Here is a 56,252-nt window from a genome sequence, read left to right as displayed (position 1 = left end):
TTTTTTGAAGCGAGCAACGCCAGCAAACGCTCCACGTCGCTTCCCAAAATACAGTTCTACTAAAAAGTGACGTCACCCCCACCCATTCAAAGTGAATGGGCAGAAGCGTCGGAAGCTGTAACGCACGCCACCGTGTGGACGGGCCGTCACAGTGGCTCTGCGCCAGAAACATCAACAAATAAATAAATAACTAAAAAAATAAAAATAAAAACATTCTGGAATATCACCCCTCCACTCACATTAACATCCCTCAGCTAGCAGCTGCGCTATCTACAGATTCCGTGTTTGTTGACTATCTCCCGTCAGGGCTCTCCCAAGGCTTCAGGGTAGGGGTCCTCCCATCTCCCACAGTGACTTTCGTAGCAAGAAACTTACAGTCAGCCGCTAAAGAACCCAACATAGTTTCCCAGCTCATCGACAAAGAACTTCTCAAAGGATATATAATCGGTCCTTTTAGCTCCTCCCCCTTCTCAGTGTTCCGTTCAAATCCCATCGGAATAGCCACACGTAAATAAAAGGCTGATTTTCGATCTGTCCGCTCCCTGCTCCGGCCCATTCTGCAGCGTCAATAGCATCATCCCTCCAGATCAGTTCTCCCTTCACCATGCCTCAGTGGATAATGCAATAAAGATGATCAAGTTCACAGGGCACGGAGCTCGGCTCTCCAAAGCGGACATTACCGATGCCTTCAAATCATCCCCATTCATCCGTCTCAGTGGAACTTGTTCGGTATTAAGTGGGAGTCCAAACTCTATCTTCGCGTTCGCCTGACCTTCGGGTGCAGAAGCAGCCCCTGCATCTTCAATTCCTTCTCGGAAGCGCTCTATTGGATCCTGCTGAACATCGTCAGAATCCCCTCCGTCCTTCACCTACCGGACGACTTCCTCCCCATAAACCCGCACAGGACAGCTCAGGGATCTCACTGGCCAAGCTTAAACACTGCTTCAGAAGTGAGGTGTCCCTCTCTCCAAAGAGAAAACGTTAGGTCCCGTCACACGCTTATTTCTTAGGCATCATCCTCGACTCCATAGACATGAAGGCGTCTCTCCCCTCAGACAAATCGCAGCGCATCCAGGACATCACCAAGTCATACCGCGAGCAACAAGTTATCACAAAACAACAGTCGCTCTCCCTTCTCGTACACCTCAACTTCGCCATGCACATCATCCCCCAGGGGCGCTCGTTCATCTCCCGCCTCCTGGACGCAGCATCAGCGGTCGACAACCTCCATGACTGCGTTTTCTTAGACGAAGGCTGCCGCTCAGACCTTCGGTTCTGGTCCCTCCTGCTCGCCCACTGGAACGGAATTACTTTATTTTACGATGGCCTCGTGCGTTCCTCTGACTCAATGAGGTCTTCACGGATGCCGCCCATCCATGGGTTTTGGGGGGTTTCTTCCAGGGAGAGTGGTTCGCAGGGTCATGGCCCCGTCAATTTCTACCTCAAGCAAGTTCTCACTAAATCCAGCCTATCACCCATATCATACCCGGGGCATTCCTTCAGGATAGGTGCAGCCACCTCTGCTGCTAATCAAGGTCTCTCTACCTCATCCCTACAACAACTAGGACGGTGGTCCTCCTCCGCCTTCACAACCTTCATTCGTCCGGACATCAGCGCCGTACGGGCTTCCCAAAGATCTCTCAGACCCTAACTATGGTAGTTATACATATAACTGGTGGTGGCTCAAACACATTCACAAGTATACATGTCTCACTAAGGTTCCCGATATTCAAAACTGCATTCCTGTCCTAATTCCGCGGGCCCCGCCCACAGGGAATAATGTCTCGTCTCACGCTGCAACCACATGTAACGGGCTTCATCTCCGGCACACAGGGTATTTCATTCCCAGGCCTTGCTCAAACGTATCAGTGTAAAATGTTTTTCCTGCAGTCCGCGTGGACTCGGGCCACCGTACACTCCGGTGTCAGTTACAAAACAAAGGAAATAAAGAAGGAGTAAAGAAAAATATATATATATATATATAGCCTGCGAAGTCAGGCGTGGCGGAAGGCCACCGTACACTTCGGTGTCAGTTACAAAACAAAGGAAAGAGAAAGAAAAAGATATATATATATATATATATATATATATAGCCTGCGAAGTCAGGCGTGGCGGAAGGCCACCGTACACTTCGGTGTCGTAGCGGAAGGCTACCGTACACTTCGGTGTCGTGGACGTTGGGCCACCGTTACAAAACGAAACCGCTCGCTCCTCGGCGTAGTCAAGCCCTGCTGGCCAGGCATGCGACCCGCAGGTCGTTTTCAGGTAAGACCGGCACTGATTTCGGCAGTCAGAGTCTCAGCATGACCAGTAAGCTCCGGCAGTGATTCCGGCACAGTGTCGCTCATATACGTGTTAATCTATTATCTCTCCTTCCCAGATCACCAGTCACCCCACAAGGTAAGCAACTCAGTTCATCTCAGTATTCATACTTCACTGGTTTTGGGGATTTCATCGGAGCGGTGCTTTCCCTCCTGAATGATTATCCTGCAAACCGGGGCCTAATCGCCAAACACCATTACATTCTCCTGTTGTATTATCATGGCAATCATTTCATTCATATGACGTGTAAACAATAAATATGTAATTCTTACATCACGTCTCTCCGGTTTGAAATGAAAGCTTTAGCGCAAGTTCAATAAGGAAGACCTAACTCGAGTCACTCACACGTTACTCTATGGCTCCCTTCCCCCCTCATTAAATACGAGGGCGTCACCCCTCAGCAGCCAATCGCTGCACATGCTAAATGCCTTAAATGCCTGCTCTTCCTCCCTGTCAGTTGTCATTGCAGATGATCACACGCAACCCGCCTCCACCCCTCTCGCCTCCCGTCTCCTTCAGGACAAAGCTAAACCTTCCTCCTTCAGACCGGTCTCACCTACTCATCACCACCACCAGTGTCTAGACCCCGGGGATTTCATCGGAGCGGTGCTTTCCCTCCTGAATGATTATCCTGCAAACCGGGGCCTAATCGCCAAACACCATTACATTCTCCTGTTGTACTATCATGGCAATCATTTCATTCATATGACGTGTAAACAATAAATATGTAATTCTTACATCACGTCTCTCCGGTTTGAACTATAGTTTCTGTATGGGTTGGTTTAACTAGCATTCTCAAATAATGAGACACGTGGGAAAAGACACATGCTTGCCTCAAATAGTAACGTCTCTTCTCTTACACGTTATGTACTAAAGAGTAGGGCAACACTCGTTTATCTTTCAAAGGTGAGCTTAAAGGAAAGATGTTCACTACATGTTTTATAGATGAAATGAACTCTAACCCAGGGCTGTAGAAGTTGAGTGTTGTTTGAGTTCTGTATTTCCTGCATTCACCAACATGTGACCTCATCAAAGCTGTGAATTCAGGAGAGCAGATGAAAAGCTTTGGAGAGACTTTTGCATATTGTTGTTGAACAGGACTCGACTTTATGTGAAATGGAGTCGACTTATCCGGGGTCTCGACCTTGAAAAAGTAATAATAATAGATTTAATTTGTTAGCGCTTTTACAGGTGCTCAAAGACGCTTTACAGATATAGTGAAGGGAAAAGAAAAGAACAACAAATAAATATATAGTTAAAGTCAAATAATACAAAAACAATCACACATTAAAAGCCAGATTGAAGAGGTGAGTTTTTGTGAGTGTTTTGAAGGTGGTGAGGTCAGTGCAGTCTCTGATGTGTTGTGGGAGTGAGTTCCAGAGGGAGGGGGCAGCGACGGAGAAGGCTCTGTCCCCCCAGGTCCGGTGATTGGTGCGGGTGGTCTTGAAGTAGGTCTTGATTGTAGCAATGCTCTAAACACATTCACAGGTGAATCATCTTCAGCAATACATTGCGTTTTTGTGCAACTAATGTGTCTCTTTACAAAAAAACACAGATGAGGTTTGTGCATAAGAACTTTATTCAGTTTCATGTGTTTTTTATAACCAGTGCATTGTATTTTCAGTCGTCCCTTTTCAAACAGTCCTATGCTAGAAAACTATTTAGTGTCTAATGACGGTCCAGTAGCGTCAAAATCTAAGCTGGGTGAGTTTGCATCAAACATCATATTACATATCATCCAACTGAAGTATAAACATTAGCTTGGCATGGGTACACACTTATTTCATTGATGTCAATAGATTCGATATCTTTGATCAATTGTGTTGTGACATTTCATGGAAACCAGCACGTAACATTGGCAGTCTGATCAGAATTTGTTTTATATATAATCATTGTCTGAAATGTGTCCTAAGGGACTTGTTGCACTCTTACACTGTGCACTTGTTGGTTATCATCACACAGTAGGGGTGTAACGGTTCACAAACATTTCGGTTCGGTACGTACCTCGGTTTTTTGGTCACGGTTCGGTTCGGTACGTTTTCGGTAAAGCAGAATTTTTTTTTCACAAAACAAAACATATATATATATATTTTTATTATTATTATTAAACTGTGAATAATGTATTCACTCAAATAAATACAAAATATAATAAAATAAACATTAAGGTGCAGCATTTCGATGAACTGAAATAATCTGTATTTGAACTTTACTGTACTAGTACTCACAAAGCATAAACTATTAGTTTTGTGTTTTTAATTATTATTACACTGTGAATATTCACTCAAATAAATACAAAATATAATAAAATAAACATTAAGGTGCAGCTTTTCGATGAACTGAAATAATCTGTATTTGAACTGTAGCCTGTACTAGCACCTAAGCAGCCAGCTTTGACATTAGGACTTGCTTGTCATTGTATTTTCATGTTTTTTTTAAGAAAGATGAACTTGTCCACATTGCTTGCCGAAAGGGCAGATCTGCTGGCACTAACAATGTCTCCTGCTGTGGAGAACACCCTCTCTAGGGACAGAGGTAGCAGATACAGCCAGGTAGCGCTTTGCTAACATGGCAACATTAAGGATAGTTGGCGTTTGTAATAGCTTTGGCTCGGTCTGAACTCTCTGCGAGTGGTGGAGGCTTAAATGCTAGTGGGAGTTGGGTTTGCACTTCAGTCTTTTTTCTTTTGGTATCAGGTGATATTCACGTTCGGGTGATGCCTTTCCAAGAGTGTGCAAGTTTGATGTATTGCCAGCCGCGTAACCAATTTTAGTTGAACAATGCCGACAAACAGCTTTGGTTCGGTCCACCTGTCTTTGTCCGTCATCCTTGTACGTAACTGTGAAACCAAAATGTTCCCAAACCGGAGACTTCAATGATGCTGGAGGATTTTCGAGCTCAACTTTATCTGCGTTCGCCATTAATTTTTGACAGTTCCTCAAATTACTGACTACATTTGAACGCATCCCTCTGACCAGCTCTCATAGTATGCCTCTCATCCAATGAAATGACTTGCTCGCTCTATGACGCGTTGAAACCAATGTGAGCAAATTACTCTGAATGCTGCGACGCAGCACCTGAGATTACTTCCAAAAAGTTATTCACGTTCTCAATTTTTTATGTTTAACGTTATATTCGTTCGGTACACTTCGGTACACACCTGTACCGAACCGAAGGGCCCGTACCGAATAATTTCGGTACGGGTACGTGTACCGTTACACCCCTAGTATTCACAGATCCAGAGGAGTCTTCACTGTACAGTCCACTTGTAGGGGTACTATTTAATGGTATCTCAACTGGGTACAAGACCACAGTTGTAGAATCGGGGTCTAATTCGACAACTTTGATCACTGTTAAATCTTTAATCGCATGTGTAGATGTAAGATTAACAAATGTGTTCCAAAAATCAGTGTCTTTATACTGTAGCCTTATGTAACCTTCTAATCCACATGAATTCTTGACCTCCTCAATGAGCTCTTCCATTGAGTTGGGAATCCCATTTCGAAGCTCCAGTCTGACGCTGTTGTGGTCGTTCAAGATGATCAGCAATCGAACAGGTGGTTCAATATCAGCCATGGCGCTCTAAGAGAAAGAGAGAAATAGAGATGTGAAGAAGGAATTAATTAAATGCAGGTGTACACTCAATACATTCTTTCTTTTCAAATTGCATTGTGTTGTACTTTACAAAGTATTACATACAAAGTTAATATATATATATTAGGGCTGTCAAACGATTACATCACAGCTTAAAAATTAATTAATCATGATTAATCACCATTCGAACTATGTCCAAAATATGTCATTTATTTATGTATATTGTTGTGGGAATGGAAAGATAAATGAAAGAAGGCGGATATATCCATTTAACATACATGCATGTATGTTTATTATAACATTGTTCTGTGTGTCAAAATGAAAGACAGCCCACTAAAATTCGTTACTCAAAGCCTATACTTTATTTTAGGACAGTGGTCAACATTTTGGTGATGTAAAAATATATAACACGATGTTGTAAACTAAAGTTACATTTACAATATCTTTATCAATTGAACTTGAAAATTAAAATATAAGTCGCTCGTCAATATGAAATTAACACACTTACACTGTCCTTAAATTGACGTTTAACACCAGAATTTCTACTCTGGTAATAAATACAAATTCATAGTCTTATCTATTTATTTACAATAGAAAACACGCAGCCCGCCTGTTCATACTGTTTACAGGCCACCAAGCCTCAGTTAAGAAAAGGTAAAGTTAATATACTTAATGTTTGTCTGAGTATATTTACCTTTGAATCTGGCCATGACTCATGCTGGTAGACCGCTAACGCTAGCATGCTTTATTCAGACATTGACTTTAGCCTGTAGTCGAATTGGAGTCATGGGTGGGTAGTGTTTTTACAGTCCACTAGTTCGGTTAAGAACATTTAACGTTACAGTTAATGTTGTGTTGAGAAATATATGCTCTGCTGAGTGTTCTTCACTGGATAATGCGTGGTCTGAATAAAGCATGCTAAACGTTAGCGCATGCTAAACATTAGCACAAGATAAACGTTAGCGCATGCTAAACATTAGCGCAAGCTTTTACGGCCTACTCAGTCAGTCACGGCCAGACACACGTAGGCTAACGTTTCCCATAAATAACGTTACATTTTCTTAAATGAGCTACCGGACTGTAGTAACGTTAGCCACCCATAAATCCAAGCGGGCTAAAGGCTAATGTGTGAATAAAGCATGCTAGCGTTAGCTTATAAGGGCTATCAACAGCCGGTAAGACCCACAGCCAGAGTCAACGGAAGATATACTCAGACAAGCGTTAACGTTTCGGTATGTGAAATTATATTAATATATATATATATATATATATATATATATATATATATATATATATATATATAAACATTAATATATATATATATAAACATTAGTTTATCCTTACCAGTATCACATGTGCTCGTTTTCCAAGTGTCAAAGACTGGATAGAGGCGGATGAAGACTGCTGGTTACGACGATTACCTCTGTCACTACCATGGTCACTACCGATCTGCCCACATGATCTGCCCGATCTGTACTGCGCATGTGCGAGATGGTCTGCTACATACGGCAACCCAAATGGGACCCTTGACACAGTGGTCTTTGGCAAAGCAGAAAAAGAACACCCGACAATATTAATCTGAACGAGAGAGATTAGTTAGTTAGTTATTGTTATTGTTATTACAACGTGACTTCATATTATAACGTGACTTCTCTATTATTTAACAACTCTTTTTATTGGGTTCTTTTATTTTGGGTTAAGTAGATTGTCAGAATAAGTGAGAAATGGATTTAACTTCTGTTAGACAGCTATCATACTGAATAAATATGTACTGTGAATGTATGCAAAAATATATGGCATTAATAATGTATAATCTAATTACATTAACTGTGAATGTTTCATTCTATTTAAAATGAAATAAAATTACATGAAAAAGTTGATTCAAGAACAAATCTGTTATTAGATCAGTACTTTTCAACGGTGTGGCCTGGCTTGGTTGAAAGCCCACTCACCACGACAAGGTGCAGGCCTGTGGAACTGCCTGAAACATAAACATGTTTTAAATATATGAGACCTACGGTATTCAGAATTACTTTACAACATGCATAGTGTAACATGGCTACAACCCCTCCTTGGGATGTTTACAATAAAGAGACAAGAAGCCCATTCCAATATTGAAGAAATTGCTACATACCTCAATCGCCGTCTCACTGTGCGCAGAGATACTTTTAATATCTGCGCCATCTTTGTAGCTGTAAAACCACAGCTCCTCAAAAAAGAGAGTTGCTCCCTCGAAATGCTGTATTGTGGGGGACCTCGGCCACCCAACAGAATGAGTGGGGCGTGGTAGCCAGAATGACCTGCAACAACAGCAAAAGATTAGATTACATTTATTGTCATTGTTGCATTTCTGTCGTTGTGCCGGAAACCCACACTTTAGTGTCATTGCCCAGCCAAAAGTTACGATGAAAAGGAAATGCAGTTTGGCATTAAACCAGTGGACATGCAACACACTCTAGTTGTAGTATACAGTATGAACAAAAACATAAAATGTGGATGGGGATATATCCAGTCTCTGATAGTGTGACGTTATTATGACAGTGCTCTGTTTGATTCTGAAACTAAGGACTAAGACATGAGGATAGGAGTCGAGGAGGGGAATTAGTGAAATGAGAAAGGGCCAGAGACTCCCCCCTCTGGCGCACTTTCAATGTCCTCATTCCCACGTTTGATGATACGTGGTATGTGTTCTACAATGACAGCTGGCCAGACTTCCCACGATAGGGGAGGGGGAATAGCATCTAGTGCAGCAGGAGATAAAGGTGGAATTTGGAGTCAAGTTTTAAGGTTTCAGTGGACAACTCCAGACTCAGCGTCTCACCAGAATGTGCTAATTAATAGCTGGCAACTACAGATTAAAAACTTTTTTATATTGGTATTACCGATATTTTAATACAAAAATAATTACTTTAACCCTCCTGTTGTGTTCGGGTCAAATCTGACCGATTTACTACTTTCATCAATCATAACTTTTTAGTTTTACATTCGATTGCATTAAGGCGTTATGATATCCTTCACAGTAGACATTTGAATACAATTGCTGATCACCACTTTCATTGAATTTTGGATGATTTACTCAAAAATGACAGCCATAATGAAAAGGAATTAGTAACCATCCGGATCAGATAAAACACACACACACCCCCACCCCTTATGTGCCCATCCCCCCATGTGAATCACACCTGGCACACGCAACAATTTGATACATTTCCTGCTCTTATGTGCCCATCCCCTTAGGTGTATATTCTTTGTATATTTACTGCAGTTTTTCATGTATACCACCAGTAGTCTGATACAATATCTACAGTTTGAAAGGGTGTTACATTAAATGTGGTGATGATTAATGGTTTTTGTGTTCATGTAATAGCAGTTAAAACAGGACCTGTCACGAACACCAAAGTAACATCACATCGACCTACCTTGTTGTGCGGTTGTGGTAGGCCAAGATCTCCGGACTTCATCTATATATTCCCGAAGGTCCTGAAATAAAAGATCTGTATGGACGTTAATTAGCCTGCCCCGTGACCACTCGATGCTCCTCTCCATTGTTTCTAACCTGCCAGTAAACGGTTTGGTGAAATAGGGGAGAAGACAGAATTTGTAAGTGTGAAAGATCTCACAGCCCCTCAGTAAGTTACATGCAAAAACAAACTGCATTCCTTTGTGTTCGATAGTAGCGATAGGCTGGGCCCTTACCTCACTATTGTGGATTGTAACACAGCATGACCATCATCTGTTTGGAGAAGTCTTGTGCAGTCATTTATTGTCCTTTTGCAATGCAAGATGAAGTTTCTCGTGGACATTTTTCGACGAGTCTACTGTTTCTACAACTAAGATTCTTCTTCTGCCTTCTGCCTTGTGCCCAGGGCGGCCCTCGGCATAGGCAATATAGGCGAATGCTAAGGGCACATAGGTGGCGCCGGGAAAAAAAAAAATTAGAAATTTTAAAAAATACTTTTTTTATTTCATAACAACAACATTTCCCGATTTTGGATCAACAAAGTACATCTTATTATCTTATACAAACAGAACTACGCCTATATTGCGTACAGCGCCCATAAACTATGGCACACCCCCCCCCAAATCAATTTGAACTGCCCCAGTCCCAGTAAAAACCAGAGGTTTATGTGAAATTGTTCTTTTTTTTAAATAAGGGTTTTAGTGTGCAATTATAGGTTTTAACTTTGTATTTGCATTCATTTAAAACAAATCAAACTCCCAAAAAAACGTACACAGCTTCTGTGTGCTTTTATTAACATTGGAATTTACTGTGTAAGCGGCCGCGGGGGGAGAGCTTTAGAGAGCTCTCTCCTGAAAGACTGAGAGGCTCTGATAACCTCAGCTCAGTGAGGTAAAGGCACACCTTTATATGATCATTATAGTTATAAAAAAAATAAGAGAATAGGTGAAAAACAGGTATAAAATACTGACAGTACAAATAGGTTGTTATTAATAAACAAGAATACAGTTTGAAAGGGGAGTGATTTGTAAAATATCCATAAAGAAAAAGAAAATCTGCTTACAGTTCTGTTTCATATGGATGTTGAGAGATGTATCCATAGATCTCCTAATGTTGCTCTCAAAGTGCACCAGATTGATGCTTTTAACTTCAATATTCTTCCCGGGGGTGCATGCCCCCGGACCCCCCTAGAGGAGGTGAGGCCCCCCCCCCCCACTTAAATCATGTTCAAATGGATAGGAAACTAAATACAGTTGCACACATCTTGTGTCAATATCTTTGTTTTGGTGGTCATGCCACAACCGTGCACACGCGAGTCATAGTGAGTGTCTGCATTTGGGGGGGGGGGGGGCACCAGCTAAAATCTTGCCTAGGGCGGCAAATTGGTCAGGGCCGGCCCTGCCCTGCCCCGCCCATTTCTTTAGCTTCCGGTTTAGTAGACAACGAAAAAAGTAAACAATTAATTATATTTAGCCTTTAGGAACAGTGCTTTGTAATAACTCTCAGTACCAGATTAATTACCTAACCTAAACACATTTACTACCCAATAGCATAGTTCCATCCCCTGAAGACAAGGAATGTGTCATAGTAGAAATGTGCAGCCCAATGAAAGAAGGAAGCATAAAGCTTGTACATTTCTATAACCCGTGTAAAAATCTTCACATTGAAACTTTACAGACAATAGCAGGGACGAGTCATAGAAGGGAAGTATGGTGTGGTGATTTTAATGCTCACAACAGCCTATGCGGAAGCAGTCAAACAGACAGTAATGGTGATGTTAGAGGAAAGATCATTGTTTTGCCTTAATGATGGACAAAAAACAAGAATAGACGTGAATAGGGGGACACAATCATGTTTGGACCTCACACTTGTGACGGATAGTTTAGTTAAATCGTGTGAATGGAATGTAAACGTGACTATACCATAGGAAGTGATCATTACCCAGTTTTCTCTATCATCAACACAAATAGGAAGTGAGTATATTTTCCAGGTGGTGCTTTGGTAAAGCAGACTGGGAGAAATGTAGAATTTGCTGTAAGGAGTCAGCACAATTGTTAGCATTAGAAGGAAGTATAGAGGAGTGCTCAAATCAAATCACAATGCACATTAAAGAAGCAGCAAATATAATTATACCAAAAAGAACAACAGAGGGTATAGGAAGAAAGTGGTGCCGTGGTGGAATGAGGAATGTAGCAGAGCTATTAAAGAACAAAACAAGGTATTCAGTAACTACAGACATAGCATTAACATCACACTTGTGTAAATGGATGGAGAAGATGACATAGACATGTCTTAGAACAAAGAGGGTTGCTGAGTAATTTCCAGACTGGTTTTCGCAAAGGAAGATCCACAATGCTTTGGTTAGAGTGATCAATGAGGTGGGAATACAGTGTGAAGACACTGAAAATGAAAGAGGTTATGGCAATAGTATATTTTGACATTGATAAGGCTTATGACTCTATGTGGAGGGATGGGTTACTCATCAAATTAAGTGACAGGTGACAGTAACAGTGACAGTAACAGGATCATGGCTCAGACAGGAAATTCAGAGTTCAAGTAGGGGCAGAGGTTTCGAAAGACTTCAATATAGAAAATGGTATTCCCCAAGGGAGTTCAATCAGCCTGATATTATTTAACATTATGATAAATGACATATTGACTAAGTTGGACGGATGCATCAAATCTGCGTTGTATGCAGATGACGGGGACATATGGATAAGGGGAAGAAATGTTCCAGAAGTGGTCATACAACTGGGGTTTCAAACTGTCAGCAAGCACATCTTGCTTCATGACATTTACAAATAAACGCAAGATGGAGACTGAGAAGCTTACATCATATGGAAAGCCGATGAATGAGGTCAATGCATTTAAATATCTGGGGCTATGGTTAGATAGTAAATGTACATGGAAAAACCATATTAAACATTTGGAAACAAAATCCCAAAAAGTTTTGAACCTATTAAGAGCAGTGGCTGGATGAGACTGGGGGCAGACAAACAGGCACTAATTGACATCTATAGAGCAATTATGAGGACAACTCTGGATTACGGGTGTATAATATATATGCAGCAGCAGCAAAAACGTCATTACTAAAAATGGATAGAATCCAATATAAAGCATTACGGTTGTGTATAGGTGCAATCAACAATTAATCAATCATTATCACAATTACCTCAAAATATAGCCTACACAGATAGATAGATTCAACTTATTGTCATTACACAGTACAGGTACCGTGTAACGAAACGGTTTCTCTGCATTTGACCCATCCTAGTGTTAGGAGCAGTGGGCTGCCATTATGTACGGCACCCGGGGAGCAGTGTAGGGAACGGTGCTTTGCTCAGGGACAACTCGGTAGCACTTGGTCTTTCCGGGACTTGAACTGGTGACCTTCCAGTTGCCAAGCCCCTATGGACTTCGCCACCACCGCCCGATGGTTCTAAGAACAAGGAAGAGTGTGTTGGAGTTGGTATATATATCCCAGACTTTAAAATATCAATTTCAAAAAGAGCGGCAGATCAATTATCAGTGTGCAACAGAAATGCTGGCTGTAATAATAGGATTACAGTGGGTTGAAGAGGTCAGACCAGATAGGGTGGTGATATGCACAGATTCATTATCCATTTTAAAAAGTATACAGTCAACAACAACTGTCAGAGAATAATTACTCATAGAACTTAATCTAGGAAATCATGATAGCTAGACTCAGACTGGATCACACAGCATTGAATGTTACTCTATGTCATAGGAACTGTGGAGTTAAAAAAAATGTGGAACATATCATATTACACTGCAACATGTACAAAACAGAGAGGGAAAAACTAAGAGACAGGGAGAGTGGAGCCTGATGGGGATACTGGGAACAGAAGGTGAGGGGGTAAGAGCTACCAGGAAGGCCATTCTTAAGTATTTGAGTGAAAAAGGATTGATTGGAAGAATTGAAAACAACGTAAATACAGTGGTATAATTCCACAAGTGCTGACAGGATGATATGTTGATACACGCTCTTGTACAGTAGGGGGCGGTATGCACCTTACAGTTGTTTACAATCCGCCAAAAAACCGAGAGAAGAAGAAGAAGAACGATTATACATCCATGGAACGACCAGACACATGGCAGCAACGTTCCCATCGGCTTCATTCATTTCTCCTGTTCAACAGGTTAGTAGTGTGGACACAGATTATGTCATATTTCGATCAAAGAAGTGTGTTTGAAACTGTTTTATGTGTAGTTTAATGTCATTCTGTGAGCTACGCCACTAGCGTGTGGCTAATGGCGTCCGCTAGCTTCTTTAGCGCAGGCTGTTGCTCCCTGAATAATGTAGGGCTCTACCATGTTACCATGTGTATGACTCCCTTGCACTAGTTTGGCTTACATTTCAAGTTTATTCTGTTTGTATAAATATGTGAAATGCTGGTCTGAGGTCATAATTGTTCATATTATTTAAATGCTAAAGCGCTAATGCTATGCTAATAGTGTGCCTGTACAACATAGCAATGTTAAAGTGAGTACAGTCGACCGGGTTGTGTGTGTTATCTGTAATCACTGTATTATAAAAAAAAAAAGTTTTAACAACATTATTTATTGACTTTTCATTCCGGTATAATCATTTTGCGCAAAGATGGCACTGTTTGTCAGAGCACTTCATCCTTCTGGGATTTCATGAAGAACAGCTCCAACGCCTGTGTGTATGGGAATGCCTCTGGTGCTGGTCCATTAACTGGCAGTGTTTCCCACAGATCTGAAATATACTTTGGGGGGTGGTGGTAGCGGGGGGGGGGGTTGAGGTGACGTGAAACAACATTAACCTTTCTGTTGGTCGCTTGTTAGCAGACCCTTCACGCGATGGCAGAGCGAACAGGTACAGGTACAGGCAGGGCCCATAATGATAGCCCTATAGTTTAAATCTACTACCCACACATGAACATATGGAAATGGGTTACTATTTTAAAAAATAAATGTATTTATTAATGTATTTAGGAACCTATCCATGTGATTTTTAGTGGGGGTCGACCTCAAATCCTCTAGGGGGGTCCAGGGGCATGCCCCCCCCGGTAAGATTTTATTTTTTATTTTGGAGTTAAATGCATCAATCTGGTGCATTTTGAGGGGAAAATAAAGAGACTAGATCTATGGAAACACCTATATTAAACAGAACTGTATACATTTCAATAATCATAAAATCAAGGCCATAACCAACAACATCCCATTTCCAATATGAACAAAACACTGAAACTTGTTTATTAATTTTTGGTTCATTTATAGTTGTGAGTGTGTCTGTGCTCCTGAATCAGCCTCTCCTGTCTCCCTCCTCTCCCCCCTCTCCATCCTCTCCCCCTGCTCCTCTTTGAGGCAGCAGCAAAGACTAGTTTTCTCTCAACAAGTTTTAAAAGTGTATCTTACCTTTTTTCACCTAGTTAACTTTTTATTTATTTATTCATGCATATTTTACTAATCACATTACATTTCATTTAGCTGACGCTTTTATCCAAAGCTACTTATAATGACCGATTACAGGGACATTCTCCCTGGAGTAACTAAGGGCTAAGTGCCTTACTCAAGGGCACACTAGTGGTGGTGTTACAGGCGGGATTTGAACTCACAGCCTTCCGATCTTCAGCCCACCTCACTCTCCATTAGACCAATCACTACCCTCTCAAATGGAAATATGTATTTACATAAATGGTAACCACACCGTTTGAGACCCACTGAGAACTTAGACTAAGTTAACTATCTAAACACTCAGAGAGTCCTTTACCTCACCTGAGCTGAGGTTATCCCGAGCTTGAATGACACAGAGACCAATCAAGGGCTTTGATTTATGATCTGTATGACAGTGGCCATGTCGGCAGGCCACATCATGTGGACAGCCAGTCACCCTGTGTGAGGCAGGCCACTTAACAGGCCAGAAGGAGGCGAGATCAGAGCAAGGGAGCGAGGGATCATTGTCTACAAGTTAATCGATCGCAGATGGCGTCGTGGTCACGGACGAATAAAAAAAAAAAAACATTAAAAAAAAAAAATTATATAAAAAAAAAACTAAATGGGTCGCGAAATATACTTGGGCGGCCGTTAATATACCTGGGCGGCCCGCCCAGGTATAGTCTATGTGTGGGAAACCCTGTAGACACATATACGGTTATTTTGATTTGCTAAATGTATGTTTACATTCTCAGTTAGCTTCAGGCCTCACTGAGGCGAAGTATTGAGGTAGAAAGCTGGTGAAGCCATTTCCTGCTGTCATTATATTCTGTTTGCACAGATAATAAACCTGGTTGACAAGAAGGAAGTCGTTTTCATTCGACACAACGCAGAGATACATGTGGCGTCAATCCAGACCGGTTACACAAAGAATGATAAATAGAGAGAAACAGATATAATTTGTAAGTGAATTTATTAATTTGTTGAATACATTCTGGCTAGAACGACCACACAAACGGCAGCAACTTTCCCTCTGCTTCATTCTTTTCTCCTGATCAACAGGCTTATTATCTGATTACCAGCTCTGCACAGCGGACTTGTAACACTAGCAGCAGTGGAGATGGAGCATCAGAACCTGGAGGCTTCTACTCTCCTGAAGAAGAAGAATACAGCAACAAGGATCCATTTGAAGATAGTGTACTTGCATTGTGTGGGTGTAAGGGTGTAACTTTGGTTTGAGAAGTGGGGGGGGACACAAAACGGGGCAATGAAACATTTTCTCAATTTAATTCCATTTCCTGCCTTTCTACAAATATATTAGGGACTATAGTGTTAACAAATCCAAGAAAAATGTGTAGTGTATATAATGAGTGTGCACACTTATCTAGTATCCTATCCATGTGAACCTGTTTTATTTGTGATGACCTCACATCCTCTAGGGGGGGTACTAGTATATATTTCAATCATCAAAAATCCTGCTTGCTCACAAGCAATAACACATATTTGATCAACTCCTCTCTCCTATCTTTATCTTACCTAGTCTGCATTCTTTCTTTTTATTTATGCATATTTTACTAATCACTCCCCTTTCAAACTGTGTTTTTTATTTTGTACTGACCTATTGCACACAGTGGAATGATTTATTAACTCATTTTATATACAACTAATATTACATAGATGGAAATGATGACCAAACCTCCCTGAGCTGACGTTATCTCTCTCAGTCCCACAGGAGAGAGCTCTCCCTCTCCTTATAGGCCGCAAGGTGAACCTCGAAAAGTCCTTTAGAAAAGAAATCCCGCTCCACAGAAGTGGAACTACATAATCTTTAGTTCATAAAAAAGAACGAGTCATGCTTATCCACCAAAGAAAAGTTTGTCGCTAAAATTCCTGTCAATTCTTCTAGGCACGTAATTATTGGCTGAACTAGTCCCTTCAAAGCGTAATAATATCTTGGTCAAAAGTAGTGCCACGGTTTGTCACGTGATCGTGCTACACCAATTGGGTAGCTGCATATTGTCAACAGAAGTGAAAGATGGCCGCCTACATGGTTACGCTAAACCAGACCAAATGGATTCTAAACAGTGCTGTATGCTTGTTTTATGTCATGTTTTGTCATATGTCTTAATACATCACTAAGTCCGAGGTATTTGCGTTATATACGCGGTATTTGTGAGAGGTTTTACTATCTGGGAACAGAGTTGACCATCGAATCAACATTGGCTAGCAGCGTTTATCAGCCAACTCCAGCTACGACAACATTCCTGGACTACCATGTTCGCATCGCTAGGTTCATTGGCTGAGCTCGTGGATTATTCCATTAGACTGAGGACTTTTTGTCTGTCTGTCTGTTGTTATTGTTACCCTGTACACGTTAAATGCACTCTTACAATAAACATGACTTGATTTCATACATAGCTGCGTCCAAGAAGGTTAACTTGTTACGTTAAGTAATTTAGATCAATAAAATGCAGTACTTATACCAATGACCATTGATTCATTTATTTACTCATTCATCATATAATAATTTGATGAATTGCATTATTATTATTATTATAGATTATTATTATAGATATATATAGATTATTATTATATATATAGATTATTATTATAGATATATATAGATTATTATTATAGATATATATAGATTATTATTATAGATATATATTATATTATTATTATTATTGTAATATGATAATATTGTATTTGTAACCTCAAAATCAATGCCACCGTTGTAAGCTTGTCCTGTACGTATTCCATCTTGTATTGGTAAAATAATCAACCTTTTCGTGCTTCACAGACGTAATATGCATGTAACAATGTTTGTGTGTTGATAATTTTGACTTTTTGAGACTTTCTGGTGCGTTTTCCTCGTCCCTGCTACTCCATGAAACCATGGCGGTCGCCATTTTTTCCAAATCTGTTTGTTGATACCGGTATATGCAGCTACCCAATTGGTGTAGTGCGATCACGTGACGGACCGTGGCACTACTTTTGACCAAGATATTACGCTTTGAAGGGACTAGTTCAGCCAATAATTACGTGCCTAGAAGAATTGACAGGAATTTTAGCGACGAACTTTTTTTTGGTGGATAAGCATGACTCGTTCTTTTTTATGAACTAAAGATTGTGTAGTTCCACTTCTGTGGAGCGGGATGAAACGATAACAGGGTTCACCTTATGGCCTATTATTGTTGAAACGGCTTCTAATCTCCGTTAGCTCCGAGCTAACACCAAATACTAACAACGTCTCTCTTTCTATCTCTCACAGGCTCCTCCTCCTCCTCCTCCTCCTCCTCCTCCAGAGAGAGAGATAATTTTATTTTGAGTTGTGCATTGTTATTTGTGCTTGAGAAACATTCCACTTGAACTTTATTTTAACAAACTTAGTAGTAATTATTGTCCTATATTTTTTTTTCAGATTTCCCAGCTGCCTGGGCCTAGCAACAAGAACCTCCATCTGTCCCTGCCCCCAGGTCAAGATCTACCGTGGCTCAAGGGCCTTCACCGCAAAGGACCAGAGGACCATCATCACTACAGTGGCCTCCATCTCCATCTGCCACAAGATTAAGATACACCTCGGGACAAAGGCCTCCACCACAGCCATCACGATCAACCCAGCCAGCAAAGAAGTCTCGCCTAGCACCGCCTCGGTGAGACTCCAGAAAGCATGGAGCAAGAGACAATTTCCCGTTTTGGCAGAACAACAGAAAAGAAACAACCGGCAATCAATTAAAAAAAAGATGGCGAAGGCGTTTGGATACCGAAAGACAAGAAATAGTGCATCGGAGGCCAAGCATTGAAGGCCTCTTGGAGCGGTGGCCTGCACTTTTTCACATGGAAGAGGTCATTATTTTGATGAAACCCTTGATTGTAAGCCTGTAGTGGAGAAGAATTGAGGGCCCAACTTACTAACAACTATAGACAGCCGAGGCAAATATGTTGACGTTTATTTTTTAATATATATCACAATATAAGCTTTACATCTATTACTCTTAGTGTCTTTATTTGGTGGTGGTTTTCAATAAATATGTGGATGAATTAATTTAAATGTTACATTCATACAAGCTGACTTGGAGTACTTTTAATCAAACCGTTGGCTCTTTATAAAAAACATGTGTATTATAAATTCTCAGTATTTTTTGTTTTCTATGCTGCTTATATTTTCTAGGTAAATGCTGAGTTAATGCGCATAACAACATTTCCATTGGAGACAAAGTTCTTGGCGCAGTTGGACAAACACTCAGGTCATCAGGAGCAGGGGAGGAGTTGTGAAACAGAAGACCACCGGGATCTTGCAGGTTTTGGATGAGGTATCTATGAATGAGTTTGTTATCTGTGGGATCAGTGGCTGAATCCTCCTTTATTTGCATTTGATTTATTATATATATATATCTCTGTTCTTACTCAGACTGTGGACATCGCCATCAGAAGAGAATGCATCCTCAAATCTCTAATGATCTACCTGGGTGAACCTGTTGACCATCTCATCAAAGAATTCCAGGTAAGACCTCCCACTCACTCACAAGAAGTTTGTTCATAAAAGAAAACATATTTGTACTGCATGCAAATAACTGCTTGGTTAGAAAGATAGTCATTTGTGATGACCTCCTGAGCTTTCCTCTTGGGCCGACTGAACTGACGCCTCAGGCCTGTTGAACTACACTCTGTGGTCCTCATCCATTCCCCTTTTTTTTTGCATGATATGCAGGACGCTGAGGCTGGAGAACTGGAGCAGGCAACAATGGAAGCCTTTGACACTGGGAAAGAGGATCAGCTTCATCGACCCAAAGACGTCAAGGTTCTCATCGAAGGAACAGAGGTCCTCAGCGGCTTGCCCTCGGTTGCGACAGCTTTTGCCATGCTCTTCGGGCTCATATACGCACTGAAATGGGGCGAAGCCTGCGAGCTAGTTCAGGCAGTCAACTCGAGCACTTATGCTGCATTCATACATTACGCCCCCTTGCCACTCTACAACCAACCAAACAGTCTCCTTAATATGCCGCTCTACCTGCCAGATCTCTCTCCATGCATTGCTTGCTGCTGCTATTGCTGCAGCTACCTCTACGTCGCTGCTGCTCGCTGCCCCACCACCACCCCAGCTTCCACCTGTAGGCTCGGGGGTTAGTTATTTGATCATCACTCATCGTGCTATGTATATCTATGGAGTGATGAGGCCCGAGCCTAGTCGCCAAACTCAACTATATGCTGCTTCTAATAAACATGTTAAAGGAACACGTGAGTTGTCCGACTGAACTTAAGATATCAGAAATAACTGCAATCCAATTTTGAAGTTGTGCAAAAAGTCCTGATGGAGGGGAAAAAGATGAGCCCAAAAGTGAATAGACTGAGAACCCAGCTGGTCGACACTTTGTTGCACTCACTCACAGTTACCATTGTTACATGGTACGGTTTCTAAAACCAAGGTTTTATAATAACTATGCATTGTAAAACATTTGCGAAAAAGTGTTGTGTTCAGAAGTTGCACTTACAGTATGACCGATTTTCACTGTAGAAGTTATGCATGTCTAATCATTCTCAGAGATTACATGTCTCACAGGCGCACTGTTGTCAGTGTTGCTTTAAAAAAGTGTGCAGTGGATAATAAGGACATTATCTAAGAGTTTGATGTTTGGAAGCGGCCCACATATTACTGCATTTTAACTGGTACTTATTAACATGTCTAAGATCAGGTAATGGCTGCCTCAGAGGCCAAAGCTGGTTGTGTGAACAACTTGTTCTTCATTCAAATAAATGTGCTCTAGTGTTAAAATATACAGATTGCTCTGAAGAAATTGAGTCAATGTAAAATATTTCGTGTGATTGATTACTCTAATATTTTTTTGTTGGTACAACGTTTTACTTTTATTAGTGTACCTTTCAGTTGCATTGCACTCCTTAAACGTGTTTGAGACACTTTAGATAACAATGTGGCTGTCATTTGATTAACTCTGAAAATACAGAGGTTTTTATTGAATAAATCACCCAAACATCACATGAATTGAGTTACAGGTGTCCCCTCAGCTGTGCAGACTTATTTAATAATACGGTAGGAAATTGTGGAGTAAAGTTAATATCTATCTTCAGTAACAAACACATCTCAATGTGCCTGATTTGATGCTAAGTCACTGATGATGCGTTTGTTTCACTGTCAAATGGAACAAGGCTTTCTCATAAATCATTTCAGTGCATCAAAAAAACAAAGTCAGATCAGGTGTTATCCATATTAGCCAATGACAATAGGCATTTGTGTGTGTACAAACTCAGGTGCAAAGTAGCTTTATACTCATACCTATCTTGAGGTATTCTCCTAATGCATCCTTTTAATTATTGTCCGGCAATCTCAAAACAACATCTAGCAGTTTTTAAATGGGAGTTGAAATTGGCGGAACATTCAGTAAAAGAGCTTTTCAGTGTTTTTTGGCCAGCGTTCCGTCTTCTCACACCATAGACGTTGTGCTCTCTGGGTTGATGCGGACCGGCCTGGTGCTCTTCCTCAGGTCCTGCAGCTGTTTGGCGGGTTTCCCCACGCCTTCTTCAAACCTCCGCTCCACCACGGGCAGCACGGTGTCGTGGAGGAAGGAGGCGTTCTGCATGATGAAGGCCTTCTTCTCGGGGTCCTGCTCGCAGCGCAGGCTGTAGTCCACGTGCTGCACGGCCACCAGGATGATCTCCCGCAGGCTCTCCAGCAGCACCATGTGCAGCTCGGGGAAGTACAGCTTCAGACCCTCCTCCAGGAAGCTCATCATCTGCTTGGTGAAGGCCACGATGGTGTAGCTCAGGTTCACCCAGCAGTCATCCCCCGTGTACTGGTCGAAGCTGGCGATGCCACAGCTGCGCATCTCGTCCTGCAGAGGAAAGATTTATATCGTGACAGTGATTAACATTAATTATGAAAGCTAGTTATGCTGCTACAACCCAGAAAGGTCCAACAAAGTACATCTTATGTTGTTTATCTGGTGACCACTGAGCATCTAGTTGGAAAAAGATCTTCTGCACTGAGGTACCGATCACTACAGATATTACATGTTACTTGTTAGACGCTTTTATCCAAAGCGACTTACATACTCAATACTGTGGGCAATCCCCACAGGAACAATTTGGGGTGAAGCCCAACACCAACACACAACCCACTGCGCCACAGCCTCCCTTTACAAATTATTTTCACCATGCTTTAAAGTTTCCAATAGTCCAAAGTTGTGTATATGTACAGTGGGGCAAAAAAGTATTTAGTCAGCCACCAATTGTGCAAGTTCTCCCACTTAAAAAGATGAGAGGCCTGTAATTTTAGTACACTTCAACCATGAGAGACAGAATGGGGGGAAAGAATCCAGGAAATCACATTGTAGGATTTTTAATGAATTAATTGGTAAATTCCTCGGTAAAATAAGTATTTGGTCACCTACAAACAAACAAGATTTCTGGCTCTCACAGACCTGTAACTTCTTCTTTAAGAGCCTCCTCTGTCCTCCACTTGTTAACTGTATTAATGGCACTTGTTTGAACTCGTTATCAGTATAAAAGACACCTGTCCACAACCTCAAACAGTCACACTCCAAACTCCACTATGGCCAAGACCAAAGAGCTGTCAAAGGACACCAGAAACAAAATTGTAGACCTGCACCAGGCTGGGAAGACTGAATCTGCAATAGGTAAGCAGCTTGGTGTGAAGAAATCAACTGTGGGAGCAATTATTAGAAAATGGAAGACATACAAGACCACTGATAATCTCCCTCGATCTGGGGCTCCACGCAAGATCTCACCCCGTGGGGTCAAAATGATCACAAGAACGGTGAGCAAAAATCCCAGAACCACACGGGGGGACCTGTCAATGACCTGCAGAGAGCTGGGACCAAAGTAACAAAGGCTACCATCAGTAACACACTACGCCGCCAGGGACTCAAATCCTGCAGTGCCAGACGTGTCCCCCTGCTTAAGCCAGTACATGTCCAGGCCCGTCTGAAGTTTGCTAGAGAGCATTTAGATGATCCAGAAGAGGATTGGGAGAATGTCATATGGTCAGATGAAACCAAAATAGAACTTTTTGGTAAAAACTCAACTAGACGTGTTTGGAGGAGAAAGAATGCTGAGTTGCATCCAAAGAACACCTACTGTGAAACATGGGGGTGGAAACATCATGCTTTGGGGCTGTTTTTCTGCAAAGGGACCAGGACGACTGATCCGTGTAAAGGAAAGAATGAATGGGGCCATGTATCGTGAGATTTTGAGGGACAACCTCCTTCCATCAGCAAGGGCATTGAAGATGAAACGTGGCTGGGTCTTTCAGCATGACAATGATCCCAAACACACCGCCCGGGCAACGAAGGAGTGGCTTCGTAAGAAGCATTTCAAGGTCCTGGAGTGGCCTAGCCAGTCTCCAGATCTCAACCTCATAGAAAATCTTTGGAGGGAGTTGAAAGTCTGTGTTGTCCAGCGACAGCCCCAAAACATCACTGCTCTAGAGGAGATCTGCATGGAGGAATGGGCCAAAATACCAGCAACAGTGTGTGAAAACCTCGTGAAGACTTACAGAAAACGTTTGACCTCTGTCATTGCCAACAAAGGGTAAATAACAAAGTATTGAGATGAACTTTTGTTATTGACCAAATACTTGTGATTTTCTGGATTCTTTCCCCCCATTCTGTCTCTCATAGTTGAGGTGTACCTAGGATGACAATTACAGGCCTCTCATCTTTTTAAGTGGGAGAACTTGCACAATTGGTGGCTGACTAAATACTTTTTTGCCCCACTGTATACATATATTTATATATATATATATATATACCCTTTTTTGTGTTTCTTTTCTTTAATGGCATTTTGTAATGTTTGCATGGTTACATTTAAGTGTATGGTTGTATTGGTTAACATATATTGTATGTATGGGTATATTTGTGTAGATAGATACATTTAAATTCTTTGGGTATACAAACTCAATAGCAGCTCAGAACAGGACAGCTGAGAACCAATTAACACTACAAGAAAAACGAGTTTAATCCAAACCCACCTTGAGTTTAGTCAGAGCCTCGGGGGTCATGAGGTTCATCTTCCTCCACATCTCCTCAGAGTTTCGGTGCTTGGTGGCCTCGATGATGATGTCGTTGTAGCTCTGCAGCGCCGCCTTGATGTCTTTGACCAGCAGCGACTGCAGCGTGAAGGTCAGGTCCAGGCCGATCTCCGTCAGCTGCTGGCAGTGCTCCTTCGCCTTTTTAACACACTCTGCTGCTGTGGACAGGCTCTCCTTACTGTCGAACACCTGAGGAACACAAGAAGTCACTTGGATATTACTTTGCAGTTTCACAGGAATAAATACACCTTCACTGGGTTCAAATGACAAATATCCCCCTGTGGTAACCATATCATGTATTACTTATGAGACTTTCTGACTCAGCATACCATAATAACCTGAGAGGCTGTCCAACAACATCATCTGGGACCCAAAGCATGTTTGAACAGAGAATATGAACTGCTACCATCTAATGGAGATTGAATAAAGTCAGACTGAAGCATCCTTTGTGCTCCAGTCGATCCTCACAGTAAACACAGAGCTGAAGGCTCTTTGAGCATGTTTTCTCTCACTGATCGTGCCGTTCTGTTAAATGTTTGTTTGTTTTTCATGTAGTGTCTTGACATGTGTCTGTTGATGTTACACATGGAGCTGCTGTGATGCAAGTCACATTTCAGACTTGATCTGACCATTAAAGTGTTATCGTATCGTATTATCCTCTACATACCTGCTTGCTGAAGGCGTCCACAAACATCCTCATGGTGGTTTTGGACCAGACCACGAAGGCGGAGTAGCAGCCCGTGTTCCCGGCAAAGTCCATCTCGAACTCCTTGGCCGTCTCCAGCAGGCTGGTGAAGAAGATGTTGCAGAGTTTGTGGATGTAGAGCAGCGTGGCTCCTTCTATACGCAGCTGCCGGATGGCCGTCTGCACCGCCGCAGCTCGGTTCTTCAGGAACAACTCGCAGGCCTTGGTGGACTGGCCTGAAAACACAGTAAATACGATTCAAATTCACAACCAATATCACAGGGGTTTTATATTGCTATTTGGCTGAATGTCGTGTTGGGCTGGCTTGCATACACAGACAACAACTATTCAAATGTAATGCAAATATGATCTAATTAAGTGAGACATTAGGCATTTTAACATGTTTCAATAACCATTCATATTGGGTGTAAGGCTGATTCGTGCACAATTTTGAATAAATATCTGACATTTTACTGTTTGTAGCAAACAAATATTGATTTTGTTACTCCATCACAATGCATTGAGTACTTAGCAGTGTAGAACATACTTTGAAACAACTTTAGAACATAATTTATGAGGATAAAATTTAATAAATACTATTTGGTCATTTAAAAAAAAGAAAAATTAGCAAATGTAAGAGTTTGGTAGGTGGGGAATCAAATAAGTCTTTAAAGGTGTTCTGCTGGGAGAATTTGAGCTAGCAGATTTAACTACCACATGCAAAATGATTGCAAACAATGTAGGAGTGGGAAGTAAATGAGTAACAATCCCTTATCCACTCCTGCCAAGGTGCCCTTTAACCTGGAGACGCTGTAGTTTCCCTGCAGAAAAGCAATGTTTACTTTTGAGTTGATGTGTCAGGGGCTATTAATGAAAGATAACCACAAACAAAGCAGGACCTAGTCTGATCAGCTGGCACACGGCCCTCCTGGTGGCTTTAGGCCCCCCCCGAAGGGACCGATCTGGAGACAGCTCGAACACCAGGACCTCGGTCAGCTGGCGCAGCCGCTCCTCCACCTTCAGCCGCAGCTCTTTGACCCGCTGGTTGACCGGCTGCTCCTTCAGATACTCGTTGAGTTTGTCCACCAGGTCCACGGCGCCCTCGAAGTCTCTCTGGGCGATGCAGACGTCCAGATCCTCGGGCAGCTCCTGGATCCACTCGAGGCTGAGGTCCACGCTTTCCTCTGCCTCCCCTGCTGGCTGCTGTTCTTCCTCCTGATCGAAAGGATTGGTGGACACCTCGGCCCTCACAGGAGACACGGGGACCTCCTCCTCCTTCTTGTGCCTGTCCTTGGTGACTTTGTTCTTCTTGGTTTCGTCCAGGATCTCCAGCCACTCCTTCTTGATCTTGCTGTTCTCCGCCTGGAAGATGCGACTGTCGGGGAACATGAGGATCTTGAACATGTCCTTCATGGGAGGGTTGTCCTTCACATTGACCACAGCAAAGCTCTCCAGGTCGTACAGGGCGTTGTATTTATACTTCACGGTTCCCCTGCGGTTGGGCAGCCAGGTGGCGATTAGCAGACAGTCGTTCATGAGGAAAGCGTGCACCTTCTGGATGGGGGACATGTTGTCAACATCAAACTCAACAAGGTCACCATTGTAGACAAGGTGCCTCCCTGGGGTGTCCATGATGTTTTTACCCCCTTCTACTTTCTCCAGCAGGGAGGTGAGTGTCCTCTGCTTCAGCTCCTCTGTCTCTTTGGGGAAAGCAGCCTGCATCTCTTTAGAGGTCTCATCCTTATCTGTGGATATCAAGGCCTGAGTGATGCTCTCCATGATGCTCTTCTGCTCGGTCAGGATGTGGCTCAGCTGGTACATCTCGCTCTCCAGGTAGGATATCTCTTTAGCAGTTTCAATGAACTGTCTGTAGTTCTTGTAGACATTTTTCTTCAGGTTTTGAGCCGTTTCGTCGGCCAGGTTTTGGATCTTTTGACGGTGTTCCTGCAGGTCTCTGTCTCCATCGGACTGCTGGGACAGCTGCTTCACGTAATTTTGCGGGTCGAAATTCTGCGATTCGAGCAGTTTGCGAAGTCTGTTCCCCGTTTCCGACATTTCTGTGGTGTGTGTGTTCCCCTGTTTAGATAAAATAGTGATACATGTAGACAGAAGAAGAGTTCATCGATTCATGTCCGCTTGCAACCCAAACAGGAAGTTGCCACCCTAAACGTCACGGGATTCAGAAAATGAAATGGCCAACAAATGTCATCAAAACAAATATATTTATTACAAATGTGATCGTTTTTAACATTATAAATTGTTCTAAATTACATACAGTTTCAATGTAAATGATAAATAACACTTTTATTGAGGCAAAATATCCTTTATTTTAACAGTAAACTACAACAAAAATAACACCGGGTGCATTTTAGGTTGGCCAACCACAAGCCGCCTACAAGAATTAAAGAAGACAACAATTCCCACAATTCCTTGCTGTATTTGAAACCGTTCGAAACAAACCAAGGTGTTGCCAAATCTATATCCGGAAATGAGTGTCACAATAAGAGCAAACAATCATGATTTAAACACAGGTCGAGGAATAACTAAAGAAACGCTCATGTGTAAGGCTCCTAATAAATGTAATTTTATCATTTTGATATTCATTAAAAAATACACGCATTTTCTTTATTGTATTTATTTGAGTTTTACATTTTACAACAAATAGTTACATTATAGTTGTTTTGGAAGTTTTATTTTGAAATTCTTAACGGATGTTATTTGGTTGCATTGTGATAGACTTCATGCAAAAAACCGTTAGCGCTAGCTTCGGACTTACAGTTAGCAGGAAAACCTTCGTCCAACATGAAGATTTGCGTGTTTTTAATGAAAGTATGACACACATATAATTGTTTGTACAGGTCTTATATATGTCAGACTGTTTTCTGGCTCCGGTGATTTTGTCACTTGCTGTTTGAGAGCCTTTTATAAGCTACGTTAACTAGTTAGCCCGAACAACCAAAGCTAAGTGGCTAGCTACCTCAGTTTGCATAATCTTTTATGTATTGTTTTTGAAATGGATGAAGATTTTATGCTAGCTCTTCGGCTCCAGGAGCAGTTTGATAATGAATACGAGACACCATCATATGCATCCAGTGCCTCTGATGATGAAGGCTTCGGACAGAGCAGTAAGAAGCGGAAAGTGGAGGTATCTGGAGGCGATGTTGTTCCCTACTGGAAGCCGAAAGTGCAGCCCGACAGGCCGCTGTCCATCGTGGACTCCTCTTGGGAGACGCTGGACCCCAGCCCCGATGTCAGAGCCATGTTTCTGGAGTTCAATGACACTTTCTTCTGGGGGAAACTTAGCGGTGTGGAGGTGAAGTGGAGCCCAAGGATGACACTGTGAGTCACATTATACTGTGTTATGATCGATTGTGTTGTCATTGTTGCCAGAAACCAAAACCATGCTGACGTGTGCAGTAAGGGCGCAGAAATGCCATCAATGAAAACATAATATGCTAAGATAATTTGTTGGGTGTTGGTGTGACCATTGGAGAGATGATAAGGTTATTATGTCACTGTTTAAAGCAGTGGTCTAATGACACTAGATGCATGTATTTAAGGTCACATTTAAGGTACTTATATATTACCATATACTCATACTCCACTACACCTCTGAGGCAAATATAGTACTTTTTATTCCACACACAGCAGTTTTAGTTGGTTTTCAGTTCACTTTTGTATACCCTTTCTGTCTACAGCATTAAAATGTCACATGATTAATATAAATTCAGCAATAATATTGATCTAAAAACATCATAAATCATAGCAAAACTCTTAAAGGGACCATTCTACTGCTTTTGATGTATAATACTTACATACTTTTCTTCATTTGGGTTTGAAATGCAGGACTTTTACTCATAGTGGATTATTTTCCCAGTGTGGTATTGTTACGTTTACCAAAATAAAGGACCTGAATACATCTTCCGCCTCTGTTATGAACTAGCCAGTAAACCAGTGCTGCTGGTGCTAATAGGGTTCATGAAAGGGCCGTCTGTCTCTAATGTTTCCTTCTGTGTTTATGCTTTTGTTCAGGTGTGCTGGTGTGTGTTCTTATGAGGGCGGAGGGGGTCTGTGTTCAATCCGACTGAGTGCGCCTCTGCTGAAGCTCAGACCGAGAAAAGACCTGGTGCAGGTGAGGTGGATAGTTACACTGATCTTGCTTTTTCAGAAGTGTTTGGCTTATGACATATTGTATAACAACAAGAAAACAACACTGAAAATAGTAGACACAATTTAGTATGTGTTCACACTGGTTAATTTAATACTGTTCTTCTTTTTGTTTCCACAGACTCTCCTTCATGAAATGATCCACGCGCTGCTGTTTGTGACCCAGAACAACCGAGACAGAGACGGTCACGGCCCTGAGTTCTGCAAACACATGAACCGGATCAACGATGCCACCGGGACACAGATTTCTGTAAGTGGATCTTCTATTACACATTTGATGTGTTAAGTCTGTTTTGGCCTAGATTAATGAATAATAAATAAACCCATGTCCTATTCTCAGGTCTACCACAGTTTCCACGATGAGGTGGACGTGTACCGGCAGCACTGGTGGAAATGCAACGGGCCCTGTCAGAACCGCAAGCCCTACTTTGGTTTCGTAAAGAGGGCCATGAACCGGGCTCCTTCTTCTCAGGATCCGTGGTGGGAAGACCACAGGAGGACGTGTGGAGGGACCTACACCAAGGTCAAAGAGCCAGAAGGATACGGCAAGAAGGGCGACAAGAAGGGCGACAAGAAGGAGGGTAAAACAGACGAGAAGACCTCAGAGAAGAAGTCCTCTGGAAATGAAAAGCCTCCGAGCATAACTACAGGTGAGGAAGTCGTTGCTGTGATAACTAGTCCTTCATCAGGGGGTCCGCGGGGTCTTAAAATGTATTAAAAGTTGATAAATCGATTTTGTGAAAATTAAGGCTATTAAAAAGTATTAAAGGGCATTTCCCAAGGTATTACATTTTTGTAGCTTGTTTTCAATAAGTATATAAATGGTCCAAAGAGGTTGTATTCTACAGTGTGCCTGAATGTAATCATTGCGTAGGTGTGTAGTGTGATTCTGTGTAGTTTATTTATGGCATCCCGTTGGATTTGACGTCATCTGAACAGGACATCGCGCGCTCACTGCTTGATAGCGCGAAGGTCCGTTTACGCCGGTTGCTAAACAACATCGTTATGGGGAAATGCAAGTCTGCGTCCAAATGGTTGGAAGATAAGGAGGAAGGCCAATCAATACTGTATATAGTCAATGTGAGGTAAAGTGTGTCGCCAAGGTAACCGGTTAAAACTCCAAGTGGCGATGAGGTCTTAAAATGTACGGAAAGGGTCTTAAAAAAGGTCTTAAAAGGTTTTACATTTGACTTCAGGACTCCTGCATATACCCTGTTATACATTTTAAGTAAATCACGGTTAAGTCACTATCTATCCCTAAATGAGGTACACAATGATTTTTAAGCCTAAAATACGTTCAACTTGCTCCTTAAAACAGAGTGTATATCAGTGTATGTTCTTTTTAGCTTATGCTAGCCTAGCGAGCATTTGTTTACTTTGGTCGTACAATGACTCAAAAGGATGAAAGTCCAAAACAAGTAAGAGTGAGATTCAGAAACATTCAAATGACAGTTTATCACCAAAAATGTCGCCTGAAGAAAACGAACAAGACATCTTCAAAAGTGTAATTTTCAGGCAGATAACACGATTTCTAGTAGGGCTGCTCAATTAATCGTATTTTAATCGCAATTACGATTTTAGCTTGCAGCGATTATGAAAACAACTTAATCGAAATAAAACGATTCATCTTTTTATATTTTTATTAATTTAAAAAAAAAAATTATTGGTTTTTCAGTTGAATTATACTTAAAGTTCAGGATAATCAACTGTTAAAAACATACTGTTCACATTGTTTTAAATAAATGGATAATCATTTTTTAATAATCGTGATCTCAATTATTGACCCAAATAATCGAGATTATGATTTTTGCCATAATCGAGCAGCCCTAATTTCTCGAGGCTCAAGGTTAGCAACAGGTCTTCGATAATCATTTAAAAGCGTAATCTTATAATCAATTTGGTCTGACATCACAGAAAGTCTCAAATATATACTTATTTCCCCTCAGTTTCCGTATCACAGGACATAAGGAACCTCATCCCATTCAGTGGCAAAGGCTTCCAGCTCGGAGGGAATCCCCAACCCTCCCCAGTGGTGCCTCCCTCTCCAAAGAAGCTCTTCCCGCCATCCTCTCCGGCTAAAAGTCTTGTCCCCTCCATCAGACCAGCTTCCTCCATGGTGCAGAAGCCACTTAAGAAGAAGTCTGTCGGCAACACCAGAGCTTTTGTCAACATCAACGGCTCTCCAGTGAGAATCTCCAGACCCCACAGCAGCGGCAGCAACCGTAGCCAAGACGCAGATAAAAACACGCAGAGGTCCATAGAAGGCCTCTTTACCAGCACGAGCCTCAGGAGGTCAACGGGTCAATCCTCTAACCCAGAAACGAAAAGAGATCCTCCTAATGCTGCTTTCTCTGCGTCTGGCGCCATTCCTAAACAGATACATAACAACCTAACATCTACGGCTAGTCCGAGTGAACCCAGCTATTCTGTGGTTTCGACAGGAACCAAAGGCAGCCCTAGTAAACCATCACAGTCCAAGTATTTCAGTCCAACTAACAGTGACGGTAAATCAGGAGCTTCCGGTTCTGCTCCGACATCGAGGAAGAGGCCGTGGGACGAGCGCGGGAACTCCCCCAGCCTCTATGACTTTTTCCAGAGGGCATTAGGCAGCGATTCAGCAGCGCCGAGGGAGTTGGGGAAGACACAAGCACCCGCAATGCAGCAAAGAACTGCCACTGCCACTGCCACCTCCTCCACTTCCTCGCTCCCTGGGATGCTCACTTTTACCCCCTCCTCGTCTTCCTCCTCCGCGTCTTCCTCCTCCGCGCTGATGGTCAGCTGTCCCGTGTGCCAAACGCAGATGCCGGAGTCAGACATCAACCAGCATCTTGATTCCTGCCTCTCCTGAGGAGAAGGTGACAGGGACGTTGCAATAAAGTTTAAAATGTTAGGAGGAGTTTCAGGGAGTTTGCTGTGTTGAATTTTAGTGACTTCCTCTGACCAAATCTTCTCAACAAAGTCAAAATACTTTCCGTTTTATTTGAAAATAATGGTTTTTATGTGGTTTTCAGTATTACGTCACTGTCATGATCACAAGTGCCGTCTGACATTGAATACCTACATTAAGTATGTATTTTTCATCTGGCAAAATGTCATTCCAGTAAGTTCTCTCTGATCTGTGTACCAGAAACTGAAGCATTCTTCTTTTTTGTATATGTTTAAAATTTAAAGGATGACGTTCTTATATTACATTCTATCATGCTGATCACAAAAGCTCTCAAGGTGCTGCTCGAAGTGTGTGTGTGTGTGTGTGTGTGTGTGTGTGTGTGTGTGTGTGTGTGTGTGTGTGTGTGTGTGTGTGTGTGTGTGTGTGTGTGTGTGTGTGTGTGTGTGTGTGTGTGTGTGTGTGTGTGTGTGTGTGTGTGTGTGTGTGTGTGTGTGTGTGTGTGTGTGTGTGTGTGTGTGTGTGTGTGTGTGGGTGTGTGTGTGTGTGGGTGTGGTGTGTGGGTGTGGGTGGGTGGGTGGGTGGGTGGGTGCACCTAAAATCTGCTGGTATTGCCCTTCACACCACCTGACCTCTGCTGATCTGGAGTCAGGTTTCAGACTGGCTATGTATTTATTTCTGCACCTCTTTGCATTTACGCTGCAGGGGTCAGGCAGTGCACGGTATCTGTGACTGTAATTCAGTGTTCTTGATTACACAGATCCACTGAGGATGTTTTGTTGACATGTTTGTGTTTTAATGTCAATGGTTTAAGTTTGAAATGTACATTTTACTCCTACTTTAAGATAATGTTATATATGTCTGTTCCACTTTTATACGTTGGAGGAAAGTTTTGAATATGTTGACATTTTGTTGCGAAATAAAACATTTCACTGTTCTATTTAACTTTGTTTTTTGTTTGGAGCGTGTCCCAGTATCTAACATGTTATCATCAAATAGATAAAAAAAACAACTTTAATGAGTAAATAAATTTGCACCATCAGTTCTGAATCCAGTATTAATGAAACCTCAAGCAGCTACAACCATCTGTTTCCATCATGCAGAGTTTTAAAAACACTGACTGCACTAAACCATTAAAGGTGGGGTAGGTACGTTTGAGAAACCGGCTCGAGATACACTTTTTGTTATATTCCATGGAATGCTCTTAACATCCCGATAGCAATGAATATCTTAAGTGCTTTGACAACAAATCCATAATAAAATGTAATCAGTGGAAGCCGTAGTACTGTAAAAAGCACGACCAATCATCTGAGCCGGCCCGGCTAAAGTAACTGGATGGCCTACCTGCCTGTCAGCCTTCCATCTGTGCACAAACTTATCTCGTGCCCTCATTGGTCATGTGCGCGTTCGTGTGTGTTGGAGGAGGGGCTCTGTAAGGAAGTAGCAGATTTCTTCCGGCTGTGTATTTTCAAATTCTAGCGCACTCGAGCTGGTTTCTCCAAAATTACCTACCCCACCTTTAACATATATATATTTCAGACTTTCTTATTTAATTATGTCTAAAAATATGCGTTATATTATCGAGTATCTAGCATATTAGCAATTATTAAGTCTGACTCCAGAAGAACACATTTACTTACTTACTGAACACGGATGAAAGTGTAATCTAATCATGCGAGTGCCACAGTGACGCGGAACCCAAGAGGGATGAGTTATTGTTATTACAACGTGACTTCACTATTATTTAACAACTCTTTTATTTGGGTTTAAGTAAATTGTCAGAATAAGTGAGAAATTGATTTAACTTCTGTTAGACATATATGCCATACATTTTTGCATACATTCACAGTAAATATGTATTCAGTATGATGGCTGTTTAACAGAAGTTAAATTCTTTTCTCGCTTATTCTGACAATGAACTTAACCCCAAATAAAAGAACCCAATAAAAAGAGTTGTTAAATAATACTGAAGTCACGTTGTAATAATAACTCATCCCTCTCGAGTTTTCTTTTTGAGCTTTGCCAAAAGCCACTGTGTCAAGTGTCCTTATTGGGTTGCCGTACGGAGTTGTCCAATATGGCGGACCATCTCGCACATGCGCACTGCAGATCGGGCAGTGACAGTGCTAGCTAACCTGTGTACGGTGGCCCTGAAGTGCAAGACACCACAGCATTTCACAAAACACAACAGCATTTCACAAAACACAACAGCATTTCACAAACGCCGCAGCATTTCACAAACACAACAGCATTTCACAAAACACAACAGCATTTCACAAACACAACAGCATTTCACAAAACGCCGCAGCATTTCACAAACACAACAGCATTTCACAAAACACAACAGCATTTCACAAAACACAACAGCATTTCACAAAACACAACAGCATTTCACAAAACACAACAGCATTTCACAAAACACAACAGCATTTCAGAAAACGCCGCAGCATTTCACAAAACACAACAGCATTTCACAAAACACAACAGCATTTCAGAAAACGCCGCAGCATTTTAGAAAACACAACAGCATTTCAGAAAACACCACAGCATTTCACATTGGACGGAAAGGGTATTCCTTTAGGGAGAACACTTCTTGTTTGTGATTGGACAGAGCCAGCCAGAGAAGCACTGCGTGATTGGTTGTTTTTGCTGCCAGTCAAGAAATGACGCTTCGTGATTGGCCCAACACATCAGCTGTTAGCTGTTAGCACACACTCAGAGCTCACAGCTCCTCATATCTGTTCAGAAACTGGACAAAAGTTAAACATATACAAACCACAGACTGTCTATGTCATGGTGAATACAGTCGCTGCTTTAGTTATGTCTGTATGACGTTGTTGTGAGTGTGGACGGAGCAGCTACAGGTTAGTTTAGCCTGATGGATCCGATTCCGATAGGATTTACATGGAGATACGGCCCGCCCCCTCTCCAGCGTCTTGTTTGAATGACAGGAGTAAACACAGAATTAATGTTTTATTAATTCATGGTTTTTAAGGGTGTCACGGCTGCTGCTGCTGTCTGCTCGTTAACCTGTCTAGGATTGTTTTCAGCTGTGTATGTTATATGTATATGAGATGCGCCGTTGCCCAGACGCCATTGGATGCCAGTTTCCTGTCCCTCCTCCGGTAGGCGTGACCGAAGATCTGGATTGGAGCAGGTCGGGCCCGACTCACCAATCCCTGCCCACACCTTCCGGGGACTCTTACAAGAGTGTGTGCATCTCAGTTAGACGGGGGAGGTCTGAATCTGTGTCAGACGTCTCTCGGTGCTCTCCTTATGTTCTGTGTAGCTCTGTGCTAGTTCTGATATAGTGGTTAGTTAGGATGTGTGTATTCTGTGATTTGTGACTACGTCGAACTTGTGCGAGGCGCCTCACTATTTTAGCCGTAAGTGCCCATGACTGTGATAATCTGTGGTCTTCGTTTTGTGTAGCGTTATTTTGAACAGACAGCTGGTTTTAAGAGCCTGAAGTTTTGTTATATCATCTTTATTTTGAGTTTATTATTAAAATCAACCTCTTACCAAGAACACCTGGTTTCGTGTTGTTTCCCTTTTACCCTAAGCGAGCTGGGGACGTAACAAAGGGGCTTATCTCCACGTAAATACTATGGTAGACCACCCAATATTCGCATCGCTCTAATCGCTCGAGTTTCACGGCGGCTGTCAGCTGCGTTTGCTCCTGTCATTCAAACAAGAGGCGCTGGAGAGGGGGCGGGGCGTATCTCCATGTAAATCTTATGGGAGATACCAACTACAACAAAAATGAACATATTTGACCGTGATTTAATTGTAATACACGTTTCAAAGTGGTGCCGAAGTAACTACATACTGATAACGGTTAGCAAAAACCATGAATTAACGCTTTGACAAGACGGCAGGCGAAAAGCTTTTAAAATGCGTGTTTTCTGAATGGAATCGGACCCATCAGGCTAAACTAACCTGTTGCCGCTCCGTCCACACTCACAACAACGTCAGACATAAATAAAGCAGCGACTGTATTCGCCATGACACAGACAGTCTGTGGTTTGTACATGTTTAACTTTTGTCCAGTTTCTGAACAGATATGAGGAGCTGTGAGCTCTGAGTGTGTGCTAACGGCTGATGTGTTAGGATATATTTCGCTGTCGGGTGCTGACCAATCACAAACCGTCATTTCTTGACTGGCAGCAAAAACAACCAATCACAGCAGTGCTTCTCTGGCTGGCTCTGTCCAATCACAAACAAGAATTGTTCTCCCTAAAGGAATACCCTTTCCGTCCAATGTGAAATGCTGTGGCGTTTTCTGAAATACTGTGGCGTTTTCTGAAATGCTGTAGTGTCTTGCACTCCAGGGCCACCGTACCTGTGCTACATCACTGCACGACACCAATTTGTAGCAGGAAACAAGTGTCTATATATTGTCATTTTAATAACTAGTATTGTATGAACCATAAAAAAGGTTTAGTTCAAACGTGGCACTTTAGGCCGCCCTACACGTCACTGTAAGCACAGTTACATCTGCAACTCAATGCGATTCACATAAAGTAACGGGGGTCACTGCTGTGTCTGTGGTTTATCTAAGAACCCCTTAGCTAAAACAAACATAGAATGAGGAGTTGGACTTGAGACAGGAGAAGAGAAGGACATATAGTGGGTGTAACGGAGCTGGCGGGTGAGCAAAAATGGGGAGGAGGGGGAGGTCAGAGGTCAGACAGCGGGAGGCCAGCTGCTGGTCAGGACTACGCCCTCCTGTCCCTGCATAATGGAGAGAGGCCAGGAGGGTGACAGAGCACGAGAGCTAACACACATCTCATTCAAGCACCACAGACTGATGCTGCTGCTACACACACCGCTGAACATCCTCTCTCTGCACGTGCATCACTTGAGGGGAGATCTGGGACAGAAAGCATGGAGGTTCTCTGATGTTTGAGGTATAAAATGTGATGTTTAAAGAAAAGAAGAACAGGTTTTGTTTTGTTATTTCCAACCTGTAGTCTTATCTGAATAAAAGACCATGATCCTGATTTATGCACTTGGAAGTAATGGCTTACAAGGATAACTTGAAAGCACAACCAATCCTATTAAAGCCCTATCCACAATTAACAACGTGAGTGAGGGGTCGTGAGATCATACATTTTTCGGAAACAGGAAATAACAGAGATCAGCTTCAAAAATGTTTGAATACACCTGGAAGTTGAGGAGTGGGAGCGCACGCATTCCCCTCAGTGAGAAATGTCTCATTGTTTCCTTTTTAACAGCAGGAAGAGGATGTTTTACCCTCCACATATTTATTGTTGACAACACTTCCATATGTGATTTTATACTTTGAAACAAAGCCGTATAATCCATTGTCAGTACAGTTATACGTCACCCTGACATCACCCCTCCAGAGGAAACAGGGACAGCAGCTGTTCTGACACTCCTCTCCCCTAACCGGCTGTACACTCACACACTAGGAAGCTGACCTCCTACACACACACACACACACACACACACACACACACACACACACACACACACACACACACACACACACACACACACACACACACACCACACACACACACACACACACACACACACACACACACACACACACACACACTCCTTCCCTTCAGACCCCATTGTGTTTCTCAGACAATGATGCATCAGCTCCAAGTTCAATGCAGAGTTGTTCCAGCAGTGAGATGGGATGGTGGTAGTAGAAAAATGTTTTCTTAACAAATGATATGCGTTTGTTTTTTTAAATATAAATTGAGGTTCGGGTGTAATCCGGTCATAAAACTACAATTTTAGACAGAGATGATCAAATTTGAATGATTTAAGGACAAATCAGATGTTGCACGCACACAAACAGACACACACATAAACATGTCTACCTGACTAACGGGGTACCATAATTTTACTCTGCTTAGTGAAGACTTCTGTCTCGTCCCATTATAGGAAAATAGAAAAAAAAAAGTTTAAATGCAAAGACAAGTAGAACATATTATGATTGTATACATTAAGGTAAAATAATGATATTTATATAAGAATGTATAATAATAACATTAGTTCAAATGGTTGTTCTTTATGTACGTTTACGGCGATTGATGGTACACAAATTAGAAACTAATTATTTGATATGTTTAACCTGAATTGTCACTGTAAATCATTTTTCAGAATATGTATGCTTTTTCCTATACTAGACACTAACAACGTGCACCATAAGGCCGAGTGATGGCTTTGTGATATCCTGCCATGTTCAATGGATGTCTGCGTTTCATCCATGAAACCTCAAATCACTTATTTATTATGGAAAATGTCCAAGCTAATATTCTATGCATGGTGGGAGAATATCTTTAGGGGAAAGACAATTCATAGTATTTGCACTCTAGGGCTTCAAATAATAATAATGCCCAAGACATGGGGAAAGGAGAATAAAGTCACATTTAAGGCAGAAAAATACATTCAAAAGACGTTCATTTTCTGCCTATGTACAGTGCATGAGTATTTAATGTCATCTCCTTGGCGTTTAGCAACACATATCGCTTTCCAGCAGAGACATCAGCGGATATCTTCAGAGCATTATTAGCCACCATACGCTTAGTGATGCTTTTTAGCAAGGCAGATTAACACGAGCCTGCTGCGGTTACGAACATGACACCCAGGGGGGGGGGGGGCATCATACGCTTAATCCTTTGATCTCTGAAGGCAGTGATGATGATGATGGTGGTGGTGATGGTGGTGAAAGCTTAAGAGGAGTTCTTCTGCTCATAAAAGCCTCACAAAACAGATTGTCCCTGATCGGTCTGCAGCTGAGGACGGTCGGCGCATGGCTGATTGTTTCTGAGAGCAGGATTAGGCTGTACTGTACAGATGCTTTTCAACGGCAAATGTAGTAGTTGACACTGTATTAATAGCATGGAATTAACAGTTAGGAAGTCACATTGTTGGTTATCCATCCCAAAACATGAATATTAGTCAGGAAACAGAGTTGTATATGTGTATGACAACACTGTAAATTGATGAGGTACAAAGTGGATTAAAAGATTTGATTTGAACACACTAGTGGTCTTAGCATTTGCTTCCAAATAGTAGCTTGTTGGCTTTTTAAAATAATTAAGGGTTTAAGGAAAAGGATACATTTTAGCTCTATTTTAACTCTTAAATTGTTAATATGATTTCATTGAGTTATATTTCTGACCCTTTACTACTTTTTGTCAGTCAATGCAAACTATTTTACGCGTACAGAGATTAAGATCTATGCACCCACTCCCAATAAGGCAAATACATGATAAGGTCTGACAGCAGCACCTTTTTGTCTAATAGCCTATGAAAGTAAAATCAAATTGTTGTTTTTTGTAGCAATAAGTGTAGATTTTGTAAGCTTGGCTCTAGGGTGCTCATAAGAAGAAGCACATGATGCTGTCTGTAGGAGTCAGATTCAATTCATTTTAGTAGATTACATTATCCATCTGCCTGACTGTGTGTGTGTGTGTGTGTGTGTGTGTGTGTGTGTGTGTGTGTGTGTGTGTGTGTGTGTGTGTGTGTGTGTGTGTGTGTGTGTGTGTGTGTGTGTGTGTGTGTGTGTGTGTGTGTGTGTGTGTGTGTGGTAGATCACATGCTCCTCTTTTGCCGGGGAGCGTGTGTGATGCTTTTGTGTGTTGATTTCAAGGTTATTGTTGTTATATTGCTGTTACGGAGCTGCAGGCTGGGGGTGCGGGAAGTGAAGCCAACCATCTGTCCTTTATACTCTAAAACTATTGTCCCCAGACACACACACACACAGACACACAGACACACACACACATACCCCCATCATGACCTCATACTCTATGCCTGCACTCAGCTGGGGGAAATCTATCAATTAGGTTTATTGCAGGCACTCAAATGAACACTACATTCCAACATTAAGCTGATAGGAAGGCCTTCAGTTACATTTTAAATAAGTATTGAGTGTTCAATGTTTCACTATTAGAGCACGAACATCATAGAAAGATTAATACTTACACAAGATCACATCCGTTAGCTTATTCAATCATCTTGTTTCTCTTTTTTGTAGTCATTTTTATTAAGACTTGTGTATATGTTTCTCCAATAGTTATTAATGTATCCAAATAGAAAGTGTATATGAAGTAATCTGTATTGATGTTATAGCTAAATGTCGTTGGCTATACTGTATATTCAAGGTGGAATGTATGTTTCTTATTTCTTATCATAAATGTTTGTCAAATATCTTACCTCGTTTCTTCACTAACACAGTAAAGAATATATTTTGAATTTGTTATGCTTTGGTCAAAATATCTTTAGCTACTGGTGTTCAAATCATTTTGAATTTAAAAAACTTAAACAGATCAAACAGACTCAGTTTTCCTGCCTAGGGAGACGCCCAGCAGCCACAGTGTTAAATGGACAGGAAGCGGATTTGACTTCTCAGCCACAATCAGCACCATCAAGGTAATATCCAACCATGAGATGACCGGGAGTTGGATTTCAAAATAAATGTCGATTTTTTAAATTACATTTTAGAGTAGTCACAATTATTCTGTGAAAATGCAGTATATGTCCACTTTTCATACATGTCTCCAAATACCTGAATAAATCATTTAACTGGTCAATGCCTTTGATATTTTTGCTGCTTTGTAGTTGTATGAAAATATACTATATTCAAGAGTCTTCTGATTTAATAAAAAGATAAGATAAGATATACAACAATATAAAACAATGAACACATAACATATCTAATATCTTAACCAAAATTCCTCATTAAAATAACCAATTAATCAAAACATCAACAGCCAGATGTGTCTGCCTCCAAGTCATTTAAAACCCTTCAAATGCCCCCAGAGGGACCAGCTCTAGTTGAATAAATTATGTGGAATAAATCTAATTATAGTCGCCATTATACTATCAAGGTCGAATGGTGTACCATCCCTAAACCTGACTCAACATGAAAAATGTAGGGTTGTGATTGTGAAAAGGAAAACATGTTTACAGAACCTACATCTACATTTCTTAGTAAAAAACATTTATAAAAATGCCCATACTAAAAAAAAAACAATCAACATTTGTCATTAACAAAACCAGTCCATCAAAATGTCATGCAGCCAGATGTGTTGGCCACAAAGTCATAGTAAAGGTCACCTATCATAATATTTTTAGGCAATAGCATATTTCAGATATATAAAACAAATATTAAAAACATGTCTATGAAGTGTTTTGCTCCAAATACCAAGCAGATCGCCCATTCTAGCCATGCCTCAAATCCCTCTATTTCACTTCCTGTTTCAAAAGTGCTGATTCTGGGTATAAAGCTTTAAAAAAAAAAAATAGATTTAAAAAAAGGAGGGGGCTGAGCTCATGCGGGACCCGGCAGCACCAGTGGTTCTCAAACTCTTTTCAATAATATACCCCCTTTGAAAAAAGAATTCAGCCAAGTACCCCCTGGTCAGCGCAAAAACAATTTGTTAAGGAAAAATGCCTATTTACTGTAAAGAGGTACAGTACAGCGCTGCACCATCAGTGTCTGATTTATTAAAACAGCAACATTGTAACTGAGAAACACTTAAATGCTACATTTCAAATGTTTAGAATCCATCACTAAATTCATGGCAAACCAATTTTAACATCATGCAATAACACTAAGACGACATTAGTTGCATTGAACTGATCTTTTTAATAAGTTGTAATTACAATGTAGTGAGAAACATGGGCTTGTGCTTCACTGAGGATCTTTGTCATTCTGACAGCGAGGCAAACTGCAGTTTTACATTTCGCGTTCTGAAATATGTGTAACTCTGTTAATATAAAACCCACACTGCTCAAACTTCCTTACTTTTCTTAAAATTGGAATATTTATTTATTTAGGGGCGTGGGGAATGAAGAGAAAAAAATATATGAGCATATTATGAGCATGGGATTTTGACCCCTCATATAAACATATGCATAATGCTGCGCTATACTTTGCGGCCACACGCCGTTGCCAAGCATCGCTTATTGTTTAGGTCCTTTGATAAGCAGGCAGTCACTACTACTAACTAGAACTAGCTAGATCTGATAGATTTGGACATAAACGCGAGTGAAGTCTAACCGGACGCGAGAGAGATCAGATCATAACGGAGAACACGCAGGTCTTCCGGATCACAGCTCCCCCGCTGTGACGGACCGGTGAGCGGAGCAAAATACACTAAGAGTTCGACCTAACACACTTAGCTAGTGTATCTACTCTGGAACAAGCTAAACTAGTTATAAATATCTGTATTCTTTACTGTCGGGTCACTTAGTACAGATTCAGCGAGCTGCACGAGACTGACAGGCTGTCAGGAGAGGGAGAGGAAAAGAGAGCACCCCGTTTATTTTTCCCATTTTATTATCCAGAGTTACTGTAAACTTTTGAATAAAGTAGTTAATCTACTATTAGTAGTTTGTTTAAATGCATGACTTATGTTGTTTTTTTCATTACATAAAATAAATCTCACGTACCCCCTGCAGTACTCCAACGTACCCCTAGGGGTCCGCGTACCCCCATTTGAGAACGACTGGTCTAAACTAAATACTGCGGTGATGAAACGCCATATCATGGATTATCAAGGATTATCTCTGAAACAGTATGGAGCTCAAAGGCTTTCTCTCTTGCCGGTTATACCACAAGGTGAGTTCCTCTTTATTTCCTGCTTCTTCACACACATGCTCTCCAGTACAGGTTAGCTCTGAGTGTTAGCGATGCTAATGTAAACACCGACCATATTACGTCCAAAACAGTCGGGCATTGTTTCTGATAGCAACGTTTCTGATTGGGCCGTGGGTGTAAAGCCAGCCTACATTTCAGATATTACGTCATATCGGACGCAAATCTGGATCAGCTCCGTTGTAGCCCTGTTTTTAGAGATTTGGGTACGGAGGAAAAGAGAGAGGGCTTTATTTTCTGACTGAGTTCCCCAACACACCGTTCGGGGACACATGTTTATGTATAAAAGACATCAAAAAGTGCATTTTGCATGGTACTGTAGGTCCCCTTTAAATCCCTTTAAATGCATCCATAGGGCCCAATTATTGAATGTAATGAGTTATACGAAGCCAACAAACCTATATCGTATCATGGTTGGTGAAGGTCCAAACGTTTCTGTCTTCCTAAACCTGATTCAACATTCAAATGTACGTTTGAATCAGATTCTGAATTCCTTCATTCGTCCCACAGAGGGGACATTTACATTGTGAGAGCTAAGTATAGATAGAGATGAAAATAATACAGCAATAAAATGAAAGACATGCACATAATAAATACATTAAAATGTACAGAAGTGCACATTCAGTTAGATAAGTAAGTAGCAGCACTATTTATAAAATAAAAAGGTGTAACATGCAGAATACAGTGTGGTAGATTACATTAGATAGATAGATAGATAGATAGATAGATATAGACATATAGACATATAGACAGATAGATAGATATATAGATAGATAGATAGATAGATAGATAGATAGATAGATAGATAGATAGATAGATAGATAGATAGATAGATAGATATAGATAGATAGATAGATAGATAGATAGATAGATAGATAAGTACTTTATTGATACAATTCAATCGTATATATTCCACAGAGTTACATACATATTCTTCTTACAGTAATAGATTGTTTAACTTGTAGTTGTTGAATGGATAACAATGATTTCAGAACCTACAGTACATTTTATATATATGTATTGTAGGACAAAAAAAAGCCCCTTTATTTTGATGGTCAAACCGGAAATTAAATTACTTCAATCCGGGTACTTTGACGTGTCGTCACCGGCCGCCCTCAGCAGAGAAAACCACGGCTGTTGCTCAGTCTGTTTGGTGTGGAAGAGACGGCCGTTTATTCACAACATTTACAGGATTCTACCCCAACAAACAGTCACCGTTAGTGTTAAATCCCAGCATCTTTTCGGCCAGTAACTCACAGGACGATGAATGGTAAGTCTACGAACGGTTCGTTGGGGGGCATGGCCTGTATCGAGGGTCTTCCCCCGCTGCCGAAGAGCCTGAGCGGCTTGCTGAACTCCAGCGGCGGCTCCTGGAGAGACATGGAGAGGATGTACGTGAAGAAGACCATGATCCAGGACGACCTGAGCCGGGGCAGAAACGACAACCTGCTGTCACACAAGCCGGCCAACCTGGACGCTGCCCTGGCTCTCCTGCGGAAAGAAATGGTAACATTTTAGTTGTATTTAGCGAGAAGAAAGTGGTCAGTTTGTCCCTGTCCGTTGGTTGGTCTGTCGACATGTTTTAATCCCTCTGCGCTCTACATTCAGAGCCAGCCAAATCCCCTCAAGAAGCTCTGGCATTTGGATGTAGCCTGGCTCTGTGCATATTTACACACCTCTTAACCCACAGTTTAAGGCTTTTTACAAATGGTAAAAGGCGCTTAGTTAATTCGGCATACATACCATTTAGCATTGCGTGAATTAAATATCGTCTCACTCTCCAGGTATGCATTTCGCTTTTCTCCCTGCAGCCCACATACATTTTAGGGATAGATATATTTAGATGTTGCCTGGCTTTGTGCATATATTTACACACCTCTATCACACAGTTCAAGGCTTTTAAAATATGATAAGAGTCTCCTTAATTCGGCATGCATACCATTTAACATGCACTAAAATACATGGATTAAAATATCATCTTGTATGAACATGGGTCTGCTTCAAAGCCTTTAAAGAAACTGGTATGTGGATGGTGTCTGGCGTCTGGCATACTTACACACATTTTAACTAGGGATGTAACGATATATCGAATATCGCGATATTGCGGTAAATAAATGTCTCAATACCGTCGTGATACTGACACAATCTACCGCGATTTTTTTAAACCTTTATTTAACCAGGTGGTCCCATTGAGATCATCGATCTCTTTTTCAAGGGAGACCTGTCCAACATGGCAGCAAGTAGGTTACAACATGAACATAAAACAACAGATAACACAAAAGGACATCGTATTTACAGGGCTACATGTACATACCTAGAGACATTGACAAGTACCAACAGTATATTTATATCTCGCCCTGTCAATAAGCCTCACCTTCTTGGCAAACACTGTATTGTTTTTGAAGTGGTGGAGAGACAATGCACAGTTTGACCCACTGCTGTCACCCATGGCCAAAGCATATCTCTCTGTCCCAGCAACATCAGTACCAAGCGAGAGAGTTTTTTCCACAGCAGGGGATATTGTAAACGCCCAAACATCCCAGCTTCTACCGGGAAATGTGGACATGCTCATATTCCTAAAAGATAACCTTGATGATGCCGAGTGAGTGAGTTACGGCCCGTCTACACTACAGGCGTCAAAAAAATGCTTTCAACGCTTCGCCCATTCATTTGAATGGGGTGACGTAGGATATTTTCAAACTTCGCCGAACTGCATAGTGGGTAGCATGGCAAGGCGTTGCAAGCATCGCGAGCGTCTATCGATGCTTGTTCGAAGCTGGCGTCAGCCAATCAAATCCCGTTTTTGCAATTCCCGCCAGTACAAGCACTAGCCAATCAAACCGCGTGCAAGCTGGGAGAGCCAGACCGCAGTTCATTTCCTCATATTCCAAACGAGAAATTACGGTAGCAAATCAACCGGTTCTTTCCGACCAGAACTATTTACCGGGATACAAACCGGAGGAACCAGGCATGGAGGGAGGAGGCAGAGACAGTGGAGGAAGCAGGCATGGAGGGAGGTGGCAGAGACAGTGGGGGAAACTGGTAGGTTTTCGCCTGTTTGGGGATTTTATATCCAGTTTACTTCGTTTTAACATTGCTATTGCTTTGTATGTCGGGGGCGGGAGATTCATGTGATTGGTTGTTGGTCGCGTTGCTCGCAAAAAATCGCCAAGCTTCAGACACGCCCAGCTTCAAGATTTTTTGATGCCTGTAGTGTAGACGGGCCGTTAGAGTTGAGTTACTTGAAAAACTAAAGTGAAACTTGATTTATTTTATTGCAGGGTCTGATTATTATATTGTTGACACTTTAAAATACTACTATCCTACTAAAATGCTGTACAAATCTTTTTTTTAATTGATTATTTAATAAAGAAAAAAAAATTCAATTTTTTTATTTTTCAATATCGCGATAAATATTGTACCGTGGACTTTTTATCGTGATATTATCGTACCGTGAGTTTTTGGTATCGTTACATCCCTAATTTTAACACACGGTTTAAGGCTTTTTACAAATTATAATAGTCTCCTTTTAAATGTCAGCATACACACCATTTACCATTGCCTGAATTGATGTCATCTTCAGGAATGGCTTTAGCTTCTTTCCTGCATTTTCGTCTTACATTTTAATGATCGATAGATTTGGATGTTTCCTGGATTTGTGCATATTTACACACTTCTTAACACAAAGTTTACGACTTTGTACAAGTTGTAAGAGTTTCCTGTCACATTCGGCATACATATAAATGACCATACATATAATTAATATCATCTTCAGGTATGGATTTCACTTTCTTTCCTGCAGTCCACTTACATTTTAGTGATAGAAAGTCATCATTGGACCCTGACTAGCCCCAAACTATTTTTGCACAATATCAGCTCTGTTTAGTGAAATGTATGTTTACCGAGGTTATGAAAAGACCCCATTGATTCCCAGAGTGTATATTTGTACATGCTACATGAAGTCTTTTCAAACTCTAGCAGTAAGAATACAAGAGAAACCAGGATCAGGATAAGCTCTGCAGTCATTAAGTCAAATTAAGTCATTACGCTCATGCTGATTTATAGTCTAAGCTCAATTTAATACCTTTTAGTATCAGTATAAAACTGTTTTCATGAGCTAGCATGTAACCCTGACCTGTAGTGAATACTAAGACATTATAAGGCTACAGTAATTGGGGTGTAAACAGTGACACACACTCTTACTCCCCGTTGCCAGCAGCAGGGATTTAATAACAGAGTTTCAGTATCAAGGTAGACTCCTCCACGGCTCTTAGTGAATCCATGACAAAAGCATTCCTCACAGCCAGTCATTTAGAGTCAAACTGTATGAAACTCTACCTCTCTGGCATTTGGACCTTACAGGCTTCACTAAACCCCTGCTTTACTCCCCCTGCTCTCTGATCAAAGGGTATTGCTCTGTTAATGTGTAACTATGAGGTTGTAGTTGACACCGTTTAATACGTTGTCGATGTCCTATTGGTCAGAATCTGTGAGCCGCTCCCCACTTTATGGAGCATGAGGCTTCAGCTGTTTGAACTGACAGTGATTTGTGTGGATGCAATGCAGCGACCCGCAGTTCACTCTGTCAGAAATGCACTTTTGAACTCTGCCAGTCGATGTATCTTTTCTTTATTCCGTGAATTAGTAATGTCAGTTAGGGAAGCAGCTACGGATTAATCTCCTCTCCTATTGGTTGATTTCACTTGAGATGAATGCATTTTTTTAAATATGACCACCATGTGTTGTTTTGTCTGACAAACATCCCAAATATATTCAGTTTACAAATACATTTTAATTTTAAAAGCTGCAACCAGTGAACATTTGGAATTTTCTTTGTAAAAAAACCCGTAATAATTAATTGATTATCAAACCGTTTAGCTATCATTCATCTTTTGATCAAATTATCAATGAATCGGCTAGTTTGTTAATATCATTTGCACATAAATTCTCTGTTTAGCTGAAAAGATTACTCCAATGTTTTGCTTTTTGAAATAAAGTCACAGTAAAAGTCGTGGTTCATTAGCTCCGGCTTTGTAAGTCTGAATCATTTTGGTGTTCGAAAATAAAGGGTACTAAATAATCCTTAGTAGCTTTAGTTGTCTCAGGCTTTCTACAGAGTTTAGAGAACCACTCGGAGATTATCTAAAAAAATGTAAACTCCTAAAAAGCACAATACGGCCCCTTTAAAGTTCCCATGTCATGGCCATTTCTACCGAAGTGTGTGTGTATGAGGAAGCCCGCGGATTGGTCCAAACGTAACTATACCCGAAATACGTCACTATACCCAAGAAGTAAACAATAGAAAAAGAAAATCTCCAACGAGGCGTTCTGGAGGCAGCATAGACAGGTATTTTCTGTGTTAGAGTTTTACTCGCTACAGGGTGTACTTTGAGGGTTTGTGACTCTGCAGAAAAGCTACATAACACACAAGGGGATGGGTAATAACCAGAAAAGCATGACACAGGACCTTTAACAACCAGGAGAAAGCTGTAATTAATCATTTTTTGCTCCGGCTTTGTAACTCTGGGGATTTGAATCATTTTGTGGCTAACAAAATATATTTTAGGTTTGTGCCGGTGTTTGAAAATAAATGGTACTCAGGGTTTCCCACACATAGACTATACTTGGGCGGGCCGCCCAGGTATATTAACGGCCGCCCAAGTATATTTCGCGACCCATTTAGTTTTTTTTTTAATTCGTCCGTGACCATGACGCCATCTGCGATCGATTAACTTGTGGACAATGATCCCTCGCTCTACGCCTCCTGTACCCAGTCCCGGACTGGCCATCGGGAGGACCGGGGGCTTTCCCGATGGCCTGGCCTGTTAAGTGGCCTGCCTCTCACAGGGTGACTGGCTGTCCACATGATGTGGCCTGCCGACATGGCCACTGTCATACAGATCATAAATCAAAGCTCTTGATTGGTCTCTGTGTCATTCAAGCTCGGGATAACCTCAGCTCAGGTGAGGTAAAGGACTCTGAGTCTTTAGATACTTAACTTAGTCTAAGTTCTCAGTGGGTCTCAAACGGTTTGGTCACCATTTATGTAAACACATATTTCCATTTGAGGGGGGAGTGATTAGTAAAATATGCATGAATAAAAAAAAAGAAAAGTTAACTAGGTGAAAAAACTGTTAAAACTTATTGAGAGCTAAAACTAGTCTTTGCTGCTGCCTCAAAGAGGAGCAGGGGGGAGAGGAGGGAGACGGGAGAGGCTGATTCAGGAGCCCAGACACACTCACAACCAGAGGTTGCGTTAACCGAATATTTTCCGTCTATGACGGATTTTTTTTAACAATGACGGAAAAATCTGAAAGCAGTCCGTCATTTTGACGGATTAGAACAAACTCGGAACAGCGCCAAAGTTTCCCCGCAGCGAGGCTCCGGTGTTATGCATGCCTGCCAAAAAGGAAATGATACCGTTTCCAAACCCAACTTTGCCGTACAAATCATTGAAATGTCTGAGTTTTGGCTTTACGCTGTGCGCACTCCTGTGAGGTGCAGTGGGCATGCATAACACGGCGCTAACAGTTCACGAGCGTGTGCCCCGCCCCCCGTTAACTGTTCACGACCGTGCTCTCCCCCCCACACCCCCGTTAACTGTTCACGACCGTGCTCTACCCCCCACACCCCCGTTAACTGTTCACGACCGTGCTCTCCCCCCCACACCCCCCGTTAACTGTTCACGACCGTGCTCTCCCCCCCCCGGTTGATAGTTCTTTCTCTCTCCCCCCCCCCCAGAGTGTAAAGGCCGACGGGTAACACTGAATTTTGACGAAAATGTTACGATCCTGTCCGTCAAAATGACGGGCAGTGAAAAAGTCTAGCGCAACCTCTGCTCACAACTATAAATGAACCAAACATAAATAAACAAGTTTCAGTGTTCCCTGTTTTGTCATATTGGAAATGGGATGTTATTGGTTATGGCCATGTTCTTATGATTATTGAAATGTATACAGTTCTGTTTCATATAGGTGTTCCCATAGATCTAGTCTCTTTATTTTCCCCTCAAAGTGCACCAGATTGATGCATTTAACTCCAAAATAAAATTTAAAAAATCTTACCGGGGAAGCATGCCCCCGGACCCCCCTAGAGGATTTGAGGTCGACCCCCACTTAAAATCACATTGATAGGTTCCTAAATACATTTACCATTTTTTTTTTTTTTTAAATAGTAACCCATGTGATGTCCATATGTTTATTTGTGGGTAGTAGATTTAAACCAGGGGTTCCCAACCACCGGTCCGCGGACCGGTACCGGGCCGGTTTAGAAAGTTACCGGTGCGCCAAGTAGGAAGAGGAGCGCACAGCAGACAACCATTTAATTGCAGACTGTTATGTTTATGTGGGGAAATGGCAGTGCATACATTATTTGAGATATATTTCAAACTCAGACTTCATTTTAAGGACATGTTGGCCAGGGGTGTAGAGCTATTTGTTTAAGCACCGGATTGGCAAAACAGGAGAGTAAACCAGTCTGCCTTGATCTATGAATTCATGTCCGGGACTCTCACGGTATCTGCTGCCCGCAGCTGTTTTATAGAAGGAAAACCTCCTTCACTTCATGAAATGGCTGCAGCATCAGGAGGCAGCGGGACGTGTAACTCCGCCTCTGAGAAGTGCAGCACCAGCGGGTAAAGAGCTGTGCCTTTTTACGCACCGCCTTCGCTGTGTTTACCTTCATCAGAACAGCTTAAGAGTGACTGCAGGCTGCTACGTGTTAACCACACACACCTCTACACATATCGCTACACACATCGAACTGCCCGATTACTCCCCCTTTTATTAGTTTTATGAAGGAGATGTCCAGTCACCAAGGCGCATGATGTGTGTGTGTGTGTGCTCTGCTCAGCTCAGCGTGTTCGGTGTGTTTGTGTCTGTCCGACACCGGCATTTGTTTTCAAATGACCATGAACAGTAGTTTACACACATCTGGCTAACTCCATAGGTAGCCTATATGCGGGTGTTCCCAAAATAAATTAGTTTAATCTTAATCTCGATGTCTAACAGTGCCGAAAACAAATGCCAGTGACACACACACGCACACACACACACCACACTCACACTCACACTCACACTCACACTCACACACACACACACACACACACACTCACACACACACACACACACACACACACACACACACACACACACACACACACACACATAAAGGATAAATAAAAAAAATAAAAAAACACACACAGGCGACCGGACATCTCCTTCATAATGCGCCTTCTCCTCGTTTTCCCATCACTGGATTATCCGTAAATCGTACAAACAAAACCAAAACGTTGATTTATCTGTTTTCCCGTTTTGGTTTAAAAATTGAATAACGTCGGTTTTTTGGTTTTCCGTTTTTCCGAAAAACCAAAAAACGACACCGGTTCTTTTTTAAACGTTGTTAATATGTTTTGGATGCATATTATTCTAGTATTTGTTCAGGCTGTTACATACAATTAGCCTCTGTTGCTACCTGCTGGTGAGTAAATATTAAAATCAGTTAAAATTTACAACCGGTCCGCGACTTTTTTTTTAATGTATCTGCCGGTCCTTGGCACAATAAAGGTTGGGAACCCCTGATTTAAACTATAGGGCTATCACTAAGGGCCCTGCCTGTACCTGTTCGCTCTGCCATCGCGTGAAGGGTCTGCTAACAAGCGACCAACAGAAAGGTTAATAGTAGTAGCTTTAGTTGTATCAGGCTGTATGCAGAGCTAAGAGAACCATTCACAGATTATCTAAAACAAAAGTAAAACCCCAAAAAGCATAATAGGCCCCCTTTGACAACCAGGAGAAAACGGCCTCGTGTATTTTTAAATTTGATTTTTAACATGATTTTTTACATTTATCACATTACACATAAACAACCGGACATTCCCCAACATTAGACATATGGTAGATTACAAAATAATGCAAACAAATAAAAAGTGTGCACTTACTAGAAATCAGTTTAAAGTACAGACCAAGAATATATAAGTACATTTGCAAAAAGCCCTCTTTAAGTAATGCTCTGAATGCGTCCTTCAGGTGGGGCTCCGGCAGCAGGACATGTCCCTGCTCTGCCAGCTGTGGTCCCTGCACGAGTCCATCCAGGACTACAAGGGCAGCTGCCAGGACCTGAGCGCCGCCTCCAGCCTCAGCATGATGGAGAACGGATACTTTGACGAGGACGACGAGGACTACCCGGAGCCTGGAGCCACGCCCACCGGAGAGAGGCCGGACGGAGAGCTGGGAGACGGGACGGGAAAGAAAGGGAGCGGCATCGCAAAAGACGACAGCTGGGACTCTTTTCATGTCAACATCTGAGGCCTTTCTGGATGGATACATGCTGTTTGGGGGGGAAAGACTTGAGGAGGAAGGAACTGGTTTGTTAGAGGTAGCAGCTTGTGGTATTTTTTTACCATAATAGACTCCATCTTAAGTCCAGCTCCTCTTCACGTGAAACACACCTCTGATCTATAAAGATATTTCGCAGCGTGACCAGGATCTTCCCCAGACTGCAGAGCTCAGAGTTGCCGACACGTTCTCAAACTCAGGAGTTAAGATATTCCCAGACTCCTCATACTCAAAATTAGGCAATATATATGATGTCTTCTTTAAAAAAAAAAACAGCTGCTTCTATATCACCATCTGAGGCCTGGATGGATACATGCTGTTTGGGGGGAAAGACTTGAGGAAGAAGGAACTGGTTTGTTAGAGGTAACAGCTTGTGTTTTTTTTGTTACCATAATAGACTCCATCTTAAGTCCAGCTCCTCTCTGATCTTCCCTGAGCTGAGAGTTGCCGACACGTCCTCAAACTCAGAGTTCAGATGGATTATATTCCCAGACTCCTCATACTCCAAATTAGGCAATATATATTATTTCTTCTTTAAAAAAAACAAACAGCTGCTTCTGTATCAAGTGCCAGCCAGTGACCCCCCCTTTTTGGCAGAACTTTTTTTACATTTACAAAATATATGAACAAAGTCGTATTATTTATTATATAATATAAATGACAAGATATTTCCTGTTTCTCTCTACGGATGTTTTGTACTGCAACTCTACCCAGGTACAAGGACTACCAGAAACGGAGGCTTCATAAAGGAACACAAAGGATTCTGGACCCAAGCAGACGATTGACTGTGTGTTACTTTAAGCGGTGAGGTCAATATTTACACAAATCCAGAACAAAAGAGGTCAGGCGTGAAGAGCGGAGAAAGTCCTCATACCTGCTCACAGTGTAAAGATGATTGAAACAGAATGAGTTCAGGTTCAGGGCTCTGTGAAATGTTCAAAATGCTGGAGACGGTTGCAACCTGAACACAACTGAAGCTGTAGTGACGCATTACGGACAACTTTGACGTGTCGTTGGTGTTAAAGGCCAGATGGTTTTCATCTATGGGAAATCGTCTAATTATACTGCACACAAACTAAAGGGTAAACTTACTTGGGTCTTGTTTTCATAGTTCTCATTCCTATGATATGTTCTCAAAGTATACTGCTCTTAGATCTGGAAGGGAGAAAGGAAATCAAAAACTGACGGAAAGTACTATGAAATGAAAGCTCACGTTGTAATCAACAACAACATAGCCACGTAGCAACTACTAACCAGCATCGATTTAAAAGAACTGGATGAAATGACTTAATCGGCAAGTTTCCACATAACCAGCTTTGAGATGTTTAGACTTCTCGCATCATTTACACTTGCTAACATTGTCTGTTTTATTCATCACTGTGACTGACGGAGAAGTGTAAGAACTTAAGTGATTGTTCGACTCTGAATGCTCATAATGTTGCACACGGTGTAGACACAAAGCTGTGTGTGTATCAGCTGAACACAGGGTACTTTTATAACTCTTCCGTATCCCTATATAAACTGAACATTGTTTATGACGTGTCGGAGGGATGTAAAGGGGGTTTTCTCAGTGTTTCAATAACGCTTCGATACTGCTCACTAACAAGATTGTAAGTGTATTCAACTGCCGTCTCTGACTGAAACACGCCTTTCTTTGGACTCTGTTTCTGTCCCGCACCATCTATCCAGCAACAATGTTTGGATGTGCAAAGATTCTGCTGCACATATGGTCTTCCTTTCCTTTATATCTAAAAAGCAAAAGGTTTTAGCTGAACCTGTAGCAGGCAACACACAGCAGCTGTTGTATCACTACTAAATGACTGTGGATAGTTTCAGTGTTATTGTGTCTGTACAGATCACCTGTGTGTGTGTGTGTGTGTGTGCCGGTGTAACACAAACCAAAGAAGGAACGGCACTCAAAATGAAATGTATTTGGGTTAAAGTGCTAAAAAAGCTGATAGTTAATGCTCTTGAATGACATTTTATTCAAAAAGTGAACAGTACAGTGTATCGCAGTTATCACACAGGTCATCTCTGTCCTCCAGCAGTGACACTTCATATTTTACTGTGGTGATAATATTGATATTTAAAAAAAAAAAAAAAAAATGACATTATTCCCACGTTTTTTTTTTATCGCTGACCGACGAGAAAGTCTCAGTTCTCACATCTGTCTACACAGCTAGAGTGTAAATCTAAATGATAGTGTACACACGCATGAGTGCATAGTGACCTACAGTAGTTATCACACAGACATTACAGCAGTCATATTAAAGGATTAAACATTTTAGGAAATGTGTTTACTTGCTTTCTTGCAGAGTTAAATAGCAACCATACCGCCCTCATATCCTTGTGATTATGAAGCTGCTTAGCTGATCAACTTACTATATTTCAGCTGTATAATTTGTACAAAATACATGATTTAAAACATGCTTTTGCTGTGCTGGACTGGAAGAAAGCAAAGCATATTTCCCCCTAAAACATTCATACAAATCCTTCAACAGTTCAACAACTCCACCTCTTGCCCACTTCCAAACCTTGTGCTGTTAATATCCATAATGCAAGTTTCTAACAATAACGATACATGCAAAAAAAAGGTCTTCAGTCAAATACGATGGTGCTTTCTCTCATCTAATAAGTTGGATTGAATGTTTGCCCGATGTGTGATAAATCTGTATCTGAATGCTACTAATATTTCCAGTCAAATTACCCATTTGTAATCGACGCAGTTAGAAAGTCTTCTGTACCAACTTGACCCCTGATGATTTCTTATTGGATGTCTACACAATTAGTGCCTTTGCAAACCTTCAGACTGGATGTTTGCTGTGTACCACGGGGACGAGAATAAATAAACTGTTGTATCATGTGACTCGCTTGACATGCAATTTGTTCCTAAAGCTGCTACGTGTAAATCTAGAATCTCGACTTTTGCAAAATCGAGCAAAATGTGTTGTTGTTGTGCTCCGACTACAAATCTAAGGACATCTCAAAGATCTGATTTAAAGGTGTGCCAAGAGATCTGGAGGTTCACTTCGGTCTTTTTCAGGCTCTGCTGTCAAAGGCTCCTTTTTCCTTGTATCGACGAGGATGCAGCTGCTGGAGCCGTGTGTGTTTTCTGATGCTTCCTCCCTCTGAAATATGAGTCGCTGAAGCAGTTCTGTTCCTCTCTTGGTCGATGTTTTCCAGAAATACAACACCAGCACAGAGAATATATCACGTTCCTCCAATATGTATCGTGCCAAAATCAAATGTAATCTTCTACATAAAGCAGCTCTAACTTCCAAAACTTGTATCAGCCCTAAAATCAGTCATGCCAGTTGCAAAAAGAAATACAGGGTGTAGTACTTACTTATTTTAAGGGGTTTTAATTCGCACCTCTTTCTATTTGCGTGTGTTAATCACCCCAATAGTACAGCTACCTGATCCTATTTCAGTCTTTACTACACAGACACATGGTGCTTCTGTCACGAACTTGGAATCACAAGGAACTGAACTCAAATGCACGACCCGAGAGACAAAGGTATAGTATGCAAAAAGGTACTTTATTCCAAAGAGGATTTACAAAATAAGGATCGACACTCTAGTCTTGACGAGGTGAACACGGTTTCAGAAAAGCACAAAAGAAAATTGTGAGGAATAAAACTTACTAAAGACTTCTGGAGCATAAATTAGGCTTGAGTCATAATACTTAGTCGCTGACTACTGGCATGGCGACAAGACGAACTGACACAAGGGGAGACTGGGGAATATAAACGAGCTAACTAGGCACAGGTGAAAACAATCGGGCTGGTGCTGATGAGAGCGGGAGAGACACCAGGGTAGGGGGTCAAGGAACCTGGAATGAACATAACAGGTGTGTCAAAAATAAAACAGGAAGTGGGAGACAATACAACAATTGACTAAACTGAAACATGACTAGACTCAACACTTTTGACGGGACACAACAGCTTCTTCAGTGACTCGACTGTACCTAAATCCACACGAGACTAAAATGTGCTTTCAATTGAACGCCAGCAAATTGTACCCAATATCGTACCATTGGCAGTCAAAAAAAAAATCAGTTTCCTGCTTTTATGACCCCCCTTTATGTGATTATTGGATATGTGATGTGGCCAGGCCCGGTTCTACGGGGGTGCATTGCACCCTCCGTTGAGTCGTTATGCACCCTCATTTGAAAAAATAAAAGTTTTTTTTTAATGAAAAATGAAAAATATTACACATATAATAATAATAGTAGTAGTAATAATAATAATAAGAAGAATATAGTTGAAATAAAATAAATTGTAATTGTGGTTAAATAACATTGTCTGCTGCATTTATTTGGTCAATTTAAACGGTAAATAACGTTATTATGTCAGGTGTGCGTGACCTGTGCCGCTGCGCTTTCGTCATTTGCAAAGTTCTTACACAGCAGTCAATGATGGACATCAGAAAATGGTTAAAACAACCAGCCCTTATCGCCAGCAGTAACACTGCAGTAATTACTGCAGGTAATAACAGTTCAGATCATGGGGACATTACGTTACCCGCGGCCACTGTCGTGGACAGTTACGTCCTCCCGCCCGCCTCGCCCACGGAGGTGGAGCAGTCGTCTTCGTTGCCCCAAACACCGCCACCCCTCGGCGGCCCGCAAGTGCCAGAGGACCTCGGCAAAACAGAGCCTGCCCAGGTATATTTA

The 56,252-nt window shown here is 41.6% G+C and overlaps 3 protein-coding genes across 3 annotated transcripts; 2 read left to right on the top strand and 1 right to left on the bottom strand.

Annotated features, from left to right (window-relative positions):
• Positions 1-20,729: 20,729 nt before the first annotated feature.
• exoc8 (exocyst complex component 8) lies at positions 20,730-26,716 on the bottom strand. The gene is made up of 4 exons (XM_034200187.1): positions 25,443-26,716; positions 24,526-24,779; positions 23,799-24,047; positions 20,730-21,642 (listed from the first exon to the last, which is right to left on the bottom strand). Exons 1-4 carry the CDS (start codon positions 26,596-26,598, stop codon positions 21,235-21,237), a joined length of 2,067 nt encoding a protein of 688 aa, XP_034056078.1. The 5' UTR covers positions 26,599-26,716; the 3' UTR covers positions 20,730-21,234.
• On the top strand, positions 26,673-32,054 carry LOC117535651 (sprT-like domain-containing protein Spartan). Its single transcript, XM_034200188.1, has 5 exons — positions 26,673-27,882; positions 28,576-28,675; positions 28,832-28,960; positions 29,051-29,360; positions 30,657-32,054. The coding sequence occupies exons 1-5, from the start codon at positions 27,557-27,559 to the stop codon at positions 31,556-31,558; spliced, it is 1,767 nt and encodes a 588-aa protein (XP_034056079.1). The 5' UTR covers positions 26,673-27,556; the 3' UTR covers positions 31,559-32,054.
• An 11,286-nt stretch (positions 32,055-43,340) lies between these two features.
• Positions 43,341-54,443, top strand: fam89a (family with sequence similarity 89 member A). The gene is made up of 2 exons (XM_034200199.1): positions 43,341-43,748; positions 51,269-54,443. The coding sequence occupies exons 1-2, from the start codon at positions 43,506-43,508 to the stop codon at positions 51,545-51,547; spliced, it is 522 nt and encodes a 173-aa protein (XP_034056090.1). The 5' UTR covers positions 43,341-43,505; the 3' UTR covers positions 51,548-54,443.
• The last annotated feature ends 1,809 nt before the right edge of the window (positions 54,444-56,252 follow it).

Source organism: Gymnodraco acuticeps, unplaced genomic scaffold, assembly GCF_902827175.1.
Source record: "Gymnodraco acuticeps unplaced genomic scaffold, fGymAcu1.1, whole genome shotgun sequence".
In the NCBI taxonomy this organism is placed as follows: domain Eukaryota; kingdom Metazoa; phylum Chordata; class Actinopteri; order Perciformes; family Bathydraconidae; genus Gymnodraco; species Gymnodraco acuticeps.
Note: the sequence above shows the minus strand (reverse complement) of the source record. Positions and strands in the feature narration are given on the sequence as shown.

What these genes read in the sequence shown, in the direction of transcription:
- exoc8 (XM_034200187.1), bottom strand. Translation starts at nt 26,598, where the DNA reads ATGTCGGAAACGGGGAACAGACTTCGCAAACTGCTCGAATCGCAGAAT. An exon ending in GTGCCAGCTGATCAGACTAG is followed by an intron (nt 24,780 to 25,442) that starts GTCCTGCTTTGT and finishes CTGTGTTTTCAG; the next exon opens with GCCAGTCCACCAAGGCCTGC. An exon ending in AGGCTCTGACTAAACTCAAG is followed by an intron (nt 21,643 to 23,798) that starts GTGGGTTTGGAT and finishes TTTCCTCTGCAG; the next exon opens with GACGAGATGCGCAGCTGTGG.
- LOC117535651 (XM_034200188.1), top strand. Translation starts at nt 27,557, where the DNA reads ATGGATGAAGATTTTATGCTAGCTCTTCGGCTCCAGGAGCAGTTTGAT. An exon ending in TGGAGCCCAAGGATGACACT is followed by an intron (nt 27,883 to 28,575) that starts GTGAGTCACATT and finishes GCTTTTGTTCAG; the next exon opens with GTGTGCTGGTGTGTGTTCTT. An exon ending in CGAGAAAAGACCTGGTGCAG is followed by an intron (nt 28,676 to 28,831) that starts GTGAGGTGGATA and finishes TTGTTTCCACAG; the next exon opens with ACTCTCCTTCATGAAATGAT.
- fam89a (XM_034200199.1), top strand. Translation starts at nt 43,506, where the DNA reads ATGAATGGTAAGTCTACGAACGGTTCGTTGGGGGGCATGGCCTGTATC. An exon ending in CTCTCCTGCGGAAAGAAATG is followed by an intron (nt 43,749 to 51,268) that starts GTAACATTTTAG and finishes TGCGTCCTTCAG; the next exon opens with GTGGGGCTCCGGCAGCAGGA.